We start from the raw sequence: 72,089 nt of genomic DNA, 5'->3' as shown, positions 1-72,089 counted from the left end.
TGACTGAGGCACACAGGTACACGAAAGACATCCATCATTCCTCGAGCTGTGCTTCCACAATGGGCTGCCCCACCTTCAGCTGACCAGATGCCTTGCAGGTCGCTTGTTGGGCCCACAGTTTTTGGCCCACCTTGTTGTGCCATATTCCTAATCTGGCACCTTGATCCCCAGCAGATGTGCATATTCAGTCTGGCCTGTCGTGTGTTCCGCAGTGTCCGTGAGGGAAGTGGTGCATTTGGAAGATTGACATACACTCAGGAGACACACAATTCCTGTTCTTCTGCATGATGGATACCTACTCAACCTCTGAGGGGTCATTGTGTGAGACAGAGGTCTCAAAACGAATTAGCTAGCAGTTTGTCTAGGTAGTTTTTGTTCCACAACATTTCCTGGAGTTGCGGGGTCCTTGAGGGAGGACTTGGTGGCCGTGATGTAGCAATGCAGATGGCTGCCTTTATGGTTCATTGGTGAGGACACACACCCTTGACCAGTGTCCTGTCCCACGTAGACAATTGGTGGGAATGGTTGACAAAAAGCGGCACTGTCGGAATACAGAGTGAGAACATCTCCTACCTCAGGCGAGCTAATGACCTCGCTTGGGCTCGCAATGCAACAGGCCAGGCTGTCAAACATGATCATGTCTGTTCATCCACCAGTCTACCAGTACAAGGCTACACGTACATAGCGGAAAGGTGGATGCAGATGTGATCATTCTGAAAGATAGTAAATAAATGAATAAATAAAATAATTTAATTTTCTTTCGCAGTAATTAAAAAAAATTCCACCGTGTCGGGTGTCAAGTTCTCACCTTCCATTTTCAGTCCTGAGGTTGAATTAAGTGCACTTAATTTAATGTGTCCTCATCCTGCTCGCACCACCAGTTGTACCCTCCAGCTTTTCCCCTGTTAACAGAACCGTTTTCTCACAAATTAATCACAATATGCAACCAGGCGTCAGAAGTCCAAGTCACAGTCGTCATGTTGAGAGGTGTTAAAACCCTGGATGCACCGAGACATAACTTGCCCATGGCTTGTTGGCGGTGCGTAAAGAAGGAGTCCCGTCCATATTCATAAAACCCTGTCACTTTTATCGCAACACAGTCTTGTTTTTGGAATGATCCGACAGACTTCGTAGGCTTGTTTTTTTAAAGGACGAAGCACAAAATGTGCAAGAGATGCTTGCATGCTGTTGTGGAACCTTTGTGGTCGTACCGCAAGCACTTTTTTTTCCATGTTTTTATTAATAGTCTGCTCCCAGAGGTCCGGAACATTCTGCTGTGACTAATTAAGAAGTGGTGATTCCTGAAGAATCTGTGGGCTGACTGGGGAGGCATTATGCTATGAAGGAGCTTCCATCCCCTCCCCTCCCTTTTGCTCGCCAAATGTTCTCCAAGACGGTGGGGAACACGGCTGATTCTAAGATAGCGCGCTGCAAGAGTACAACGTGACGGAACGCAGTATGTGGGGAACTCACCTCAGGGATTCGCTGATACATGCAAATTGGGCACGAAAACGTCCCCGTGAAGTGGTTTCTCTGTGAGTTCGTGGGCGGGGGGGTTGGGGCTTGGGGGATGGGGGATGGAGGACTGGGGAGCATAGCAGAGTTTACCTCACAGCCATCTGGAGTTTGGAGCCTGACTCGCAGCTGGTCATCGCCACGTCGCAGAATGCTTTGTGGCAACTGGAACTGACGGCATCCTCCGCTTCCCGTGTGATGGAGAAATGCAGTCCACCCCGCATCCCATCCGCTATCCCTTGGGAAATCCCGTGCGAGTTCTCATGTTCTGACAGCTCTCCTCATCCACCTCCCCACCACTTGTCACCACAAGCATTAAGAAGTAGCGGAGGAGTGGTCACGGTACTGTCAGACAAGCAGCTATCCTCTAATGCAAAACATGCTTTTAACTCTTCCATCGCTGGTGCTCACATGTTGTTTGTATGCAAATAATTGGGGGCTGAGTTTCTGTTGTCATTGCACAAACATATACCACATTGACGTTCTACTGGGAGAAGTAAGAAGGGATTCCTTCAAGGAGGAACACTTGTATTTAAAGTAAATGTCACTAAGGCTGGGGTCACCCCATTATTCCATTTGTTTGGCATCTCAGTAATGGATTCACTTCAAAGTGCCGTCTTTGAAAATTAGAGCGAGGGCAGGAGCTGCCGGGAGAAGCCATGGCCATTAAAGGCCCTCTTCTTGTTTCCCAAAGACATTAGCGGCAAGTAATGTTATTTTATTTCAAATTCGGTGAATCATGGCTGCCCTTGTTTATGTTCTGTCCTCTTTTTAGTTGGTGAAATGGCCATTTCAAACATAGCTTAGAAGGAAAACAAAACCCACGGGAAAAGGAAGATTCATGGGGCCAAATAAAATCAACAGAATGATAAGACGGGTTCTGGTTGTGTTGCTTCACTGTCTGCTGCTACTTCTCTGGATTGGGTTTTCCTTCTCAGTCTGCTAGGGGCTGCTATTGATGCATTCTCTTAAGCCCCTAGCAACAGTCCTCATGGGGCATGAGTGTACATTTTTGTAGAAGACAAGTGTTTGGGAGTCAATGAATGACAACCGTGTTCAAGTAGTGGGCAGTGGGGTTGGTGCCATGCCTGAAGATCACGGGGGCTGCCCTTGGACCAAAGGCGCATGCGGTAAACACAAGTCGGATTGCTGATAGAAGAAGTGTTGCGGATGTGTGTCACTCCGAGCTGTCTCACTATAGACGTGGAGATCCACGTCAGCAGCCAGCATTATTCAGAGCTTTCAGAGCTGATGGACCTGGATTTGTGCTGTGATGTTGAGGTTGTATACTCTATAACTGCATAGTCTACCAGTTCCCAGGTCACACATCACCATGGCTACCTGGGGCTACACTTATATAGCAGCCTTTATGTCAACTGTTTTATATTGGGTGATGCATTCCAATGCTTACAATGCATGTGCAGCTTTCAGTGTTAACACTTGAAGAGGGGGTAACCTAAGCATCACACAGACTTTTGAGGACTGACTGACTGATCAAAGCATTGCAGGTGCTTCAAATATTCACACTCAGCTTTCGCAACCATAGCATGGAAGTGAAAACGTAAACAAGCTTTCAAGCAAATTATCTTTGCATTGCAGCAACCAAAAATAAGTTGATGAGCAAACTGAAATTATCACATTTACTTTGCTTTTTTTATGGAGGGGGGATCCAAATTCTGCCATAGATGGGCCAGTAACTGCCCAGTAATTATATTGAATTACATGAACATAGAAGGGGTGCAGTGGCACAGTGGGTTTGGCCTGTCCTTGCTCTCTGGTGGGTCTGGTGTTCGAGTCCTGCTTGGGGTGCCTTGCAGCAGATGGATGGCCCAACCTGGGTGCGTCCCCTCCCTCTCCAGCCTTGTGTCTTATGTTGCCGGGTTAGGCTCCAGCTCACCGCAACCCTGCTTGAGACAAGTGGTGTCAGTCAGTGTGTGTGTGTGTGTGTGTGTGTGTGTGTGTGTACATGAACTTGGCCCTGGTGGTATGGAGCTCAATATTCTCATGTAGGCCTACATCATGGAGGTGACATGCTGAACAGTGGGGCATTTTCTGCTGGCTTCTCAAACTGCCACCCAGACAGAGAAGCTCCTTTTAGATGGCTTCTGCTACATGTACTAGATTTACAGAATGAAAATCAGAACATCAGTGTACAAACACTATGCAGTATGGAAAATTTGCAACTCAAGAATGCTTGACCTACAGGACAGGGGAGTGGCACTGGGACCATGAATTTAGCAGGGATCTAAACGGGCCCTGCAGATCTGCTTGAAGAGCTCTGCTTGGTGAGATGTGGCCGCTTACTGTCCTCCCGTTCCCCAGCCACTCCCACAGGTATCACAAATTCTTCTTGTCGAGCTCTTGGGTTGGGATTTTTCAGAACTGCAGAATCATTCTCCACTGTCAGACATTACAACTCGAAACCCTAAAATTTAGTTGCTCGCTATCATAATCACATTGGTTCCATTTACTTTTTTAGTAGATGTTGTGTTTTTATAATAGTACTGGTTACATGTGCTTTTTGATGGTCTAATGGATATGCTGCTTAATGATATTTATGCATGTCTGCCTTGTTGTGACTCGTTTTCTATATTTAATTTTGTAAATTGCTCTGGATAACGACGACTGCCAAGTAGAATAAGGCATACTTACTTAGCCAAGTTCCCTAAAGACATAACAGGTCCCCTTTAACTATGAATTGAACCTACAACCTTTGTTTGGATGAAAATACTGTGTCTAAATGTGTTTGTTTACAGCTAAAAGATGTGCGCATACCCACCCTCTAATTAACTTTCGCTTAAAAATTATGGTGTCGCCTCGTGGAGTGACAGCAGTTTGAACGGTGCTGAAATGTGTTCAGAGGAAAAGCTGTCACTCGTCACAATAATGTATGCAGCCCAGTTGCCACAATCCCTTTGTTTCAGTTTTGTACCCGTTCACTGCTTACACATTGGATTCACTTTCATTCAAAGAGCCACCCATCAGTCAAAAAGCAAACGTGAAGGGAGGATGCACATCAGACTATAGCAAATACGCGGGGAAGGAAGAAAACACACTTACAGACCCACTGTTCTAAATTTCAGCTTATGGGGAAATGCACCTGCAGTATTTACATACCAAATAGTTTTGTTCAATCTTGTAATAGCATGTCATTTGATTGTACCAGAATAATAAACTACAATTACTGGTGTAAAATAGAAAAGTTTGTGTGGGTTATATGTTATGTTATGTGCGCATTGGTTTTCTGAGAATAAAATCATGCATAATATTTTCAATATATTCAGTGTGACATTTAGATTAAATGTGTGAACATTATGCAATAACTTGTTTTCAGTGTTGTTTCAAGATAACTAACCAGTCCTGTCCTAGCACTCGGAGACAGTACGTAGTGTATTTCTTACCTCAATCACCTTGCAAGCCCGAGGATATCAGAATAAATTCCATTCCTCCATAGGTATTTACATCGAACTGATACATTAAAATTATCTTGCTGTATAAAAGGCTGAGCCATACTGCCATTTGCCTTTGACAAAGCTATTAGCTAAGCATAATAATAATAATAATAATAATAATAATAATAATAATAATGGGTGGTGTGCGGGGAGAGGGAAGTCTGGAGTACTCTGCTCGGACTGCTGCCCCCGCGACCCGGCCCCGGATAAAGCGGAGGAAGATGGATAATAATGGGTAGTAGTAGTAGTAGGAGTACCAGTGAATATTAATTTAATTGTAGAAGCTCTCTATATTTGCCTTCTGAAGTCTTCACTATCAAGTGAATTACACTTGACACTGTTTCTAACATCTTACATATAAATATATGTAACCGGGTGTAAATGAACCAGAAAGAAGTACTTTTCAAGAGCTACCAATGTGAGTTTACACTGAAGTTTTTTCATATTTGTGATCAAAGTGGGGGTTCACTGGACTTCCCAGTGAGACAAAGCAGAGTCAGCCTAAAATAGGACACTCTGAATGCCGGAGCGTACTTGAAGTGATCCAGTAAAAGCAGCCGTCTGCGGACTGGTGCAGTCCGAAGTGTGGCTCTGCAGAGCATCCTCGGGGCTTTCCGTCATCCTGTTGTTCTGTCTCTCTCCAAGCCCTCAAGCCTGCGTCCATTCTGATGTGCAGCGGTATCGCTGTCCCTTGGGCCTCTCAGTGCTAGAGTCATGCGAAAGCCTTCACAGAAGGGCTGGTGTGTAGAAAAGGTGATACGTTCATACCTTCTCTATCTGTCACTTTGCAGTGCTTGCTGCTCGGTTCCTCTTGAAGCCTGCTGCATTGAGATTAACCTTTAAGTTGTCCAGTGCTTTTGATGCAGTGGAGATTCAAGGTACTAAACAGAGTACGATGCACCGGGGCCTGCCTATCTGAACCATATAGGTTCCCATGGAGACGGATTAAATAAGACTGAAATCCATGATAGGTTTGTGAATTTCATTGTTGGGTCACCACTGGTCTTTGGTGCTGGTTGGGTATTAATAAGCACAGGCACAGGCGGCCTGGCTATAAATATGGGGGCAGAACATGGGATGGTGTTGCCTTCTATGAAGTGAAAGCCAGTACTGTGGGATCAGGGCCTGTCTTTGGGACTTATTCACTGCCAGTGTCAGCACAAATATTGCGGTAATTAAGCCAGAATCCATACATTTAGCGGGAGCCTTACGCTGACACTAAGCCATCGTTAAAGGAAATCAGTACGAGCTCAGGGCAGATAGTGGAGTTTTGCTGGGAAGGATTTGATTCAGACCAAGATGTAGTTGTTGAAGGGTCAATCAGGAAGACCAGTGCACCAGACCTGAGCAGTTTCTCAGAGATAATTTGTTCTGTCTGCTCCCTCGTGTTACCAAGACCCCAAGCTGAGACGCAAGATTTGATTGAATTTTTAAAGAGGGAAAAAAAAATGTGCTCACTAAAAGCTGCCAGAATTTGTTTTTCTTATTTCCAGAAAGCTCAAGAATCTAACATCTTTTTTGACCACTTTATCATTAGGAAAACAGAGCGGAGCCTGTAGAATTTCAGGCTCCTTAACACAGTTGAAATGACTATGTGTTTAAGTCAATGAATCTTTACTAAGTCCACTGGGATCATATAATTGACTTATATGTTAGCACAAGTAACACATTCTCTTTTTCATATTTCTGTAGTTTTCACTATAACCTACGTATGACTTCCACTATGGCCTGCTACATGATTATATAATTTAATTTTCTAGTGGTTTCAGACAATGCAGTTAGTAAAAATATAGCACTGAAGCTACTAAGGTAAATAATTGAATTCACCCAGCAAAATCTCTTGTTTTTCTTTATTAAAAAAATATTTTAAAAAATTGTTCTTGAAATAAGCAGAATTCCTAGACTGTACATGGAAAAAACCTTGGTCTATGTACAAAATACAAAGGAAGCAGACATCGTGGTGGTTCAAACGTTTCTTTTCGGTTTGTAGTTATTGCTCGAAATTTAGTGTTTAAGTCCCAAGAGAAACTGATACTGAAGATCCAGCTGCATCGAGGGGTAAAATCTTTAAAAGCTGTGTAGATGTGTTGGCCAGGTGTTGTCTAAGCAATACACTGTAATAACGTACATTTACATTTACGTTTAACGTACAGGTGTACACAATTAGGACCATTACTGTGTTTCACCTGTAAGTGTATGCTAAACCAGTGGGATGTCACAGGCTTAGTTCACAGGGTGGGGCAAGTCTACTTCCTTTGCATCGAGAGTTCCCCAACTTTGTTTACTGAATTGTGGCTTCAGTACACTTGATTTATTTGTAATTGAATTACAGTGCAGTTTGTTCCGAGGCACACTGTACGCATTCTATGAACGGCATGACTTTTGACCACTTAGAAGATTACAGAACCTGCGACCCATCTTTAGACAACTCCATAAAAGGCCTATCGGGGTGTGAGGGCTCGTCTCTGAGCGTTATCTCCGTGCGCCAGATTGCAGGTGCTTATTCAAAGAGCCAGTAATTGAGTGTCACTCTGTGTTTCTCCTCACTTTACTCCACATTAATCATTCCGCACGCCTGTATCTGCAGACAGTCCATTGGGCACACTAGTCAAAGGCTGCCTGGCTGTTACTAAGCAACCAGAAAACTGCATCATGATGTCAAAGTACAGTGTAATTTTTTGAGTAATCTCATTAAAATGCTGCCTTTGTTGCGTTTGTCAGCGAAGGAATTATTTACATTTAGCATTTAATTTGGAACCAAATTGTCTTTTTCTTTTTTTTGCACAGAAGTTGGTAACTCAGTAAAAACTTTGACCTGCACCTTAATATTTACTGTTTCATACACTTTAACAATTAATACTTTCTTGAGATGTATTAAACTTTTCTATGAAACTTTTCTTAAACTTTTCTGTGAGAGGTATGTCGCTTTGGAGAAAAGCGTCTGCTAAATGAATAAATGTAAATATAATACATCCTTGTTGTCAAGTTTCCATAGTTATAGCTTGTTTTTTAAGCAATAGGTGGGGATATATTTTGTTATTCCTTGTTTGTGTCAGCAAGTCAGGATTAGCATGGATGACATGTGGCTTAACTTGCAAGTTCTTTATTTTTGCATGCCGCTTTCACCAGAGACCAACATAACTTAATGGAAAATGTGTGTTTTTTGATTGCATTTCAATACAAGCATCCAGAAACCTTGCCATGGCTGTATTTCTGGTGTGCAATAAACTAATTAGTCAGGTAAGACATTGTTTATCTATTGGTTGTCACATTGCAATTTGTCAATCATTGTTTGATATGGAAAGATTGTGAGAGCTCATAAAATTAATTATTATGTTGTAATTGGCAGTCCTACTAATAACATTTCAGAATGTTTCTTCTCATTCACAATGTGTTTTGGGTTATTTGCTGGATGGGGAATTTTCATTCAGCCTCAGCTTTATTTCTTTTCATAGTACAGTGCAGTACTTTATGACATTGTTTTTTGTATGAACAAATTTAAATCGTGGGATAAATGTCTGAAAAAGATGACCTTGAGGAATGAGAAAAAGGTTGCAGATGTCAACTTAAAAATTTCATCTTGGAAAGAGTTATAACTTGAGGGCAAAATAAGCAAAGTTCACTGTCTCTGGAGTGTTGGTCCTTTGCAGAATAATTAGCAGGGATATGAATATAGGTCACTCTGACCAATTTTTTAGGGTCACGAAGGTGCCTTGAAATATTGTAGTTAAATTAAAACTTGACAATATGACTTGGCAGGATGGCCAGGACTGAGAATTAGCCAAGCTTGTAATTAAGTCTCCTTGGTTTATCACGGCAGATCAAAGAGGTCAGTTTAAGAAATCCTCAAGGATTTCCGAACTGTGTGAAATTTTAAAATCTGGTATTATGTGTGAGTCAGGTTATATAACAGCATGTGTCAAGCAGAGGTATAAAAACACTATTTTATAAAAATAAATTTTGTTAACAAGGGACAGTTGGCCGTCTAATGAAAGAGATCCCGTTTCTGTTTTTCATGTCATGTGCTTTAGGATCTTAGACTGGAAGAAATATACTATAAAAAAGCAGAATTGTTCTTAGAGTAGTTTTGATCGAAATGGATTTATATTTTAAAGTTTACACGTTAAGGATCGGTGTATGTTGCGGTGGCCTTTGGGCTCTATGCACTTTATGTAACTGAAAATGAGAGCTGCTCACACAGACTGCATCACAGACTCTGGGTCCAGGGTGCGAAGCGGAACAGCTGCTGCCGTAATCCACCTCTACGCAATTAATACATGTACATCGTTAAGAGCTCGGGCTCCGCTCCCTTTCCTCGGAGCGAAGGCCAAGCAAAAGACTGCACGGAACGCAAACCCAGGATCTCTTTGCTGTAGCTCTGATGTGCCGCTCTAACCATCTACTGACTCTTCTGAACGGCATTCATGGACGACTCTATGCTCTTTCTCCCTGGAGCTTCGGGCGCATGAAGGGAAGCGATTTTCTGCGTTGCGTTACGTTTTACTTTGGCTTCACGGAGCCGTTTTTATGCCGCACATCTAACAGGACGGGTTATGCTAATGGCGGGAATGTGCGTGTTCATGGTCGATACTACCGGTGTCATGACAGCAGGTGGTTCATATTTAATGCTTTGAAAGATGAAGAAAAATTTTCTATCTCCTCCCAGTTGCTGTGTTCAGTGGTTTGCGTGCACAGCACAACTTTCCTGGTACTTGTTTTTCAGAGACACAACACTGCCATTTACCAGTGGATAGTCTGGCCTATTCCTGTTTATCTCTTTTTTTTTTTTTTCCCCCCACTTAAAAATTTTCTTGGGATGCCTCTAGTAGCAAAAAACCAGATGCAGAAATCGTGCTGCAGCCGGAATTTTTAACAGGTTATGATTCATTGTTTTCTGAATACAAATTATAAGATATTCTTACTGCGAAATCCAGCTTGGTACATTTTAGATGGAACAAATATGAAGTGAATTGAAAAAGAAAAAAAGCAAAGCATTTCTAGAACACAGCAAAGATTTAGGTTTACATAACTTTAATATTGAAAGAGAGTTACTGTGTTGCATCCCTGCACAGTGGAAGTCTTTACACAGAAATAGAGAATTTTTTTGTCAAGCCATACAGCTACCTCCAAGGTTTCTATAGGCAGCTTTTAAATACCTGTGAAAAATGAGAGAACTCTATTTTCTTAGGAAAACTGTATTAGAAGTATGAATTTTTCCCCCATTGCAGTTTTGTCAGTATTTTAAAAATGTGCTTTTGTTTAATTACTGAGCATTTTATTCATACCCCATTTATTGTGAGTCACATGCAAATAAGTAATCTATGTTTATTGTGCAACTGTTATGGAAATATAATAAGACTCCCTTGGGTGGATCTCATTATTTCGAATACAAAATAAAGCAAAGAAATATGTATTTTTAAAAGAAAGCACTCCACAGATTTTTGCGATTTGTACAGAAATGTAATTTTCATGGGGTTTAAGAAGATGGACTGCAGACATGGCGTGTGGGAGGATGAGATTTAAAACCGAGATGAATTTTCCTCAAATTTATTAAGTCACAGGGCGCCACTGAGCGTGAGCCAAGGCTAACCCTCTTGAGCTCGGTCCAGCTGTTGTGATGTTATACCCATCGTATCTTGTATTGTATTGGTCAGAAAACCCAACAGCATAATTCTGAAGTTCACCGTGGGTGAGGAAGCAATTAAATTCAACATTTCGCTGCCCTGTGGCTTATAACTGTTCATGTGAAAGAAAACATGTCTAACAGGCCCAACTGCCCCATGCCTCCAAGATTTTAGATGTGAGTTATTCCAATAACATTCCCTGTCAGTCCCGCTCTTCTGATCCCTCCGGCTGTTTTCCGCAACATCACGGAGGCTGGTGTCTCCTCTCATACGAGAGATTCGCTTCTGAGAAAGCGTGTGCCGTCGGATCGCTCTTTCCCATCATGCAGCGCTTGCCGCACGTGGCCGCAACATTTCTCCTTCTAGATGTTAACTGAAGACGAGCTCACAGACCGCGTTGATTAAGCGGAGATAATACACTGTTTAAAGGTAATCAGCGTGGCCTTCTCAGAACGCTGGTGCAGTGGGGGCCCGCGGGGCGAGCACCGTTTTGGGGAAAGCAGCTGAGCGCCGGTGTTTTTTGCCAAGGAGCTGAGCGTGCAGACACGTCTCCAGGCTTCAGGAACCTGCTCGTCATCGGCGCCCGGTCAGAGCAGACGGTGCCGTCGCATTTTGGACCCAATTAAAATACGTTTCTGCAAGCAGCCCTCCTCTAAGCGTGTCATTGTAAATCATGAATAATTCATGGATTTTTCTTTTCAGATTGTTACGTAACGTGTGACACGGGTTCTAGCCATACTACATGCGCATTCATCACCTCAAAATAGGACTTGGCATGCATTTATAACAGCATAAAGCATTTGCGGTATTTTCACAAATAGGCATCCAGTGTATTCCCTTTTAATATATACGTGCTGGTTCGCCAGCCAAGGCATAAGTAGCATTAAGAATGACTCGACCCAGATTCTTACAAGCACAACGTATTTAGAAGTCGTTCCTAAGATGTAAAGTAGGCACACACACACACACATTTTCTGAACCGCTTGTCCTATACAGGGTCGCGGGGAACCGGAGCCTACCCGGCAACTCAGGGCGCAAGGCCGGAGGGGGAGGGAACACACCCAGGACGGGACGCGAGTCCACCGCAAGGCACCGCAAGCGGGACTCGAACCCCAGACCCACCAGAGAACAGGACCCGGTCCAACCCACTGCACCCCCGTGTAAAGTAGGCAGTTGTGTAAATTCAAAGCGGAGTTATTTGAATTACAGGGACGGCGGGCTATGCTTGGAACTTAATACCGTGCCCAAAAATTTCTTTTTAAGGCTATTATAAAGTAATCCTTATACTTTGTGTAGGTGATCTGTCATTCCTGTTGTTGTTAACAGTGCATTTTTGTGGCCTTCTTGAAGATGAATTGTGACTTCTTTTTTTCTTTTTGCCTTAAATACATAAACAGCGGTACAGACATAGAGCCATGCCCATACTTGAGAGACATAATTATTGGTGGGATCTGCAGAATGGTCCAAAAGACGTCTGTCTCCACAGTGCCAGCAGATCAATTCCCTCCTAAAAGCCTGTGTTTACCATCCTGACCATGTTCACTCAGTGCAGTTCTGCTTGTCCTGTGGCACTTGCCTGCGATTCGTCATAAGGCTCTTCAGTTTGCTGCGCCTTTCTCTGCAACAGCAGCTACGTACATGGGAGTTTTGTGTTTGCATGCGTTTGTGTGTAGGGAGAAAACACATTACCTTTGGCTCATGAAAGCCTATTTGCGAAAGTACGCAAATATTTGGAAACAATCTAGTTCGCGTCTGCAAAAAGACTGAAAAATATGGTATCCGTGCAACGGCATATGAGCGTCGGGTTTGGGTGGGTTGGGCGCTGATAACGTTTTTGAACTCTAAGTACCGTAAAAGGGAGGTCTATTAGTCTGGATGGCAGAACATGACAGACTTTCTAATTCAATCAATGAGATGGCTCCATTAATCCATTTGTCTATGGCAGTGGCTTGCAATTAATCAAACACTTTGTCATGACAGCAACTACAGAAGAAGAAGAAGGTAAACATTTGCTGTATTTCCTTCATATCCTTTTTGTGATGCTCGGGAGTTGTGCATGCAAATCTCGTGCCCAGCAAGGGTTTGAACAAAAGTAGGTTGTGCGGTTCGAATGCGACTCTCACATAGGACAGCTGCCACAGTCTCCAAGCGCAGCCTTCAAACCTGAGCTCCAGCATCACCAACGAAAAATACAGCTCAGAAGAATTCCAGACATCCCTGCTTAACAGACCAAGGAGGGAAAAAAAACAGCAAATTATTGCTTCTGTCTTTAATAATAATAAAATTATTATCATTTTCTTTGTACTCGTATGGGACTGTGTCTCTGTCTGCTGTGTACATGATGCCTTTGGTGCACAATCACTCACAAATGAGAAGAATCGTTTAGTATTTCGAAGCTCTTTTGAAAGGCTGAAAGTTATCTGCGACTATAAACAAGAGCCTGCCGTAACAGATAAGCCGTAACACGTCTCCTGTGGTTATGCGCAAATTGATATGCATTTGGTATTAAACTCTCGGTTCAGCTAGGCAGTGATGCCAGCAACAAATGGCACATTATTATGATGGCAGCAAGGCGTTGCTAATGCAAATATTTATTTTCCTATTTAAACACAACTCGGCGTGGAAGAAGACAGTGATTGGGACACACCGATACGACGCACTGCTCGCTGGCTCACGCCTGGAGATTTGCCGTAGTTATGTCCCAAAGCACGCAAAAGGGCTGTAAGCAAAAGCAAATTAAACAGAAACAACCTAGTGACAAACCTGCACACAATGCACGTTCACGCAAAGACAGAAGAAAGGTTCGGCATCCTGCGCTGGTCGCTTTGCTTCCCTCAGCCTCACATTGAATGCGTCGCCGTATCGCATAATCGCAGGGACATCTGCAAGCACGTCTTTATAGAGGAAGCGTTTCCTTTATTGCTCGCTGACTGTGGTTTGGACACTGTGTTGCTGACTGTTGTCAGGAGCAGAGCTTGGCAAAGTCTGTTTGAATAAGGCTCATAATCTAGTTTCCATGTGATCTCTGAGAGTCATGGAGCAATAAACCAGAACCTTCTCTTGCCACAGTATTTTAATATGCATTTATGTAAGCAAGATACTCTCTTAAATGCTTTCTTACTCTCAAACATTGCTGCTTTTTTGTGTCGAACGTACGCCGAAATTTGTTGGATTCCTTTGAGAAGGCCGTGTTGGTATTATTCAGCAGAAGTAAATGTAGTTCTGAAACTCTGTCATGTGTCCTGGCCAGGAGAATAACAATACATGCATTTTTTCATCTTAGCTTGATTATTTCCTAGCCTCCCTGATACAAAGTGGCGTCTTCATTTAATTTGATCAAAAAAAGGCCTATGACAAATTTTCTAGATCATGTCAAAGGAAGAATTTGACTCAGAGCTTCCTGTTGGAGGTCCACTGGTGCAATTTGTTCTGTAAAGAGTATGCGATTGTCCTAGGAACATATACCGGGTTCCTGTTGTGCCACGTTGGACAGGTGCTTTTCTGCAACATGCAAAATGTGTTCCCAACAGCAAACAAAGCCACGCCATCAAGTGTAAGCCTTTCTTTTAGAGCTGCCCTGTCCAGATGGATTATGGCAAAAGCATGAAAGCTGGCATTAGCAGTTTGTGGTTAGTGTTTGATGAATGAATCCTAATGTGAGATGGCGTGTTGAGAAACACTGTAAGGCAAGGGAGCCGTACCAGCAGAAAGGTTCAAGCAAGTATGCCCGTCGAAGGGCTGCAGATCAATTGGCGACCTTCACCTAATCCTGCTGCCTCGAGTCTTTTCTTCATTTTCCCATCTTTTCCCCAAATCTTGCCGCTCAGCCCACCAGCTGCCTATAGTATCCATATAGTATGATTCAGGCCGCAAATGTTATTTGAACTGCGGTAACCTTCTTGTTCAAAGTAATATATTCCTGAGCAAAAAGGCAAAGCATGATGTGAAAAAAGATTGTAGTAAATGTTTCCAGTTGCATTACTGTGTAGCTTTTGTTGTGCCATATTTGAACAGTAGGAATGTATTGTCCAGAAAGCAGCGACGGATGAGTATTGAGCTTCCTTAAATGTCAGAGGACTTTTAGAGCAGCTATCCTCCTGCTGCTTGGAGCGGTCCATGAAAGAGGGAAGACATCCTCATTTCCAGACTAAATGAACAGGTCACATAACAGCAAACTGACTGAGAAAAAACATTCAGAATCACCTCTGGTAGTTACCTTGAGTATAATTGGATCTTAGGCTTCTGTTGCCTGGCGCGGCAGGTTTGGCTGGTGCCTGCTGTGTGGTGGGTCTGGGGTTCGAGCCCTGCTTGGGGGGCCTTGTGACGGACTGGTATCCCGTCCTGGATGTGTCCCCTCCTCCTTCGGCCTTGTGCCCTGCATGCCGCAACTCTGCTCAGGACGAGCACTTGTTGACGTTGGTTGGTTGGCTTCTGTTGCCTTAAAGAAGAGGAAAATCAGATTTATAAATGCATGGTCATTCTAAAAGTTTGTCCTAGTGTAAGCTGGTATATGTGACTCTGACGTGCTTATGGGAAATGTAACTGGCAGGCATCACTTATTCGCCTACTGGCCAAGTAGAGATGGCAGGGACAAAGTATTTGCCTGCTGGACATCTCATAGTAGGGTCTACCTCTGAAAGCGTGGTCTTCCCATTGTGGGGACCAGAGACTGCGGCAGCGCCTGCTTATCTTTGATTTACCCCAATGCATTTTTTTCTTTCGACCCATATTTCTCTCACTATCGCTAACCTCGTTTATAATTTATTGAGGGAAGACTTGGCTTGTGTAGGAAAGTACAGTGTGTATAGATAGCATGCCCATGGGAGGTGGTGACTCCGCAGAAGCCCTTTGGCTCTCGTTTTATCACAAAAGCAACAGTTGTTCTGGAGCCAGCCCATTTGGTTTGTGTGTAGCGAGATGATCAAACGCTCTATCAGAGAGTAAAGTGAGGTGCTTCTAAAGGAACGGCTGAAGAATTTGCGAGTTCAAATGATAGATTATCCAGCGACTGTAACTGTAGTAAAGGTATTACGTAAGTGTATAAATGGACAGCTATGAGTGTAACTGGTTGAGTTATAACCATTATGTAAGTCATAGATAAGTCATCCCCCAGTAATTTCAGCATGGTCATCTGTGTTAGCATATGGTATAATGAATTCCCACGTCTCGTTTGGACTCATCTGATGATGTGGAATGACAGCGATTTGATGAGCACCCTGGAATGAAATAATTTCTTACCGTTATTGCATCAGCTACCATGTTCAACTTTGTATAAACTATGTGCATATGAAGACCTTATCATGCGCCCCACTTAGCAAGAAGGAAAGACTTGAATAAAACATGTGAAGTGGGATTCTCTCTTGTGCGGCACAAGCTTTTTGTTTTGGCCTTAAGAAAGCTTATTGCAGCCCTTGGGGCCTGAGTGCCGATGCTTCAAAGACTACTCAGGAATGATGTGAAATAATCAGAGTTGATGGTGTTTCTCTCAGTGACCATGTTCTGGTTCCACTCCCTGCAGATTTTCTTGACAGGACTGGACTCCTGCAGAGGGTCAGGAGGGGACAAAATGCTCAGTGAGTTGATGGTCCAAAAAAGCTGGACTCCATATGTTAGCCAGCGAATGTGGTGTCATACCCCTTACACCTGTGGCGGCAATGATGGCTGGTGGGTTGTAGCACAGACATGTTCCCCCAGGACTATCTGCCTTGGATTTTCCACTCAAGGGGACTTTACACAGACGGAGCCCATCAAATTGGCGGTAAACCATGTAGGAACTAGTGTTTTTGACAGTAAATACATACTATATGAAATACAGTATAAATGCATTACACTTACAGTAACACATAGAGTACTTCGTACATGGTGGACATGGTGATGCAGAGGGTACCATTGGTGCTTTACAGTGCCTGGGCGGTGCAGATAGGTATATGGGCAAATGGTTTGTCTGCTTCACTCCATGTTCTCATATGTTTCCTCTGGGTGCTCTGGTTTCCTCCCATAGTACAAACGTGTTTTAGATGAACTTGTGACTCTGAGTTGACCATAGTGACTGTGTGTGGCTACCTTGGGATGAACTTGCACCCTGTCTGGGATTTACCCTGACTAGCCTAGCACCCTGTGCCTGGATTATCATAGGCGGTAACGGTGCTGGTAATGGATGGGGAGGGAGTAAGCATCATAGTTACTTAATTTTGAGAGTGACTGTGTAATTCTTCTGCTGGAATTTCTGCATTTATCAGGCTGCTATTTTTCAGTGCCTGTCTGTTTTGATATCTTCTGTTTTAATATTGTTGCACTGCTTTTTGTTCAGGCTGATCAGTGTTTAAATGATCAGCCCATTAGTGAGGAGCAGGGGCACACTCTGTGGCACCGAGGAGTGAACCCACACATTGGGAGGCTGCAGTGGCTGAAGCTAGATTAGTGCGAATCCCATGCTGGCAGCGGGGCTCAGAGCTTTTGTTAATGAGGAAGGTCAACACCTCTATTACCTCCCAGAACACACATTCCTCCTCCCTCGGAGGTGCTCTGCATGGCAGTAATGGACTCTTTCATTTGTGTGGATTTCTGCTCCTCAGCATCTGGTGGTCCGCTCAGACAGGATGCACTGCTCTAAGCCTGCTGGCAGTCACAGAGATACAGGAGAAGGTGAATAGGGCGGTGGTGGGTTTGTGTGAGTCGCAATAGTCCCAGGCTCAGAGCCCTATGTGGTCTTGTCGGGAACCTATGTGACCCTCGTGGGATTGCTCCCCTGTGCCTCATTTCAAGCTCACAGTCTAGCCTGTCTGAGCAGAGGACCCATGGGCAGCTTAATCTGTCTCACTGTCCTTACAATAATAGCCTTTAAATAGCACTCCGTAAACAAGCCAGAAACTCGCCGAGTTTGAGTTTGAGAGATGAACTGCGTGACTTATAAAGTGCACACAATCAGCAGGCTTATGGATTCACTTGACTTGTGACAATAGGCAGGAGAGAACTTCCAATTGTACCGTATTCAAATTTCCTGTGAATATTGTATATTTATGAGAAATAACTTCAAACATTGACTTGTAAGATATGCAAATGCATCTATTATGCATTCAGTTTATGTGTAAACGAACAAAAGAGATATTCCGATAAAACTTTACAGAAAGAGGCAGTTTCTTCTTTCTTATCATTCTCATTTGATCACTTTGCTGTGGCCACGAACTATATTACAGTATGTCAGACATCACTGTTTTGATTTTCAGATTCATTAGGTAGTTCATTATGTGCAGTTTAATAAGTAGGGCAGTACATTAAGTGCTCCCAAGCGGCTCAGACAGTGAAGACTGCGTCCTGTGGCTCATCCCTCAACCACAGAGGCTCATATACGGGTGGAGCAGGTTCTTGTCTTCAGAAGGGTGAGAGCCGAGGGCCACGCTTACTGTAAAAATTTATCCGTGGTGCTGTCATTTGACTGCTTCTTGCTCCTATCCTGTTTCGCTCCTTGACTCCTCTTCTGCACATGGTTCGAGCACGTGAGCATGCTGGTCATCCTCTTGAACTGCGTGACCCTCGGCATGTTCCAGCCTTGCGAGGACATCAAGTGTCAGTCTGACTGGTGCACCATCTTGCAGGTGAGTCTCAGACCAAAGCGCAGTTTCAGGCCTTTCTTTTGCACAAGGTTTCAAATGGATAATTTTGAAGGGTCTCATGTTAACTGATTGAGGAAGTGTGTTTATCCTGATTATAAAATCACCGCTTGACATTTTATGTGGCTGCAGATACCCTCTGGTAAACAACGACTTATTTAGTTACTTTTACATCGTCAGGGCAAGAAGGTCACTAAAGATGTCAGTCGGATGGCTTCCAAAGGGCACGTATGACAAAGTATGAGGAGATCTATGTTGTCACAGAAATGAGGAGAAGCCTCAGTGTTTATTCAGCTGCTGGAGGTCTTGTGATTGCCCCCATCCAAATTCCCTGCTATGGCTTGTTTTGGGTTGGCAGAAACTTTGGGAAAACCAGTAGACTGGGAAGGGCAGATCTGCCACACTGGGAGGCAATGGCCCCAAGGGTCCATGCTGGGAATAGCAGTAAAAGGGAAAAATGTACACTTTGACCTCTCAGACTTCTAAACACTTGTCTTCTGTGAGATCAGTGCTTGCAGTCGTTGAAGCCATGTCAAGCCTCTGGCTGTTGTATCTACTCACGCATTACAAGGGTCAAGACGTGTCTGAAGCTGCCCCAGGCAAGGCAGAACTCTCCTCGCCTGTGATTGCGAAAACCTTTGTGTGTAAATTTGCCCTCTACCTTCTTCTTTGTCCGCAGGCATTTGACGACTTCATTTTTGCCTTTTTTGCCGTGGAGATGGTCATCAAGATGATGGCTCTCGGGATTTTTGGGCAGAAGTGTTACCTGGGCGACACGTGGAATCGTTTGGACTTCTTCATTGTCATGGCGGGGTCAGTGACCACCCGACACACACTCACAAGGATCGCCCCAGGGACCCTTGCTGAATAAACACCTCAGGAAGAGAACTTCCAAAAAAAAAAATTACCATTGCGCTGTTGCATTTTCATTAGTTTCTGCTCGCCAACCATAAATAAGCGTATCCTTTTGAAAATTGCATCTGTATGGCTTTCTTTCCATATTACTTTTAATTTGTTTTTTATAGTTATTATGGACAGGAAGAAATTCAATTTGTGGCATGTTTTGGGACACAGCATGTCAATATGGATAGCAAAAACATTTAAATTGCAGTATAAAGGAAGCAAAGGTGGGGCAAAAATTATTTTAATGGTATACTACACCAAATAAAACTGCATGATCTTGACAATTCTTAAGAGAAAGACCTAAAGACAAAGGACCAAAGAAACTGGTCAATGCTACCTACACTGACTTCTGCTTTGTTGCAGTTGTCGTTCTGTTGTCCTTATCGTCCTGCCTGTCTTTAAAAATGAAGTAGACCAAGCTGGGTTACACTGATTTAGAGCAGGTAGCAGGTATTGCATGTGACATCATTGCCATCCAGCATTCTAAATTGTTACTGGATTTTCAGTTTGTATCAAGTCACAGTTTGCTGCTAAGCAAATGAATTTTAACGCTTGCTAATAAGCAAAAAGGTACATGCAAAATGTCAAGTGGACATCATTACTGTTCCAAACTTATTCCATAACACTTAATCAGCTGATGCTGTATTCCAACCAGTAGTCCAAGAGACACTATTCTATTTTTTTTTCCTGTTTATTAAAATAGTTGGCTTTGCTGGTACAGAATAGTTATTCTCTTGTCCTTTCTGTTAATTTAGGCTTTTAGTAAATAAGTACAGTAAAAAAAAACTAAAGAAATGATGGGCTTTAAATAAATACATTATATAAAGGATTTTAAAAAATTACACAAAAGCTGGAACTAAAGGTGCTAATTAAAACCTAAGCCTAAGAAATGTTTAAGAATGTTACAAGGGATATGTCTTTAATTTTTAATCCTGCCCATTGCCAGTCGATACAGAGGCTTGGTAAATGATGGCTTTCCTGTACAAGGTTCTGTAGGGGAACCACTCCCCCTCCATCAGCATTGTAGTCTCCTCTGGCGTTGGAAGTGGGCATGCTGGGGAAGGCATGTTTAATGTCAGCACTAATCCCAAGGCAATGTCTCAGCACATGCTGTAGGAATGCCAATCACTCTGGAGCTGGACCCTTTGCCTTTCTCCTTTTTTGTACAATTTTTCTCTTTAAATGTTAGCACGGAGTCATTTGCATGCACAGGTAGGTGTATTTCCACTCCTTGCCACACCTCCGCCAGTGCCTTTGGACCAGCTATACAGTCACCAGCTGAGAGTCACCCCCCATGAATATTTTGCTCCTTAGTCTCTAATAGTCTCCAATAATAAATTCAGAAATATTTGATAAGCACAGGTTTTTTTAAAGAGCTTTTCATGTAATGTGGCAGTGCACAAAATTCAGCATATGATGTCACAAAGATTTTTTCAGCTTTTTCGAGGCTGTGTTTTGTATTTTAACTAAAGAGCCATGAGATCTATTTTTTACCAACTATAGTTCCATGCCTTAAAGTGTTGTACAGAGCACTGTTGCTTTGTCAACAAAAACAAATTGTCTTTGTTGAGCCTGAGCTGGGCCCCCCTGCTGTGTCCTGTCTAGGATGATGGAGTACTCTTTGGATGGCCACAACGTCAGCCTCTCCGCCATTCGCACTGTGCGCGTGCTCAGACCCCTCCGAGCCATCAACAGAGTTCCCAGTAAGTACCTCTTCCCTCCTTAGTAATCTGAACCCAAAGGAGCGGCACTTGCACAAACACTCATCACTTGCAATAGGTACAGGAAATCCATATTGTTCCAAACATTGTGCCTCTGGAAAGGACAAAATCATCCGCTGCTGAAGAAGTACAGAGAAGACCATTGTATGCTTTGAACGGAGTGATGAATTGGTTCTCCTCACCAAGCTGGCGCAGATGGTGATAGTCAAGCAGAATACCTATATTTATATCGTTGGCATGGAGAGACTGTGGGAATATTCGACAGGTCCTTTGTATACAGTGGTGCTTCAAATATAGACGTTGCTGTTTTAAGTTGCTATTGCCGACGGAAGGCCGGACGAGTCTAGATGCCACCAGGCATGTGTTGTGGAGCTGTTACTAGGCCAACCCAAAAAACCAGGATCTTCAAGTTGGTTTCTCTCTTCTGCCAGCCATGGTAAGCAGACAAAACAGAGCAAAGCACTGACACTGTGAACCATAGGAACTCCAGCATTTGCATAAAACTTTTATGAACAAAATGCTGGAGGAGGAATAGGTAGCACAGAACACCATTTTCCCACATATTTGGTTGTAGCTAGTAATCCAGTCTGAAGCATTTATGTGTCTCTCCTTATGTGCAACTCTAGTGCCAATTGAGGAGCAGTGAAAATAGGTACTCAACTCCTCTATGGTGCACGTGGAGGAGCTCATTAGACTGGAGGCTGCTCTGGGCAAGGTAACATGCTTGGAGGAGAGCTTTGTTCCACGTAAAGCCCTGGTAACCACCAGGTTGAATATGCATTTTGCTTCAAGTGGGAGAGGACCCAAGCTATTTCACCTACTCAGCTGCAAGATAATCCAGTTTGTGTTTTTTGGAGCTCCTCTCTACTGATGGCCAGTGTTGTACAACAAGAGCTCAAACACGGAGCCCTGCTGTTGAGAGCAGAAGCAGATTGTATATGGATGACCTGAAGGGGGTTTCCTGAAAAACAGTGAGACTGCATAAAGAGGAAGACAGCAGCATGTCGTAAGCGCTGAATTCGTTTCTCCGCCTTTGTTGCAAGGAACACCGTGGACACGATTGCGTGACTTCAAATGTCATAAATTATTCAATGGTTACTGTTTTGGTGACAGAGTTGTGGAAATAGGGGACCTTCACAGGTAGAGTTTCTTGCATTTGCATTTTCTGTATATTAGTATTTCTCACCTTCTATGTAGGTGTATATTCGTTTATGTATGTGACAATCGTTTTAGTCGAATGAGACTTTCAAGACATGCTTACGGGTACAGTTCTTAGCATTGAAAGGTGATTGAATTGTTCAAGGTGCCAGTCCTCTCAGATACGATGATTATGGAGACTCCAGACAGGGCTCCATATGCACCCATAGACTTTGGTACCTTTGTATTTTTTAAGTAGCACAGTGAGAGGGAGATTACAGTGTTTATTTTGGGATTCCCCGTAAAATTACAGAACCCTGGATTTGCGACATGTTTTCTGCACAGTTGAGTATTGTTATCTTGTACTCGATACCGTATTTGAAGCTTGTATAGTTATTTTCTTTTCAGTTTTCTTGATCCCTTGGCCCGAAGTACAGTTTAGAAGATGATGTGATCACAGTGTTATATATTGCGGATTGTTGTGAGTTTGACACAATCCAGCTGGCTCTCCAACATTGCCTTAGGACTTCAGGATATTCACGAACTACGGCACATGACAGTAATTTCACGAGCAGCAATGTATCACACTCTAACTCCCCGTTTTACACGCAGCCTTGTTTAACATAACCCAGCACATAAGATTTCATTTCTGACACGATTTGGGAGTATTGCATTGTGAGTTTGACATCCATTCCGGTTTTTATTTGGACTGTTTTATAAGCTGTAACTTGAATGGACTGAGTTCCTGATAGAATTCACAGTTACTCACAGCAGCTGAGGTGCTTCCTCAGCAAAATTCCTCTCTCCTACTTGGACTGGAGCGACAGCTTTGTGCTGTTTACTGTAATTGCTGATTTTAAGGAATGCAATATACTAAATCAAATTGCTTTGTGTAATTAGCTTCTCTGATTTCTTGAATTGCATTCTTGGGATGTCTTAAAGTAGTCACTCACCAAAGCAAATGTATTAGGAGGGGGGTCCAGACAAAACCCCCCTAGGACTTTTATAATTCAGAGAAGAGTTCATAAATTACAAATAATCAGAAGAATAAATATTTTGTTAATTATTTGTCCGAGGGGGTGTTGACCTAGGGGGGGTTTTGTCCTAGAGGGATTTTATCCTAGGGGTGTTTTGTCCTACACTCATATTAGGATACTGTGAGGCCTACACTTGAATCAGATGGGTCCACGGTCTTTGAGGTTTAGAGCGTTCTATGTACAGGTTTTACGTTTACATTTATTCATACAGCAGATGCTTTTCTCCAAAGCAACGTACATCTCACAGAAAAATGCAGTGAGTGCATTACATCAACAGAAGAAGAGACTTAGATGCAGATGAGCGATTCTAAGTACGTTTGTTATATTCCACCATATGAACCAATGTATATCATACAAGTAGTAGTAGCTGCAGGTTTTCATTGACATTCACCAAGCACGCACAATATGCACTTTTTTAAATATATCATTTTCGTAATTGAACTAATGTAAGGGTAACTCTTGGAAGTGAGGCCAACGGATATGAAAAGGGACCTGAAAAACCCTCACACATATTCGTCACTCATGGGGAAAAATTTTACACACTTGTGGAACTTCCGCACCTCTCCAGGGCTTTCACACACTTTTGCACACCTAAGGTTTCACTGCCAGGTTCTGTGAAGATGGTTATTGTCAATGCTGTGGTCAAACTTTCTATAGTCTAGTACCAGAGCTGGAAACGCAACCCTTCTCCTTTGCCCATTCTCAGTACTGGTGTAGTCGGCTAAACCCTTTTGTCCAGGACAGCTTGACTGCAGCTCCACATTTTCTTCTCTTCCTTGGTCCAACTGTGATAGGGCTCATCTGTGGCCTCCACCCACAGCACAAGGTTCACTCTCAGAACTCCAAGGAAGTGTTGCTGAATGGGGCCTCTCTATGGCAGTTCGCGGCAAATGAGACACATTCAGAAACTTTGGCTTCACAGAATTTGGGGTCATTTAAGTATTGTTCTCATTGTGTCACTCCAATGTTTTTTGTGCGTTTAGAGAGCCTTTAAATAGCAGTTGCTTTTCCTTAGAACTTTGGGTGAGTTGATAGCTTTGGGAAATAGAGACAGTGAAGCCAGCTGGACACACAGCTCTGCGCCTAGGCCTGCGGCACACGGTCAGAGGTACCATGAGGTTTCCCCCATGCAGTTTATCCAGTTCAGAGCACTCTCCTGTGCTCATTTTAGTATCACGTGTCAGCACCTAGTCTGAATGGTACCTGTGTGTTTTAGCATACCTTTAGACATTTAATTGAAGGCAATCCACTTAAGCAAACAGATAAGCCAGAATCAAATGCCCTGTGCTTTAAAGACATATGCAATAATTCAATGGCGTTACATAAGAATATACAGTAATCCAAGTGCAATCCAACAGCTTTATGCAAACCAGCTGACACCCACAATCCCTGCTGTACTGCATCAACTACGTCCTCTTCATGCGCTTTTTTAAAAACAGTGAAAGGATCTGGAACTAAGATAAGGAGTGCATTGAATTGGCAGTTTTCCAACTTCATTACTTCCTAGATATGTTTGTACCGACAAAAATGAATGGGAAGTATTATGTATATTTCCATAAGGGGCTGTTACTGTACATAACAGATGTCGGACCTTTTTAAAAGCTCCTCAAAGAGATGCTGTGTGGGTTTTTGTTTAAGGTGGATCAATACTAATCCACTGTGAGAGTTTGAGGTTTGATTCCCGAGAGGGCAGAAAAATGTAGTCCCACTTGGAATACTAGGCCCCTAGTAAAAAACACCACTCTATGCTGGACTGCAACAGAGGGTAATAAGAAGAATTCAGAGAGCAGTAAGAAATTTGAGGACCTTCACTGTACTTTATGTTGGCTTTGGCCTTCAGCATATTCTTTCAGTATTTATTCGCTTTGACAAGCAATGCATTGTGTTGTCAGAGTGTCACAATTTCTTTATAAAATTGATTTTATTTTCTTTTTAATCCTACTGCCTTTGTGAGTTGGACAAAGAAAAACCTTTTATTTACTGCTTTTATCTCCTTTTTTGGCAAATTATATAATTTTGACATCTCCCCCTTGACATAGGGCACCCATGCTAATTCAGGAGAGGTGAACACAAATTCACACCTTCTGTAGTTTGTTTACTGTGAGCGACACAGTTCATCTCAGTCTATTGGTTGTCACCTTCATTGGGCCCCAGTTCATCCCTCAACCCTTGAAGTGTTCAGCTGACTCTAGCTGTGATGCCATGTGACAATGGGTAAGGACCTGAACCACCTCCCACATCTGGGCCTCCTTGGCATAGATTCAGAACGGCGAACAGAGAAATTTACTAGGTTCCCTTGTTTTTTTATTTCTGTCAAAATATTTTTGACTGTTTGTTTATCATTTTGCATGCTTTTGCTTTTCCTCTCAAGTGGAGGGGGCGGTGGGTTGTGTTCTCCTCCAGACACGTTACTTGCTTTTTTCTATTTATTCTGACATGCTATTTATAAGTCATCAAGATGTGTTATCTATTACTAGTGATCAAATCCATTGGTTAGGGCCTGACCAGCCATCACTGCCTACTTAGGATGCACTGGCAAAACATGTACAACGTAAAAAACAAGAGGAATAATTTCTAACAATTTCCAAATTCAAAGAGCATACCATGTCTTGTGCCCTTTTTTACCATATTGTTTGAAAGGCACTTATGAAACCTTGATTTATTCTTGTGTGAGAAGTCTCGCCCTACTTAACATAGCAATAGTAGCTACCCACTTCTGTAAAAATCAGTGCAAATGGCTTGAACTCATTTGCGCTTGTGTCGATTTTCTGTCAGGAGCATTTGAGTTGCAGCTCTGAATCGAGGTGAGAGTTCTGCTTGTGCGGCAGGGCTCCGCTCGTACCTGGTGGAGGGGAGGAGTGTTTGCAGGACCTCACCTGCTTGATTGGTCAATTGATTTTTTTTTTTTGAGCGAGTTAGCTCAGCCAGCACTAGGCTTTCCGTGATGATTAGCCATGCAAGGCCGCTTTCTTGGGATGACTGCGGGAAAGTGCATTGCAGCCCACCGCACGACAAGCTCCTGCACAACCCTGCTGTGTGTTTTTTCTTTTTTTTTATTTAATTTTTTTTAGGATCCTGCTTACAACTGACAGTTGAACTGAGCCTTTACAAACAGACTGATTCAATAGCACATCTCTCTGAAAAATGTTATTTCAGCTGTCACACAGCAGTGGTAAAGGTTCAAAAATGTTTTGGTAAACATATTTACAATAGATTTTTTTTTTTTTTTTGGTGAGATTTGAAGTCAAGCAGTAATGCTTTGTGTATTCGTTCGACAAAAATGATTCATGGATTTTTCATTATACATGAATAATAGCTCTGCTCCGTACGTTTTTTCGAGAGAATAGCTATTAAAACCAAATCAAGCGTTGGTTTTAGGCAAGCATTGTTAATTGTGCAATTCAACACATAAGGGATCTTAATTGACAGCTATTAAAAATGTATTGTTAGTCAACAGTCTACAATTAGTTTTGAATTGCACTATTATGACTTACTTTGCAAAAAGACTAATATGAGCCTAAGTAAAGAGATTAGGGCCTTCAGGCGTGAACCGTTGCGACAAAACTGGCCATATCCTAACTTTCCTGTTAAAGAGGCATGAGAGGGTAAGGCTGTAATTGTGATTAGTATCTGGAGCAGCCTGCAGCTCTGAGTGACGGCAGTTCTGTCTCACAATCTAGCACATTTGTGTTGTTACATTTATGGAGCTGTCACTTGCAGTAACAATCCAATGGACCCTCTGGTCATAATGAATTTTGCGTAACTCAGAAAGAGTTTTGCCTCCTATCTAAGGCACTGCAGTACCGGTAAGTGAAACATTTTACACTTCCTTGATATTTATAGTTGTCAAATGTGTAACGATTTAGCTCAAATTCACCACAACTTAAAATTACCGAGATTTATGTCGCTCGGGGTTGCACGTTGTTCAAGCAGACCCATTTGCTATTGGTGTGTAGCCCAACCATACATTTGTGCTTGGTTTAGCAGGGCTTTAACTGCTGTACATGTATTGGGACAATTATGAATAAGGTATGTTTCCCCCAAGGACTGTGAGGACACTGTGGTTGCTGTAAGTGATTCTATACTCGTGGTGATCACCAACAAAGATGCTGACTTGTTTTAAGTCAACATGGTGTTCAAGTGATGCATCTGCTTTGCTTTTTCCTCTCCGCAGGTATGAGAATACTGGTGACTCTGCTCCTAGATACATTGCCTATGTTAGGCAACGTCCTCCTCCTTTGTTTTTTTGTGTTCTTTATATTTGGGATTGTCGGCGTGCAACTGTGGGCCGGCTTGCTGAGGAACAGGTGTTTCCTAGAAGACAGTTTGAAATCGTAAGTACCAGGCCCTGCTGTCACCTTAACCCCCGTCTTCGTGCACGCTCGAGCCAGCAGAGCAGACGTGATGCAAAGTGGCAGGCGAACCGCTCCTAGCAGTGATGACATTTTTGATGCTGACAATTTTGTAAACCGAACACCTCAGCCCGGCACAACAGCGCTGCCGTACACTTGCCTTCCAGCACCCACGGCGCGCACGCTCGCGCACACACACACACACGCGCGCGCACACAAACACGCATACACCGAAGTACGGAACTTTTTGCTTTCCTGAAATAACCTCCTTTGTGTGAGTCAATAAGGGAGTAGGAGAAACTTTGCATGTTATGACTTTGGGCACCTTCAGGGGAAAGTAAATAGATTATATTCCACCAAGTGTATCCGTTTGGAATTGGGGAAAACAATCTCCCGTGGAAAACTTTACATTACAGCCAAATCTTTGTATCCTTGTTTGTGTCTTATTGTTAAGTAAAGTGTCACTCATCATTTCGGTATATTTGGTTAGTGTCATGTAATACTTTTTCCTACACACAGGAGACAGCAGGCCGTTATTGTGTGTTTCGGTGTTGCCAGCAATTATCAGTTTGACATTTCCCTCACTGAATAACATTGTGCATCATGCCTTATTAAATCAACCTTTTAAAAACTGACAACACAACGATAGGTGTCTAGAATGAAAAAAAAAAAAAAAAACTGTAGTGACTGGACTGTAAGAGAGTGTGTGATGAAACATATCATTTCCCCATGTGCGTGAACCTGACAGAAGAAATTAGCCTGATTGTTGCACAGTGTTAATTGTGTCTTCAGATTTAGCAGCCCCCTGTATAAACAGTGGCTTTATGCAGCTGTCTCAACTTGATGATCTGCTATATTATTAAAAGCATCTAAGACCTCATGCTCTTTTTTCCAATCAAAGACAGTTTGTTTCTAAATGCAAATGTACTCTCTGTAGGATATTTACAGCATCCAAATCAATGCTACATTAAATGAAAGGCGTGTTGGGTTTTAATCTGAATTATATAAAATAGACAGATGAGTACAAGTCTAATCTTCTGAAATGATTGTGCAGAGCAAATCATTGCCTCTTCCAGGTAGCTATAAATGAAAAAAGAAAATAATTTCCTTGTCTATGAAAGTTGGTTTCCCTCTGATGAAAAACAGTGTTTACTGCTGTCAAATACTGTATTAATTTGCTCAGAGAGCAGCAGCAGTTCGTTTAGTAGCAGGTCCATCTTGCGAAACCTATGAGCATGCACAGCATTCAGCCAGGTTGCAAAGGACAATTCGTCACTTTCTCTTGGCAGCTATGTTTTTATCAGATTATAAACACTTCATCAGCCTGTTTTTCTCGGTTTGACAACACTTTGGTGAAGTCCACTTGACTTCATTTTTTGATACCACTTATACAGGAGGGTGAAATATCTTCGTCAGGTGCTTCAGTAGCATGATTCTACACATAGCAGTGTACCACGTGATCTGTACAACTTTCACACAATTCTGTTCTGTGGAAACTCCACAACGTGCATAACACACACACACACACACACTGTCTGAGACCACTTGTCCCAAGCAGGGTCATAGCAAGCCGGAGCGTAACCCGGCAACACAGAGCACAAGGATGAAGGGGGAGGGGACACACCCAGGACGGGACACCAGGCCCGTTGCAAGGCATCTCAAGCGACACTCGAACCCCAGACCCACCAGAGACCAGGACCCAGCCAAGGCGCAACGGGTTTGGCCTGCCCTCGCTCTCTGGTGGGTATGGGATTCAAATCCTGTTTGGGGTGCCTTGCGATGGGCTGGCATCCCATCCTGGGTGTGTCCCCTCCCGCTTCAGTCTTATACCCTGTGTTGCTGGGTTGGGTTCCAGTTCACTGCAACCCCACTCGGAACAAGCAGTTTCAGACAGTGTGTGTGTGCGCGCGTGTGTGTGTGCTTTCCTCAGTCCATACAAGTGATTAGACCCGAAACAACTAACTAAAGTGAATTCCGGTGCAATTGAACACTGCTAGTTGTAATTGCCTCTAAACTTCCCAATAAGAATCTGATGACTACGTTAAATATAAGCCATGTCCATGGCGGTTTATGTGCATTTTATTCCTTTACGTATGTAGAAACGATTAAGTAATGTTGCTGTGCTTTTCTGTGAAAGGCAGCTCCCGTGTACCCTTAATTTAACCTAGGAAAGGATAAAATGCAGTGAGGCTGAGAATCTTGTGCTGTTTTATGCCTCTAAATATTTCAACGGTACAGCTGAAAGTGCCATCCGGTTGCCATAGTTATAGACGGCAGATGGGTGGCTTTGCCTGTGTATTTCTTGTAGCCACATGCCTGACCTGTAACTGGCACACCAAAAGGAAAGTGAGGATACAAGTCAGGGGAATTGTCAGCAGGTGGTGTAGTGCTTCGAGCTGCTGCCTCGCACTTGAAGGACCCAGGTTTTAGTCCAACCTCCTGCTGTAGTACCCTTGAGCAACCCTGAATTGCTATACTAAGAATTATCCAGCTGTGTAAATGGGTAAATTATGGTACACGGATAAACACTGCGAGTCAGGAAAAGTGTCCGCTAAATAAATACTGTATATTTAAATTATCAGTACACAAGGTTTAGAAAAGCTGCGCACACAATTTATCATGTGGCTTATAGCTGATAGCAGGGTGTAAATCATGGAGAAATAGGGAATTACATAGCGATTAAAGCAGAAGTAGCACTTAAATAAGTATAATGAACTTAATGAATGAAAGTTAGCTGTTTATCTAAGAAACCAGAAACCAATACCGGTACAAATGTAGGCGAATGTGAATTTCTGAAATGCGTTTCCTGAAAGTAAATGTAGCAGAAAAGTGCAGACAGTCCCCGTGCAGCTCTAATGTGATTCTCCGACCTTCGCTCCTTGTGCTCCCTCTGCCCCCCCCCCCCACTGCAGGACATATAATTTGTCCTTCCTGAGCCCTTACTACAAGCCTGAGGAAACGGAGGACACACCATTCATCTGCTCCTCACACAGGGAGAATGGCATGCTGCGTTGCCGCGATGTGCCCCAGCTGAAGGAGGGCAGCCTCGAGTGCCGGCTCAGCGTGGACTTTGCCAGCTTGACTCACTACGGTCCAGAAGGGGCCAGCAAGAACGGCTGCATCAACTGGAACCAATATTACAATGTATGCAGGGCCGGGGAGCTCAACCCGCACAAAGGGGCTATTAACTTTGACAATATTGGCTACGCCTGGATCGCTATATTCCAGGTATGTCTTTCAAACGCCTTGTTGTGTTGGAAGATTGTGTTGGAGGTCTTGCAGAGACTTAATGTGCCCCTCGTGCTTTGCTTCATTAAAAAGCCATGTTCACCGGGCTTTCATAAAATTGTCTCCAGGAGTTATTTAGAAGTTCCATAATTTTTCGCTCATCGTCACCACACAACAAATTGCGTTGCTGCCATTTAGGACAAATCATCTGGCATACAGCAGGAGCCCGAGCGCTGGTAATCGCAGTCCTGAAACGTGCGTGTGGGCAGATCTCATTCGAGCACGTGTGATCTTGCTGGCGCGTGCTTGGCGGAAATGAGATTTTGTCTCAAGGAGGTCTGAAAGATTGAAGCGAAACATTTTCATAAGATGTGGTCTTTTCCTTTAAATTAATTTATTGCCCTTTCACAATCCACCTTGCTAACTGTCGCACGGTTCACGCAGATGAAGTCTATTCTCGGAATGTCATTCAAAGTCACTTAACATGTACAGCCACTCCTCAAGATCGGGTCATGATGGAAGGAGGCGCTGCACAAAAGGGCAGCAAAGTGAATAAGCAATGAGGCTGAATTGCTCCCTGGGTAAATTAGTGCTTGTTCTTCAGAGGTCATAGATGCGAGGGGGGGTGAAGGAGGCTGATCAGCTGTAACCTCTCCACCCCACATTACTCAAAGGGTGGCTCGCCAGGAAATAACGCCGGGAGGGTCGGAGCTCCCTTGGCCACAGGTGTCCGTTTATACAGAAAGTGCCGTGATTGGAGTTGACCGCAGATGCTAAATCAAACTCTGCCACGGTCAATTCTGATGGCTGATTGGGGAGACTCTGTCTCATCTCAGGCATAAGCAGCTTGCTCCAGCCTGGGACACTAAACTGAATCCTTTGTCAGTAGCTGAGATGCACCTTTCTTCAAAATGGGGGTGATTTACTGACACATTATCTGTATCTTTGATGCACGGTACTTTTTTTTTTTTTTTCCCAAACAATGATAACATGAAAACTCTAGTTTTGATGAAAATGAATGCCTCGAGATTATGATCAATAATGTAATGAGATACCTTGTGCAGATATTACTGTATGTAATTGCCGTAATAGCGGTAACGGCTATAATTGAAGTATCCTCCCAATTACCGTATAGAGTGCCTTTTGAATAGGTTGAAGCAGAGCTGTGCCAGACATTGTCTGAAGCAGTACTTAACCGAGGTGTTCGCCCTCATAGCCGCCCGCTGCAGGATACAGTACGTTGTTTATAAATGAGTAAAGATTAAAATTGCAGCAAATTACACTCGTACTGGCCTGAAGTGCTCCATACAATGTGATATAACATTGATTTTGAGCCAGTGGAGAGTTGAATAAACAGACAAAACATGACTTGCCACAAAATATGGAGCGGTTCTGAGGGTTGCTGAGAAGCTCATTCGGCAGACCTCACTGTGATGGAGGTGACCACTTCCATTGTGCCTCGGGAGAAATGCCAAAGGTGTTGTCCTGGTCAAAAATGTACCCTGGCCAAAAGTATACCAGGGCAGGAGAGAGTTTAATCCTACAGAGGTTACGTTGATTGACTAGAAATTGAGGGGCTACGAGAGGTCCCACAGTAGAGAAATTTAGTCCTTGGGAGGCAGTTGACAGGCTACTTTCTGCCATTTTACCTTAAGCCAGGTGCCCAGCAGTGAGATGACTGAGGCCTCCCAAGAGGAAGGTGTCAATCACCATAATTGAACCCTCCAGCCATTTCCCAAGTGCCGTACTCCAAAATAAATCATATTTGATCTCAGTAAGGAATCACAAGAATTTCCTATATCCCAGAATGCCTTTACAACGTCTTTGATACACCTGTTTAAAGCACCGCAGTGTGAATGTCCCTTAAGAATGTTGCTCTCATTTTGTTTTTTGCTCTTTGTTTAAAATGAAAAAAATATTTGGTGTAGGTGTGCATTCGGGTGAGACTGCATGAACACTGGGTTGGTTACAATATGTACAGTTTCCAAAGGGTTCCGGGTGACTAACTTGAATTATTTCGGGACATTTCATCCAAAGGTCACTGACAGACTCCCCTGAGTTCTTTTTGTTACGTTTACTGGCCACGTTCACATATTGTACCCAGGATGAAGAGACGGCATGAAAAGACTTGGGGGCTTTGTCGCCACAACAAATGTTTCCACAGAAGTTGTCAGCTGCACTAGGGCTGCCAGCTGTCTGTAGAGCATGCTGTGAGGGATGATTGTTTATAGAGGGAAGGATTTTGCGGCTGCCGGTAGGGCCTTCTCGAGCATACGCTAATGGGGTTGTGGGCTTGGGCTCAGATAGGGATCAGCGTAGATCTTCAAACACGGCAAAGCCACCACCGTGCTGCGGGAGCAGTTCTGCTGGAATAACACTCTGTTTGGAGGTGTTGTTCCGTACACGTTCATTCAGAATTCTCCGCATGTCTGTTTCTTTTCCAGGTGATCACTTTGGAAGGATGGGTGGACATCATGTATTATGTCATGGATGCACATTCCTTTTACAATTTTATATATTTTATATTTCTCATAATAGTAAGTATGCTTCATTTTTTTGTTTTGAGAAGCCATATTTTACAGGCTCAGAATGTTTCATAAGTTAAAACATTAGTAGACCTCTTAGGTTCAAATCGATGAAAGAATATAGTCAATCAGCATGACTGCTAACTTCCATTACGAGCATGGAGCTCTTGGCCTGATTTCCATGAACTAGTCTCGCTTTAAAATGCCATTCCTCCCTATTATGTTTTAACAGCTTCTTTTAACAGAGCTACATTTGTTTATTTTTGTTCAGTTAAGGGTTTGGCCTGTGATGTTGATGATGGAATTTGTAAGTAATGGTCATAGAGCACGTGCCTGTGATAGCCTCAGTAAAGACTGCACTCTACTCGTATAATGGCCATAACTGCATTCAGAATCACTGTTAATGTGGAACAATCCAAAGTGGGTACAATATGAACTACACCATTGCTCACGTGTGCTAGTTTACAAAGCTCCGCTATACTAAGAAACATGCAGTGGAGATCTTGTACAAATTCCTATATGAACAGCAAAACTTTTTCAGGGTAGAATGGGGGAGAAAAGTCTATTGATAATACAGAATCAATGTAATGCTCCACCAAGGATATCATTACCAGATCAAATGTTTTGAAGCATTTTTAAAACAACACCACACAGAATCCTGGAATTTGGGAGCAATTTCCTGAAGTAAAATGGTATTATTGCTGTGGTCCTCAGGTGGGGTCTTTCTTCATGATCAACCTTTGCTTGGTTGTGATCGCAACCCAATTTTCGGAGACCAAGCAGCGGGAGAACCAGCTGATGCAGGAGCAGCGAGCGCGGTACCTCTCCAATGACAGCACGCTGGCTAGTTTCTCAGAGCCCGGCAGCTGCTACGAGGAGCTACTCAAGTACATCAGCCACCTGTATCGCAAGGTGAAGCGTCGGGTGACGCGGGTCTACAGCAGCTGGCAAAACAAGCGCAGGAAGAAAGTAAACCCCAACAGTGCTGGCGGGGCTGGAGGTGGAGCGGGGACGGGGGCAGGCAGTGCGGGTGCGAATGGCCAGGGCAGGCGATGGAGTGATAAGCGGCATTTCCGCTCCATCCACCACCATCATCACCACCATCACCACCATCACTACCACATCAGCAATGGCAGCCCCTCTGTCGGCCCAGAGATCCGTGAAACTGGTGACATGATGGAATTGAAGACCATGGGACCTGAGCCCCAACTCATCTTGACCTCCCCGCAGAGTCCTTGCTCTGGGGCAGAGTCAGTGCACAGTATCTACCATGCAGACTGTCACCTCAAAGGCCCTCAGGTCCACCACGTGCCGTCAGACCTAGTGGGGAATGTCCAGTTGCTAGCCGGGCTCAATGGGGGTATGAACTACCCCACCATCATGCCCTCCATCATCTGCAACCGCACCAACACTGGTAGCAGGGCCAAGGACAAGAGGGCTGTCAGCCACACCCTGAGTCTCAACAAGGCCTCCAGGAACCTCAACATCCCCGATCCCTACGGCATGCTGAACCAATTAGTTGGGGGGCACGGTAATCCTTTACCTGCTTCTGAACAGTTTACTTTTGGTGGTTCTGGGGTTTAAAAGATGCATCAGGTTCTTAAGTATATGTTAGGCAATGCGACAAGAAATCTATGTCACAATTGTGAGTCTTAGTATAATCCCTGCAGAGACAGTGCAGCTCTCTGTCCTGCTGTACTGAAAAAATTAATTCATGGAGACATTTCAAAGCAACAAATGTACAATTCCAGCAGTAATAGTGCATGCTAAGAAATTCTAGCCATCATTTCTTCAAGGTTCACAAAGGCTAGAAGTACAGTTCTCAGTGAAATTGTAATGTCACCGTGTAGCTTTTCTCTAAGTTCTCTAAGAAAACCAAGGCATTTTCTTAATGTTCTTTCGTTTTGTGAAATAGCATGAAAGGTTCAAGACCATTCTTTAAAAATCATTGCTGGAGACAATGTTGTTAAAGGAAATTCTTAATGGGTGATTTCTCAACTTGTTCGCAGTTCTACAGACTTGCATTTCTTATTGGGTAAACATTTTTCACATCGGTAATATTCAGATGGCCTCCAGTTTCTTCTCATGGACCTTTCCAAGCGTAACTTTTATAAGTTCACTTGAATTTTAAATTTCTTTCTCGTCTTGAGTTGGTAACAAAGGTCTTTTTCGGTGATGTCTTTGAAAAGTGCAGAAATACAGGAAAAGAGGGTTTAATATAGAAGCTCAAAGGCACTTGACGAAGGGAGTCATAAAGGGAGCTTTGATAGGCTTATAAATGGATGCAGCAAAGTCTTTGTGGAGACTTGAGTAATGTGTGTGTGACGGCTACTTGTGAGTCAGTTCCTGCTCACGCCTCAAACGTTGTCTTCTCTCAGCAGGTGTGTGCCAGGGCACTAGCTGTCTCTCGGGTCTGAACCTGTCCTTCCAAACAGCAGGCACAGTACCGGCTCTCTTGCCCTGCGAGTTGACGAACTGCCCCTATTGTGCCCGGGTCCTGGAGAACCCCGACACGGAGCTGAGTGACTCAGACAGCTTCTGCTCCCGGTCCGAAGCGGATGCGTACGGCATCACTCGTGACATGCACTACGGCACTGAGGACAGGACAATCCGGTCGCAGCGACACCTAAAGAGGCCCAAGGAAAAGAACTGTGTTGCTCGAGCCTGGGAGAACTTTCGAGACAAGCTGAAACGCATTGTGGACAGCAAGTACTTCAATCGTGGGATTATGATTGCCATTTTGATCAACACTTTAAGCATGGGCATCGAGTATCACGAGCAGGTAAGAGCTACTAGGTTTTATTCTGAGCTGCAATGACCTGGTCGTTGACTCATTCCGCTATTGGATTCATGTGCAGCAACTTGAGTTTTGGTGTCGTCACTTGCGGTGAACTTCTGCAGTTCTGATGTTCTCAGTCAGTTGGCGAAGGAGAATATGATTAGTATATTTAATCTGCTGCTTTAGCAGCATTAAAACACTGGAACGGTGCGTCCTCTCCAACCGTGACAATAATGGAGGTGGTACTGATGTGAAGTTTCTGGAATGTGTGATGGGTGGACTCTCCTAATCGTTGACAGCAGATTCTCCCGATTTTGTTTTTCTTTGAAGGGCACGTGCTGTGCATCTGGACAGTGTCTTGCGAATGTCCGACGCGGACAGTCTGCTTTGCGTTTGTAACTCCCATTGACAGAAAATCCTGTGCGTGTTCCGAAATGTACGTGTGAAACGATACACATAAATGGCACTTTTCATTTTGTCGCTTTACCATCGTCTACAGTTAGAAGAAATTGCCTTATTAGGACAAATAGACTGCGGGTTATGTAACTCCAGGCATGTGTCCTTCCTCAAGGCTGCCCCTCCCCAGGATCCTGCATCTATCAGACACACTGTTTACAGATTTCAGGTTTGTGTTTTCACCACAAGCTTATCCTGCTCTGATATCTGTGCTGATCTAGTGGAAGTGGATTAATATCTGTTTTAGTCACTATGGACGTTAAGAACTTGGATGGGATACTTTCAGGGCTACTCTGGCTGATTACCGCCACCGGGATTGCGTTGCAGTATCTTTTTATAGGCTGTTTGTGTGCTTCGGCATGATTATGGACAGGAGCTCGCAGGAAAGCATTTCGAAAGGAATTTGAGTGCTGAGAATGAACTGGTGAGGCACAGGAGCTGCGCACGGTGACATATAAGCTCTTGACTTATATTATGGGGTGACCTACCCTCAACTCCTCTTCAATTACCCTCTCGCCACACCTCTGATGCCTAGGCTCAGGAGGAAGTTTCACCTACGCGAGGGGTGTTTGTGCCTCTGCGATGCAGGCGCTGGGACGTGAAGCGTGTTTTTTGTGAAAGGATAGAATTTCCCACAGCTGTGACGCACTCACCCTCCTTTCCCTTTTAAGCAAATCTATGTGGGCTGCATCAAGGGGAAAGCCTGTTATCCACCCACAGTAACTGCTGAATCTGTGTGTGTGTGTGTGTGTGTGTGTGTGTGTGTGTGTGTGTGTGTGTGAGATTCTAGACGCATGTACTCCTTGTTCAGCTGTTAACACTGGTTTGTTGACACGCACATAGACTTCCAGCGTTATGCTAAGCACATAAACACTGGAAAATGATGCTATACTACATTAAACAGAAAATGTCTCTGAAATATATTCTTTTCATGTACCTATTATGCAAAAGTAAGGAGTGTTTTTTTTATTATTATTATTTTGCAGACTTCCCCTTGCAAACTCTTGTCATTTGTTATAATCCTCAAGTAAATTTGTCCCGATCACATTATAAATAGTCCTAATCTCACAGGACAAATAAGCCAGGAGAAGCAGATTTTGCATTTTTGCACGGACAAGTTTATTAAACATTATCCTGAGTATGACACTTTGTTACATGGTTTTATGTAGTGAAAAGTATGACATTTTCCCGTTTATAAATATCTGAAAGAATACGCTTCTTTCAGGTTTTGCCACTCAGTTTCAAGCTTAAACTCTTAGAAATAAAGCAGAAAAGAAGGCCAAGGGAATGACTCATTGGGAAGAGCTTAGCAACGGCGCACAAACAAATTCACGAGGTTACGTTGTTTGTTTCAGTACAACGGTGCGTAACTGCTGTGTGATCTGGCGCACAGGTCGCACCAGCACACCATTGGTTTCGAACTCCTCTCTGTCAAAGCTCTAATTATTTTCTTTACACCCCGAACCTGCGTTCAGAGCTAGATTCGATCCCAACGGAAGTGTGAGAAGTGGAGACCCTGTCCAACGTATGGCTGCGCATCCTCAGCTCCAGCATTGTTAATCAACACCCCGCTGATGAGAACAGATGTAATTGTGCTGGGTTCCGTCAGGTGATACTGGCACATGTCAACAGGAGAAAAGAGGTGCAAATTAAACTGCTTCTCTCCGTGGGGCTTAGTTTCATAAAGTGGTGTTGGCCTGTGAATCCCAGTTCCTGTGCTCATGAAGCCCAGTTTTCTCATAGGTCCCTGGTTATGAAGATCTCTGTGACAGTTTTCTGGAGTAGAGATCATTTATTTTCGCATGACTGTTGAGGCAAAAGGTAGATAATAAACATGTTGGGGCAGCAAGAGGCGTAGCGGTTAGAGCAGCGGACTTCCTTTCAAAGGGGGTAGGTTCGAATCCCATCTCCTGTTCCAGTAGTCCCGAAATAGGTACTGAAGCAGAAGTGCTCCGGTAAAAATTATCCAACTCTGTAAATAGGTACATGATTGGAAGCATGTTTGAAGAAAAGCATCTGATATGGTAACTATAAATGTTCAATAATTATAATTGTGTTGTTGATGCATCGTCACGCCCATAAGCAAACATTTGTGGGGAGAAGGGTGGAACGTGTTCCTCGTCACCCACTTTTAGACATAAACCGAGCTGCTCCACTTCCTCTTTGAAAGTATGAATATGCTATTTTGCACCCCTCCACGTAAATGGATATAAAGATGCCCGGATTCTATCCGTGTCTGCAGTAGTAACTCGGATTGCGCGCTGTCTATTTTCACCTTAGCAGTTTCTTCCCTGTTCCTTAAAACGTGTAGTCCGGATGATGTGACAGAGTCATGTTCAGTTAACAGCCGCAATATTTCCCATCTCACCCGAAACGTGACTTTCTGTCCGAAACACGGCATTCTCTCTGACGAGGCCCTTGAAAAAGGCAGTGGTTCGATGTGCTCTAAATCTGTGCTGTTAATGTTGGAAAATTGCATCCAGCATTTGATGGAAAGGGCCAGTCAACCTGCAGGTCTACTGGACACTTTACTGACCATACGCACCACTGCATGACTGCATCTTTGCAACCATATAATGTTGTGCCCTTCCCTGTTAATAGTGAGAGGATGATATTTTTTCAGAAACTTATGTATCTCTGTGTGTGTGTGTGTGTGTGTGTGTGTGTGTGTGTGTGTGTGTGTGTGTGTGTGTGTGTGTCTATATATGTCTGTGTATATCTATATATATATATATATATATACAGTATATGTGTGTGTGTGTGTGTGTGTGTGTACAGAGAAAAAAAATCCTGAGGGAACACAATTTTAAATATTAACAGGGTAGCTATAGGACACTGAACAATTATCATCATCAAAATCTTCCTATGTTAAGAACATACAGCTGCACTGTGTCCTCTGCCAGTATTTTTTCTGCAGCATTCCAAAAAAAAAAAAGATTTGTTTTGCAAACTCCACTGCAGCTAATTCAAAAAAGATTTATCACTTTGTGTTCATTACAAATGGTTTGTTGTAAGCTTTCAATTGTTAGAGCAGTGCTCTCACAAGTTTGTTCATTTATCTTAGCTCTGTATTTTTTTTTTTTTTTTTTTTTTCCAGTGCTGGGTTTATGTTGCAGTCATTGTATTTCAGTAGGAGTCTTGAAAATAGCTGATTTTCTGACTTATAGTATCTGGGCACTGCACAGACAGAGCTGTCCCAGGTGAACTGAGCAGCAACCGTCCATGTATCTACAGCTACCAAGACATTTACAGTCCAGCTTATGGCAGAAGAACAATTTCTTAACTGGTTAAAATAGCATTATGGTTTAGATTTTATAGCTGAGTAATATATAAATAATTTTTACTATATGCTTGTTGCAGCATATTAACATTACATTAAGACAAAGTTCTATAGATTATTCATTAATCATTGTTCATCTTGGACTGTGTGGAAATACTGTAAATTCAATATTTAATCAGAGTGCGGTTCCTTTAAATAAATAACTAAGCAACTCGTCTAAAATTATTTTTGCCGTACTGTAATATTTTAATAGCTTCGTTGTTATAATATAGATGTTGCGTTTTCCAAGGTGGTACACAAGGTTGTTTAAATCTGTCAGCAAATAGCAACCTCATTAATTGTTGATTAAATTTCTTTAAAACTGTTTACTGTACTGTTCATTATGTACCTCATAAGCCTTAATATCCTTATGCCTTACAACTGCACTCCAAAACTCACCTAGCATCAGACTACATATTTTCATATGGTATGACACGGTTATAGCATAAATCGATAAAAGTCGCAATCAATTTACTTTATTCTGCATTCTTTTCAACAGAGCGAAGCAGAGCGCCGAACAATTGTGCGTATGGCAGAAGTAATGAAAGATAACGCACAAAAGGCACAAAGAGACAAAGTAAACAGTTTGCAATCAGTACAAAATAAAGCCAACTGGCAACTGTGGAAAGGAAAACAAAAAACTCCTAAACTAAACAAATGGGAGAAAAATAAACCTCTGAGTGTCCAAGTACCAGTGGCTGCCCAGCCCACCTTGACATTGTAGTGTGGTACAATGGGCTTGTGTTGCGAGCGTCTATAACTAACGAGACCAGTTAATTTAGTTAAAGTCTTGTGTCTTGATCTTGGTCATAGGCAGGCTTTCACTTATAAGGCTTTTACATTTATTTACATTTACATTTATTCACTTAGTTTTTCTCCACTACAGTGTTACTAGCCCACACACCGTATTCACCAAGGTGACTTACACTGCTAGATACACTACTTACACTGGGTCACTCATTCATGCATCAAGGCCTTTACCAAGATATGGGCTGAAATAACATCTGGTAGCAGTAGTAATTTCTTGCAGCACAGGGTAGTCAATAGACAGAGGGGAGCCTGCAAAGCCCTGCTGTACAAGGGAAGAAGAGCTGGGCAATCGAAAAATACTGGAGAGTTGCCTTAGGTATGGATGTGGGACTTTGTTTGGGGCTAACTGTCAGCATGAGTAAAGTAGCATTTACTCTGATTTCACCTACTGACTGTAGGCACGAGCGGGAAACAAAGCGGTAGCGCCCCTTCTGCAGTATCCCGGGACTTTCAGGTTTAGTTCAGAAATTTAAATGTGCTACATTCCTTACTGTATTTTCTATTATATTTCCTGAAAATATACTGAAATTGCTCCCCAATATAGTGTTTGAAACAGCCAAGCACCAACGTGAAATTCATTTAAAAACACCACGTTAATGTTGGTAGTTTATAGGCCAAGTTTAAACAAATAACATTGCTGTTTCTTCTTACATGTAGCCTATATATAAATGGGAAAATGGCAATCTTTTCTGTCAAAAACATGTCAGAATCACAGAGTCTCATGAAATAATGTGCATACAGAGAGTTGCTGTGTTGCTATGAACACTGTGTTTTAATATTACTGGAATGTAGAGTCACATCACTGCACTTCTGCTAGAATCAGAGCCTGACTGGATTAATAAGGTAGCTGAAAGTATAGTAATTCCGAAATTGTTTGCATTTTTTACGCTTAGTTTAATTGCTTTGGTAGATTTCTTTTTTCTCCAACGAAACTTATGAGTATGATTTATTACGAATGGAGTAGCACCTTTTACTATGATGTGGTCTGACACGCTTCATTTGATTCAGGGTACTTCGTGACACTTAAAGGTGTCATAGCGAACTATATATATGTCACTTTACCAGAAAAGCAATGTAATGAATCCATACTGCACAGCATAATTATAAACATAGAAAATAACATTTTGATTATGTATTAAGCACTGAAGCAGAAACATAAATGCCTTTTTAATCTAAAATGCAATTACTCAATTTAATAAAGATTATTTGCCAAGAAAGGGTTGCGCTTACATTCTATTATGTGTTGCAGCATTTTCAATTAATTCATTTTGAAACCCATTAACAAATTATTTTTGGTCCACTTGGTTGTGTTCTGAATAATTAAGTTAGGAACTTATTAACTCAGTCATAATGGAACAAGTAGGAAAGACGGGATTTTATGCCGCAAACGTGGCCCATCTTGCCTAAATTTATTTTTCGACTGGTGGAAATTTTATGCGAGGTGATAAGTTAATAGCTTTCATCAGATAACGCTTTCACTTTATTCCTATAGCTAATGAAGCAGTGGGATTAATTTTGTTTGCCAGGAACGTCTAGCACAAGTGGCACGGGAGCCACGATAAGCTCTTTTTACTTATCGCTGCTGTGTTTACTGTATCATCTGTACCGACTCCACAGCAGAGATTAGGCTGTAATCCCTAAATATCGTTTCCCCCATTGTGTGAAGTGCCTTTGATTATTGACAATGAAGTACACATGGAGGGCATACCAGGGTGCCATGTAATTAACTGTGCTTTTTTTTTCAGACATGTTTTCGTATTTTATCTGTAAACTACTCGGCAGTAGCGATGTCCCGCAAGAGCGTGTAATGATTCTGCACTGACTGTGTGTTCAGTCAACTCTGCGCACACGGCTTGTCGACGGTTAAGGAAACAGTCCTGACTGTTCCCGATCCTCCTGGCTGACCGCTGAAACGATGGGTTTTCCTCAGTGCCGCAGAGGCTCCTCAGACCCGACGTGGCTCGTTTTCCCCGCGAACGTGTGCCGGGCGACAGCCCTCCGACGGTGTGTTGCGGACGTTCACGAGCTGGAATTATGAATTGATTGTGAGCGGTTATAGTAGCGGCAAAGTGCTTATGCCAGCACAAGAGGGGTTGTCATAATAGTGGTAATTAAAGGTCGACGTGTTGAGGAGGTGCCAGCCAAGCCAGGGGCTGGTGCAGGGGCTTCGTTCGGGATCCTACAAGGAGCCGCATCAGGCCCGGCCTCACGTGGATCTCCCCATCGGCGCACTCCTAGCTCATCGCTGACTTATTACTTTTTTGTTTCTGCTTTTCGGGAAGGGGGGGTGTAACACAAAGGAAATGCCTAGCGCTGTCACCCGTGCCTCCCTCCATCTCCGCTGTTATTAAAGCTATTTGCTGACGACCTTGCCTCCTGTGTCTGAGGCGTTTTTCGGCCTCCCGAGTCCTTGCCAAACAGAAGCGCTCAGCCCAGCCTCTTCAAACAGATACATTTTTATGATGCTGCGCACCAGGTGTGAGTAGAATCCATACAGGGCACCGCATCTGAGCTCTCGCCGTGATTTTTGAACTTTATTGCCGAGCACAGTGGCGCTCGCCCCGGGCGATCCGTCACGCGACGCGTCCGCATGCACGCACCTTTATTTATGACTCGTCTGCTGTACGTCATGAGTTCGAGCAGCACCCGCGATGCTTAGCACGCGGCAGGGCTTAATGGGACCCGCGATTCCGCTCATAGCCCTGCGGCAGCCGCCGTGTCGCTTCGGCGATCAGGAGAAAGCGACCCGGCACGTCGTCCACCTCTCCGAGACCCAGAGACGAGCAGCCCTGGTCTGATGTGGTTAATGTACAGTTTGTTCTGTAATATCGCCCAATCTGTGGGCCTCCGCTGCAGCTCATAACGTGGCTTGATGTGCACGCGGGGGTGAACGGGAGGTCACCGGAGGCTCATGTGCACGAGGCAGGCAGGAGACCATCCGTTATTACAGGCCCCGGTGCCGTGTTTAAGCTGGCTGAGGAGCAGGCTCAAATTAGCTCCTGTCTCGATGGCACCGGGAAGGAGCAGTCTGCTGGTTGGCCAGATGGGAAAAGGCTCTAGGGAAATTATACATTTCATAAGAAAGAAAGTTTGATTGCACCCCCCCCCCCCCCCCATTTAAAGTGTATCCCATTTGTTGATCACGCATATTTTATTTGTGGAAGTTGGGAGGAGATATATCGTCAAACTACGTTTCATCACTCGTTTAGATTCCCTCCCAGTTTTTTTTTTTTTTTGGGGGGGGCGGGGCTTCAGGGCTCCTTTGGAATCCCGACTGGTCTTTGTCAGAAGGCTTTGGCGCTGTGATGTGTGACGTCTCTGTGGCCTCCTGCTTCGTCGTGATAATAGGACGCTGGGTGATGTAGACTCTGAGCCTCCAGGGGACAGGGGGACAGCGTCTCGCCCTGCCAGGGGGGTCCATTCCTTGGCACCCTTCAAGGAGTCGCCTTCATCTCGTTGACTGACATCCCCAGCTCAGTCTCTCCCCACCCTCCAGGCAGGAACTAAGCAGCACATTTCCATCAGACGTGCTCGGGTCCAATCCTCCGGCTTACTTGACCTTTTTTCCTTCTATTGACAAGCCCACTGGGAAAAACTGAGCTGGTTTAAGGGCATGACCTGTGGTAATATGCCAATTTCTCTCCCTTCTGCTCTTATCTCCTGGATGGTAATCTTGTGTCAAGGCCATTCAGTTCTTTGTGCTGGAGAAGGGTTTCTTTTAATAAAGAGACAGGGCCCCCTGCTGATGATGTTCAAGATGCCTGACCCATCAGTTTCATAATTCTGAGACAGATTTTATTTGTCCCAAGGACTGAATGTACCTTGTTACTGTAATGTTATTACTTTTCACAGTAGCAAAGTATAATATTGTGTTATTTTTTCTAAGTGGTAATACTGACTTTTTTTATAAACTTAGAGCATATTTACTTTGCCTCTTCCATTAGCCCACACAAATGTGTGCCGAGATTAAATCCCTTTACCATAATAGAGCACGTATTTCATTTTTGGGTGCTCCGGTAGTATGCGGGACATAACTAGAATAAAATTGAAAGGGCAGGGAGACTGCTGAACAGGTGAAGACAGCGTACACATGTCCAGCGTTCTAGAGGCTTCAGGTGAATTGACGCAGAAAGATCTTGCGCTTTAAAGAGATCTTTGGAGTTCAACGCTCGTTTGTTTTCTTTGTTCAAAATGTGAAGCGCTGAATTTAGTGAAAAATGTTTATACAGACCAAGCCTGTGTTCTGTGTTTACTATTTTTCCCAGTGAGACAAAGATGACTTTGTTTACCAGTTTTCACATCCATTAATGCAGCATGTCAATTAAATCTTGTTTTCCATACCTCTGCTAGAAAGAAGTATGACACATAATGTACCATTTACACAAAGCAATAACATGATGTCCTTAAGTAAGAAATAATATTGCCTATTATAGTTTTTGATTAATGTACCCAGTGTGGTCTTTGGTACTTTGATTTCCTCAGTACTGAAGTCCAAAAAAACCTTCTTTAACCTAAAAGCACTCTAAAGTTCCAGTTGTGGCAAGCAAACAGTGTTAATTCTTCCAATCACAGCCTTATAAGGACGTAATATTTCAGTTGTCTGTTTTTTGCACATATTTTAAATTAGAATCTTATTACAATATGTTGGTTTTCTTGTGATCAACAAAAGACAAAGGATTCCTGTCTGTAAAGTGAGACCTGATGTTTAATACATCAGTGATACTTTATATGGTGAATGACTAAAAAAAAGTATTTTTAAGTTTTTTTTTTATGTATATATATTAAACATCGATATCAAGTGGGATTGACTGTGCACAAAATAGTCAACATTCTCTTTGTTGATTTTTTTCTTTGAAACTGTCCTATTGATTGTTATTTCTTCTAAAATTTATAAGGGATTTGTTGGGTTTGTGAGGGTTTTCTTTTGCTTTTTTTTTTTTAAAAAAGCATACAGCTTGCCAACCCGTCTATGTGAGCAGAAGACATAAAATACAACCTTATTGTTCAGTTTAGGCTTAACGAAAGCTGTTCACATTGCCAAATTGTCATGTTTATCTGTGTCTGTATAGGTAGGAAAAGAGTAAGCATCTGCACTGGGGTCAGGCCCTTGCATATCCATCAAAATAGTGACATCCCCTGATTTTCACACATCATTTGAATGGTTTGCTTCTGTTAGATGCTCGTAATTTGCTTTACCATACAGTGACAACAAAGCATCAGCTTAGTTACAGTGCCATTTAAAAAGGCCTCTTGAAATGATGAAAAACGAGGCCGTTTTTCTTCTTTGTCTTTGTAGCTTATGGGAATACAGAGATAGAAATATTTTCAGGAGGTTTTTCCAAACAGAAAATAGTGGAGTTAAAGCACAGTTGTCACACAGTATTAGGGTGTCAAGGCACTTTCTTCTAACAGTGCCATTGAAGCGGAGTACTCTTACCCTGCTTTGCACTTTCCATCTGATGTGTGCTTCGCCCATCTCCTGCAGCCCGATGAGCTCACAGATGTCCTGGAGATCAGCAACATTGTCTTCACCAGCATGTTCGCTCTGGAGATGCTGCTGAAGCTCCTTGCCTACGGTCTCTTCGGCTACATCAAGAACCCCTACAACATCTTCGACGGGATCATCGTCGTCATCAGGTCCGCCAGTTCGGGCCGCCTGGCTTCGCCTCCACTCGCGCTGTCATTCATTCTGCCCATTACAGGGTTTTATGAGATGGTTCCCCTGGGGCCTATGAGTCTATACGTTTCCCGCAAAACAATGTAGTTAAAGGCTGCCAGCTTGCAGGAAGAGAAAAAACATCAAGACTTACACACAAAATCGTCTCTTATTTCTGCCGTTGGCTGATATCACCCTCTTTCCGCGGTTGTCATTAGTTCAACTAATTCTTAGCTTGTATGTCAAGAAGTTTTTTTTGTTATTTAGTGTCAAAAATTAAAATGTGACACGGAAGGGTGGAATACGGCGATATTTTGTTTGCCATTTCCTGTTATGTCTACGCTTGCTTTGTTCCTCTTGTATTTCTGTTTTCGGTTTAAGTTCATCATTTTAATCGGATTTAATGGCTTCATTAGCTGTGATGCGCAGTGTGTGTGACCTAGAAAAACCTTAGTCAATGAGGTTTATAAAACACACTTTTAAACCAGTTCCCAGTCCTGCACATGGAACTGCGAAACAGGTCATTGATGATGATGATGATGATGATGACGATGATGGTGTGTGTGTGTCTCTCTGTCTCGCAGTGTGTGGGAGATCATCGGCCAGGCAGATGGCGGCCTTTCGGTCCTGCGGACCTTCCGTCTGCTGCGCGTACTCAAGCTGGTGCGCTTCCTGCCCGCCCTCAGGAGGCAGTTGGTGGTGTTGATGAAGACCATGGATAACGTGGCCACCTTCTGCATGCTGCTCATGCTCTTCATCTTCATCTTCAGGTATGAGCAGTAGCTGTGTGTCGCTCCCTCCCTGTTGGCTCAGGGCTGGTCACCTTTCGCCTGCAGTTTGAGTAAAGCTTCTGAAGGTTCAGCAGTGTGTTCATACTCAAGTAAATGAAATGATGTGTGTGAAGGAGACCAGGCGAGTCACCTCTAGACAACTAACTGCCGTAGTGGATCTGTTATGAAATACATAGCGACCTATCAAAGCGTGTATTCCTAATGAAGCAATCGCATCCGTTGCTGCGCTAAGGCATGCCGGAGCAGCAGAATAAGGCCATGTCAGTGCACATCTGTCAGTGCAGCTTTCTGAATTGCTTTTTGTTTGTTTTCCACAGTATTCTGGGGATGCACCTGTTCGGATGCAAATTCAGCCTGAGGATGGAGAACGGGGACACCATTCCAGACAGGAAGAATTTTGACTCCTTGCTGTGGGCCATTGTCACTGTCTTTCAAGTACGGGGGTTTTAACAGCTCGGTTGTGGGACTGGGGGATGGAGGTGTGGACTGCCTGCGAGGATGCGATGTTGAAACAATTACCACTTCTTCTGTCCTCAGAGAGCAGATAGTGATGATTGCTTCACTCAGGGTATTTGAAAAAGCTTGGGAGACACGGCCGGTAGTTTCCATAGCAACAGCGGGGCTGGGTTGCTTTATGTGGACAAGACATTGCTTTTAGGTTGAGCAGCTCTAGGTGCACAGACGGAGAAGATTCTTTCTCCATGACCTGAAACTTAGTGATACCATGAAAGCATATTTTATTGTTGGACCTGCTCATCTGTAATTTATTAGAAAATATTATCTAAATGTACCAGATAATATTTGGTACATTTGCATGCAATTGGGTAAATTACGTTTTGGTACATGCTTAAATTATTATTACTATTGTGCAGACAGTCCCCAAGTTACGAACATCCAACTTACGTACAACCCGTACTTACGAAGCACCCCTTGCATTTTGTTAGGAATGAAATACCTGAAGCGGTCATCTCATTGCTTCTTCTACGTCACCTCCAGCACCTGCTGTGTTTCAGATCCTGACACAGGAGGACTGGAACGTGGTGCTCTACAATGGCATGGCCTCCACGTCTCCTTGGGCTGCTCTCTACTTTGTGGCTCTGATGACCTTCGGAAACTATGTCCTCTTCAACCTGTTGGTGGCCATTCTGGTGGAGGGTTTTCAAGCCGAGGTATGATCATATAGTTTAGCAGCTTGGTTAGAGACTAAAACTATGGAAGGCTGCTGGGTCCAGTCCTAGATGTGGCCTGAAGCCATGCCTTTAGTGTGGCTCTTATGTTAAATTGCTACAGTACACATCTCCATTTCTGTAAAGTTCAGCTGCAAGCAGCTTTGGATGAAAGCATCTGCTTAATAATAATAATAATAATAATAATAATACATTTTTGCATTGAGACAGTGCTGCTTTAAAGAGGGATATTAACTGATCCTGTGAAGCACATGGAGGACAGGAGCAGCAAATGAACATTTTAACACAGTAGCCCAGAGGATCACAGGAGCCCAGCCACCGCAAACCCATTGCCTCGCTGTGCGGGGGGCACGGCTGTGTCGAACCTTTCTTCCCGCACTATGTTGCCGGAGCGTGATGAGTCCACCTGGAGCTCTTTAGCGTAGGACCTATTGTAATTTAGCACAGTAAACCGTGAGTGGAAGCTAGGAGCACTGCATCAAATGATTTTCATGCAGATGTCACCTGTACAGTTGTGTGTGTGTATGTGTCTGTTTTCGCACGGGCTCCGATGTTAGCCTTTTGTTAAAAACTCGCCAACCGAGCGTTGAAACTGTTTTTGTTTTTGTATAATACAAGTGGATTATGTCACTTGCAGCTGTGCTCGGATGAATATTCCTTTGTGGTTAGTGAAATGCCATGGGCAGCCTCCTGTGACGCTTCCCCTTCACGCTGCCTCTCGTCGCACGGCTTTACAAATGTCTGCTGTGCTTCGCAGGGAGACGCAAATAGGTCAGAAGCGGAGGACGACAAACTGTCAACAAATTTTGAAGAGGAAGAGAAGATCCGGGAGCTGCAGGCCGCAGGTCACTGGGCTCTTCGCACGTTCTCACGGCGCTAAAGCCGCTGACGTCCACAAGCCGCTGACAGCTCTTGAGCGAGAAGCACTTTATTAATGCAAATTCTTCCACAATTGGAAGAAGGTGTTGTCAGTATCTTATCCACCGAAATATCTTTCAAGGGGCTTGTGTTCTGTAAGTGCTCCAGCAATCTTGCTGACAGGATGGAGAAATTTGGCTTGGCTGCATTGTGATGATTTTATTACCAATAAAAGAAACATTAATGGATGTGTAGAGCCCATATGAGCATCAATATTGTACTCATTTTATGTAGCTGTAAATTGCTGAAAAGTGCTCTTAACATTTGATTTCAGTTCTTCATCATAAATACCATGGATGACTTGACCTATATATCTAATGTGTTAAATCCCTGCACAGACAATCTTCTGGCACAAGTGATAATTCAGAGACGCAGACGTTCTGTGCTATTAGAGCCGATACCATGCATGACCATAGATGTTCCCATTTAACACTTTGACTATGCCTCATTGCAACATGTAGAAATGAAGATGCACTCTTTGATGATCATGCCAAACGGACACCTGGACCCCAGGGCTAGCATGCCCATCATCATGCGCACAGCGGCCACTCCTATGCCCACACCCAAGCCCTCCCCCTACATGGACTCGGTGCACACCTTCTGCGAGTCCCGCAGGGGCAGCAGTGCTTCCATCGACCCCGCCGGCTATGACCAGAAGTCCCTGGTAAGCGTGCAGCTGCCTCCCAGCATCAGCATCTCCTTGTCCGTCAAACAGTTAAGTTTTTCTGCCTAAAATGTAAAGGCCCTGTCCATGCTAACGGGTGCAATTAAAGTAATGGAATTCTAATTCCATGTTGGAAACAGAATGTATGATCGCGTTCTACTTGGGTGCACTGTGTAGTAAGTGCTTTTCATGATGAGATTGGTGGATTGATCCAGTATGCCTTTCTGATCCATTTAGTCCAGCCAGAGGAGCTCCCCCTGCCCCCCTTGGGGAACGGGAAGCAACTGGGGCAGTCGACGTTCCAGCTGGAACAGCCTGGGTCGTGCTCCCAGCCTGAAGAGGAAGGACCAGTCTGGGGAGCGCGAGTCCCTGCTCTCAGGCGAGGGCCACAGGAGTTCTGACGATGACGACTCAGATGAAGGTGCCTCCAGCAAGGCGGGCAGTGTGGCCTGCACATCCCCGCACCGCCACACCGACTCTCTGGACCTGCCAGAGCTGCTGCAGGTGCCCACGCTACGCCACCCTGGCGAGCACCACGACTGCAATGGCAAGAGCCTTCGTCTGCCGCCCGACTTTCTGCGCCCCGACCTGGGCAAAGATGAGCCTGACTATGAAGAAGATGCGGATGAGGTGAGCAAGTGACCATATGCCACAATGTTGAGTTCATTTCTTAAGTAAATTATCAGTTTTTTTTTTTTTTTCCCTCCCAAACACTACAGGCTTTTTCTTCAAATAGAGATAAGACTAATTTTCACTGCAAAACTGATTCAAGCATTTAAAGCCCAGTAACTGTTCCCTTTGTGGATGCAAAGTGACCTCTCTGTCATGCTGACAGTATCAGGTGGGTTAGGAGACACTGCACTGAATTTAATTTTCACTAGTTCTAGATAAGGAAGAAGACACTTAAAAAACCATGACCATCAGTCATTGCCGCATGGCTGGAAGTGGGATCTGTGTTTGCCCTTTTCATGGAAAGGTGATGATGCATGCACATCGTTGGGAAAAAGGCCACTGGATACGCAGATCAAGTTTAACCAAGTTTAGCCAATCCACCTTTTGTTAGGTGGTTTTTTTGTATTGATTAACAAGTTATTCTAGGAGGCGGCGTAGTAGTTGGAGTTGCTCTCTTTGGATTCAAAGGATCCAGGTTCAGATCGGACCTCCTACTGATACAGGAAATGTTACTCAGTTGTATAAACGGGTGAATAATTGTAAGTTGCTTTGGAGAAAACCCTAAGGTACGCGAATAAATGTAATGTAGGTGGTATTTGGCTGTGTTTAAATGTGCTCAAGTAATTGTCCAGGAGAAAAATTTGGGCTTCGTGGTAGAAATATATCACATGACTGTGCATCTGCTCCTCCAGTTGGTGAGTTCGACTCTGATTTGCTGCTCGCTTTCTCATAGAGCATCTGTTTCCAAATCAAGAAGATGCTGGAGCCCTACAAGCCTCAGTGGTGCAGAGATCATGAGGACTGGTCCCTATACCTGTTTTCACCGCAGAATGAGTGAGTTCCCACCACACTGGGTCTCCTGCTTATAGTTCTGCAGGGCTTCCACATGCCTGCCTGTGCTCTGGTCTTCAGCGGACAACTGTTTTGTGTGTCTTTCTCTCACTCCAGATTTCGCATGACGTGTCAGAAGGTCATCGCACACAAAATGTTTGACCACGTGGTCCTGGTGTTCATCTTCCTGAACTGCATCACTATTGCACTGGAGAGGCCCGACATCCTCCCCCACAGCATGGTAAACTCCACAGATCCTCACGAAGAGACACTGAGGAGTGTTGCCTCCTACCCGGCTCCACACGCGGCTGTCAGAAACCATGCTTACTGCATGTGTATTTCGCTGTGGAAGAAAACATCAAGTGTCATCTAAATGTAACATAATTTTAAATGTTTTTTTTAATCCCCGTGTTCCGTTAAAAACTGAACTGTCGCAATAGTCAGAGCTTGTTTCGAGACGGATCAAAATGTTAAGTGCAAACCGTAATATGCATTTTTTTCCTCTTCTTGTCTATCAGGAGCGGGTCTTTCTCAGTGTCTCCAACTATATTTTCACTGTGATCTTTGTTGCTGAAATGACTGTGAAGGTAACATTCTTACAAAGTGTACTTTTGCAATATTGATAGTTGGGCCCAGAATGAATGACACAGGGGAAGGTCTTCTTCGGTGCACATTTATACACTTATCCAACACTAAACACTGCTTTCTGTATTCACAGAATGGATATTTACTTGTAATGCAGAGTAATAATTCACAATATATCAAATTTATATCTATTACTCTGCAATATGGGTTCAAGTTTATTCATAATCTCGGTGAACTGAGCAAAAATGCACAATTCAACAACACAAAAAATTATTTTTTAATGAGTTCTTGTCTTGGTGTGACCAGTCCAGGAGATATGGAGTGCATTTTAAGGTCTTGACTCCCATAAAGACTCATTTTGAATGATGGATGATGGAGCAGGTCAGTGTCCACAAGATATAGTCACAGAAAAATAATTTCATACCCCAATAACAGGACTTTTTAAATAAAAGCTTCAGTTTTGGTCAGATTTGGCAGAATTTGTCCCCCAACCCATATCTCGTCCTTAGTTCAGATGAAACAGATTATAACACATCATGTAAGAATGAGCCCCATTATTTCTGAGTCAAATCTCCATGCTGTGAGTCATGAATCAAATCAAGCTGAAACTGCATCAACAAAGGTGCATACCCATGCTCTGCAATATCCAGCTTTTCTATTAGGTTCAAGATCAAGGATTTTTCTTGTTTATTTCAGCAAAAGATAGCAAACATCACTAAAAATAAAGTGCTGTACAAAAAAGCTGTTTCGATATTTTGTAGCTTGTGGTGTAAAATGTATAAATATAAAGCTTTTAATATCAGGAAGAATGTCATGTACCCTCTATTCTTTATTCATTTATTTACCTACCATATACTGGATAGTATATATAATGCAATATCATGAATTATTAATTTTTTTCTTGCTTTCTCAAACTTTTGTAGTCAGTGGTCTGGAGGTCTGACTTTGAGAGGTTGGTCCATCCTCATTACATTGCCTCTGGCACTGTTGTAGGTAGTGGCCTTGGGCTTCTACGCAGGGAAGAACAGCTACCTGCAGAGCAGCTGGAATGTGCTGGATGGAGTGCTGGTCTTCGTCTCCATTGTGGACATCATCGTCTCCCTGGCATCAGCTGGAGGGAACCGGATTTTGGGGATCCTACGGGTGTTGCGTCTGCTGAGGACTCTGCGACCCTTGAGGTTTGGAGATGCCTGAGTTCCCCAGTGGGATCTAGTCCCATCACTCAGCCATGTACTTAAGAACATGTGGTAGATTGCTAAATAAGTGACCGATTTCCCTAAGGAATGGGATGAGACACACCACAAATTGCTGCTTTAATGGCAGTTTGACATATGCTTTTATTATTAATGATGTAAAAAGCACACAGACATTTGAGCATCACATTGAAAAACTCTGATGAGATGCCGGCAATTGTCAGCAATTAAGGAAGATGGAGAGTTGGCAGGACTTTACAGAGCCAGATTTGAGTGCGTGCTTTTTCCTGGTCTCTCAGGGTGATCAGCCGTGCACCGGGTCTCAAACTTGTGGTGGAGACACTGATCACCTCCCTGCGGCCTATTGGCAACATCGTGCTGATCTGCTGCGCTTTCTTCATCGTCTTCGGCATCCTGGGCGTGCAGGTGAGGACTCACGGGATCCCTTGCTGAACAGCATACTGCCACTTCCCAGCCGAGCCCCACGCTGACAGGCAGGGACTTGCACTGCAGCAGATTGGCCTCTGAGAGTGGGCGACTGTCCAGCTCTCACTAGCGTCAACAAATGCCTAGTCAAAAAAGCAAAATGGTGAAAAGGGGATGGAAGAGTGCAGTTGTGAAAGACTGCAATGGATTGGCAAAAGGTAGAGCTGATCAGGCTGGCTGAGGTAGGCACATCTACAGCATTGATCAGTCCATGTAAATGAGCTTTTAAAAAGTCCATTCAGAGGTGATTTCAGGAAGAAATTGATTCGTCTTGCTGATCCATTAGGCCTGATTTCTGCTCAGACAAGGATGCGGTTGAACAATACGAGCGCTCTTTGCTCAGATGTTATTTTTAATATTCACTCCAGCTAGTGGAAGATAAAAGAACGGGTCCTCGTCTGATCTTCCGAGCGTTTGAGTGCTTAAGCGTTTACAGACGCTACGGATAATTCGCAGATAAAGAGCAGTTAATTGAGGTCAGTCACATTTGCACCTCTCTGAGTGGTCTTCCTTCCTAAACAGCTCTCCTTCGCGTTCCAGCGCAGGAGACCAAAGCTCAGTCCGCGGCATTAATCGTATGGCGCACTACCCCATGAAACCCCATTTGCAGCTCACAATTAATCAAGTCTCTCAAGATGGTGGCTTTTCACTTAGAGGGCGGCGGATGGCGGGCCCCAGCCCATTTTGTGCTACACGGCTGCCAGTTCACCGTGCTGCACTTACAGCACCTTGAGATGGGGGCAATGAAGCATGGTTCATGGAGCGCGGATTGAGTTTACTCTCGCCGCTTTGCGTCCATCATTAACATTTCAAATCATGGAAAGAGGATTAGGCCAAGGAATGAAATTAGGTCCTCTCGCCATACAAATGGCAGGCCAGGAGTTCCTCTGGGAATAATGTAATTTAGGAGTAGAAACAGGGCTGCTTGGAACATAATGAATCCATAAGATCCTCCATGGAAGTAAAGAGTACTTTGTGGCGTGATACACGTAGCTGCATTTTCCATAAACATAACGTGACCTTTCCTGTTCTGGGAGAGCGCAAGAATCCTAACTGTTCTCTGGATTTCAGCTTTTCAAAGGGAAGTTTTACCACTGTGAGGGATTTGACACGAGGAACATCACCAATAAGTCAGATTGTCTGCAGGCAAACTATCGCTGGATACGAAGGAAGTACAACTTTGACAACCTGGGACAGGTAAGACAGGAAGGCATCTCATGCCGTGGCACACATGCATTCTAAATCAGGAGTCTTGTTATAAAAATGTGCAAGTCTTTTTGATTGCCTTGTTTGTTTCGCAGGCTCTCATGTCTCTGTTTGTGCTGTCCTCCAAGGACGGCTGGGTCAACATCATGTACGATGGCCTGGATGCTGTGGGAGTGGATCAGCAGGTGACACACACTAACTAGCACTCAAGGGTGTTCACTGATTTTAAACACAACCCCCCCCCCTCCCCCAACACTGTGAAAACTGGCACCCTACATCTCTTTTACTCAGCAATAATAAGTGTCAGGGCATGTCCCACTTCTCTGTGACTGAAGTGTCACACACGCCCCATGAACTTTCCCGCAAGTTTCCTTCTGAGAGCTATCCATTACCTGTCCCCTACCAACAGCTTGTCACCCCCGGGGGCTTAATTAGCTGGCCCAGATTCACTAATTATTTCATGCTTTGCAAAACAGCACAAGTTGTATTATTACTGATGGAAAAATTTTTCAAGTAATTAATTTATGAATAGGCAGAGGGTATCCCACCCTAGCGACGCTCATGGAAGGACTGAAATGGATGTTTAGCTACATTCCAAGACAAAACATTTCAAGAGAGCTCCTCTTACTCACCTCTCTAGCAAGGCATTAATTAGGCTGGTGCAGCACAGGAGTGGTGAAGTGGGACACACGTCCTCTCAAGGCCGGTTGTGCAGATCTTCTTTTCTGGGGAATCCAGAGAATCCATCGAGAACATCTTACAACCAAGTTTTTTCGGACCGAAAAAGCTTGGTTGTAAGATGTTCTCGATGGATCCTCGGGTTCACGGTGCCGTAGACGAGGCTTTGAGTAGAACTTTGGTATCTCCCTCTCAATGCACTGAGTCCAGCTCTTTACCACGGCTCTTTGTTTCCCTGTCCCCCTTGTGCAGCCAATCCGCAACCACAACCCCTGGATGCTGCTGTACTTCATTTCCTTCCTGCTCATCGTCAGCTTCTTTGTGCTCAACATGTTCGTGGGCGTGGTGGTAGAGAACTTCCACAAGTGCCGGCAGCACCAGGAGGCGGAAGAGGCACGCCTTCGCGAGGAGAAGCGCCTGAAGCGGCTGGAGAAAAGGCGCAGGAGTAAGGAGATGAACGGGTCCGGTCGGTAGTCTGTTTTTCTGAGAGCTGCTTGTTTCTGGAGCCTGAGGGAAGGAGCGAGAGGCGAGGCGCGTGCACCACGCGGACCAGGCCGTGCCAGGCAGAGGGCCCACTCGCGCCTTTGGCCGCGTTGGTCCACGGCACGCCCCTCTGCACGCCTGCTGTCAGATGCTGCATGAGGGCATGGCAGGTCCGCCATGGCCGTGAACGCTAAGCGTTCCCAGTAAAGTTTCCAGTGCTCTCAATCAGGATGAAGTACATGCTGTCCATCCGATTCTTGTTGGCAGTCACATTAAAAACGGGGCAAAACGGAAAAAAAAAAAGAAGTCTCCACACGACATTTGTATTTATTCGTTTAGCTGATGGTTTTTCCCCAAATCGCCTTGCAGTGTTGACCTCCCTACAGTTATTTATACAGCTAGGTAATTTTTACTGGAGCAATTTATGGAAAATACCTTGCTCCAGCAGGAGTTTTGATTGTAACCTCCTTGTCCAGAGACAGCGTTAATATTAGTTAGTGAAAATACTGGCTGTTTTCCTGGGGAATTAACGTGCGCAGTTTTTAATTCTTTATTCTTGAATCCGGTACCATCAACACACCTTGTGCACGATTCGTAATAGAGTGTGAGCCTGCATGGTTGCACTGTTGTTTGTGACATTTACGGTTTACAGTTTAAGTGCATATTACACACTCTGTCGGCCTAAGCCTATAAATCACAAGAAGTTTAGCATTTCCTCCACTGAGAAAAACACACTTTGTACCGAACACCGAATATGATGGTGTCGTACTTTTTGCACAGACATTTACACCCTGAAATGTCTGCCCTCCTGATTGATGATCTGGAACTCACATCCTGACAGCCTCTCCATGGACTGGATTTAAAGTAATCCGTTTTTTGGTTATCCGGGAAGTGTCAAATCATCTCTGTGATACAGTGTTAGAATTTTTATTGTTTGACTGAAAAGCAGGTCAGGGTGTTCTTCTTTACGTGGATTTTGCCAGGCTTTTTGGTTTGGTCTTCAAGAAGGGTCGAGGAGAAAAGGGCTTTTGGTTGTACATTAAATTAAAATATGTCAGCAAAGGACATGGAGAAGGAGGGATAGTCTTCAGAATTTGTGTCTTGAGTGGTTTGTTAGTGTCAGAGAAATAGCCCTTTATCTACTGAGGCGTCAGGCTCGAGACACCTAGAGATGCAGAAGATGACAGCTTGGTTCTCATTACAGAGCTGCCCTTAATACCTCTCGTCTATCTGATGACAGATGACGGGACATTCTATTAGTTTGCATTTGTCTCCTACACGTGTCATATTAGCTGGTGTTAGCTGGCAAAATGTGTTACTATTGTTATGGTAAATTTAAATTTAAAATTAATTTTTGAGTATGATTAGTGCATCATCAAAGGATTCCAAAATGGATCCGAAGGTAAAGTCTGACTGCTTACCTGCTTGTACCGTTGTAAAGTTGACACCGGGACTTTCTTTGGTCTGATTAGTGTCTTCTGGTGATCCTTACGGGGGGTCCTCCGGGGGTCACAGGTCAGCCAGAATATTACCGATATACATGCGTTTGCCTTTATTTTGTTGTTACATACAAATGTAGCAGAGCAGCTCAATGGTTATTAGTGGGTTTGAATCCAAGCCTACTTCTGTTTGGGTTCCTTGCACTCTAAAAAGACATGGGGTTCGGGTGAAAGGGTGCCTGTACATGTCTCTATGCATCAGACTGGGGTCTTAACAAGGACGCAACCTGCGTTGCAATCCTGCTTGAATAAACAGTTCCTCAAACTGACGGATGGATGTTCTCGACAGCAGCAGGCACAGAAAGGTAGCTCCGAGCGGAAATGGAACTTTAAATGAATTGATCCCTTGAGGATGTGATCACTACATGCGTATCTTAAATGCATTGTCGAGATCAGTTATGGAAAATATCATTTCTAAAGCAGCAATTTAGTTTTCTGGTTTCAGGAGATGTTTGTAACGTTCAATATTTATTGCAGACACTTTCTCCAGGCGTGCGGTACAATTGTTTTAATTAATATATGAAATTAGTCAGGAACTGTTGTGTTTTCACAGAACAGATTGTCTGTTATCAGATGACAGACTGAGCTGAGTGCGGTCATGTTTACAAAGGCATGTTCTGTAGTCGATGCATGTCGCAGTGCAGTTAAAAGCATGAAGCACACGCATGGGAGGGAGTCTGTAACAACTGCCCGTTCCAAAGCATACTCTTGTCCTCTCTCTAAAATTTAATTTGAAATCTGGGCCATCTAGCATTCAGCAAATGTAAATGTCGCTGCTACTGTATTCATAATTTCTACAGACGCATGTTTCTACTCTAGCTAGCCTTTTCCTTTCATCTGGTCCATATTTGCATATTCAAGCATTCAAATTTCCTTAGTTTTTAGCGATTGTGAACGAAACCAATCAATTTTTGTAGCCGCATTAATTCAGCTTCAATGTTTCATCCGAGGGAATGTCCCTAAAATAAGTACAAAGCAACAGGGAGTTTATGTGCTTTATGAATATTTAAACGCATCATTTCTAAAGGGACAGGCTTCTGAATCCGAAACTCGTTTTTAATCACAGAAGAATTTCAGAAATCGTGATTCCCACGAGTTTGACCATCACTCAGGCACAGGTGAAACTGTGTGATGTGTTTGCTTGCTGATGCTGAACAAAGAGAATGTACTTACTGTCTGAAGTCAGTTGCATCACATGACCATGCCCTTTGACCGTGTCCTGTAGAAGCCCAGCAGAGACCGTACTACGCGGACTACTCCCCCGCCCGCCTGTACATACACACACTGTGCACCAACCACTACCTGGACCTCTTCATCACCTGCATCATTTGCATCAACGTCGTCACCATGTCCATGGAGCACTACAACCAGCCAAAGGTGAGGGTTCCACAACAGTCACTCTACACATGACCAGCTTTACTAACACTTTCCACCCATTGCCAACGACCCCTTGTCGCAAGCGGGGTCGCAGCAGGCTGGAGCCGTATCCGGAAACGCGGGGTGCAAGGCAGAAAGGGGGGAGGGGACACACCTAGGACAGGATGCCAGTCAGTCGCAAGGCACCCCAAGCAGGGTTCAAACCCCAGAATTGGCTGAATCTGCCGCAGCACCACGCCCCCAGCTACTAACACTTTGCCTACCACAATTAGAACAGTTAGTCATCAAAAAGTTGCATACAAAAACTTGGGTACCTCGTCCTCCCTCTGGAAGTTCACAGGAAATCGATTTTTTCAAAGTATTTTATTTTATGGTAGGAGGGGTCAGACTAATTTGCACAGTGTGCCTACCAAGACCAGATGAGCAATGAGTATGAACTTTCCCTAAAGTTATTGCAAACTCTCCAAGTGCAGCTTGGCCCTCGGTATCTTTGAATAACAATGTGTTTTTGTTTTCCCCACCTAAATTTGCGACGTAAGCACAAGTGAGTGTGATCTCGGTGGAGCTTCCTTCAGAAGCAGCAAAGAAAATTGCGATGTTGGAGCAGAAAGAGGAACTTCTTGATGGCCGTCGTTGAGCGTGAAAGTGCAGAGTCGAGCAGCAGATATTCTCATGTGAGCCAATTGTTGGGACTGAGGATTTAAAGTTACTGTTGTCTCAACCGGGGGCAGTGAGGATAGCGCAGGGGCCGCGGGGACAGGCTGCCCTTGTGCCATGTGTCCATAATGCACAGAGACCGCATTCAAAAGCAGATCCTGAGTGACAATTTTTCTCATCTACACGTATAATTTGATGAAAACAGATGATGAGAAGTGCCGTACTGCAGATTATCTGTTTTGTTCCTGGCCACTGTGTTGGAATTTTGAAATGTATTAAAAGTGCACAACTCAAGTGCAGCAATCTAATTTGCATGTATGAAATACACACACACACATTTTCAGAACCGCTTGTCCTTTACAGGGTCACGGGGAACCGGAGCCTACCCGGCAACACAGGGCGTAAGGCCGGAGGGGGAAGGGGACACACCCAGGACGGGACGCCAGTCCTACTAAATTTTAGATATCTCAAGGAAAAAAATATTTATTTCACTTAACATGTTATTTATTTATTTAGCTCATGCCTTTGGTGACTTAGACAATGAAGTCTCTGTTCTAATCCGATTATAGCTATTTACCATTTATTAACAACTGGTTAATTCTCGAATGCATCGATTCAGGATAAGCAGGGGTACTACAACAGTAACATGTATTCGAACCCGAGTTCTTCCTGTGCAAAGTGACAGCACGAACCACTACGCAACCTGCAGCCCTCGGTAATAAACGGCATGTGTGGGGTGGTGTGTGACACCGTTACATCACCAAGTGCTTCGAAGTCCACATGTCACATCAAAATCCACATCTCTAGAAAACAGTACATTTATAGGTGTTTTAATGTTGCTAAGTGTCTGGATGAGTGAAGTAGGTTTGTTCATTTGCCTTAATAGTGTACTCTCAGCATGGTGACTTTTAAGCTGCATGCTTTAAGTCTAATAGCCATTCCCCTGATCCGAGATCTGCTACGAGCACCTGCTGAACCGCTTTGTGAAAGTGTACCTTTGTGTCCTGCAGTACCTTGAAGAGGCCCTGAAGTACTGCAACTATGTCTTCACCATTGTCTTCGTCTTCGAGGCGCTCCTCAAGCTCGTCGCCTTTGGCTTTCGCAGATTCTTCAAAGAGCGGTATGAGTCCTGGTTATATTCATTATTGTTAGCTGCTGTTGTTAATAGGATGATAGTATAATTTGTGTAGATGCAGTAAACATATTAAAGTCAAGCGTGATAGTAAAAGACTTTATTCTAGGTGATTTCAACAAAGAAAAATGTATGTGCAGCAGAGGTTATGTGCATTAATGTAAAATGTGCAGTCACTTGAATAAAACACGAGTTGAAAAATGCGAGGGATGGTAACAATTGTTAACGGAAACAAGCTGTGCAAATGCAAGGAACTAGACGATATTTGTGTGAAAGATGCATTTCAAGTATAATTGTAAATCACTCGAATCGTGTGTTCGGTGCAGATTAAATTACATTTACGTTTATTTATTTAGCGGATGCTTTTCTCCGAAGCGACTTCCAATGGATACTATGTAGTGTTATCAGCCCACACACCTTATTCACCGTGGTGACTTACACTGCTAGATACACTACTTACACTGGGTCACTCATCCATACATCAGCGGAACAAACTCGCTCTGTGTCCCTCACACACTATGAGGGAATCTGAACCGCATGTCTTTGGAGGGTGGGAGGAAACCAGAGCACCCAGAGGAAACCCACGCAGATACAGGGAGAACATGCAAACTCCACACAGAGTACCGCTCTTATTCTGGTTTTACCCATTTACGTGTATGCAGCCGGATATTTTGCTGCATCTTTCTCAGAGACACTATGACAGGACCCCTTCTGGGACGTGAATCAGCATCCTTTGGGTTACGAGCGTGTGTCCTCATTTACTGTGCTACCTGGAGCTAGTTATGTGTGAGCTCCTGTGCAGCTGTCCTGGTGCCGCCTGCGCGCAGGAAGCTGTTTGCTCTCAGACTCGGCCCCGCATCGAATGCGCATTTCACTGTTGTTTCAAAGCCTTGCCCTCAAACCCAAAGCTCACCCGGCCGCATTCAAGTGAGCTGACAGTTCTTTCGGATCCCTACAACGTGAGCAGAGCGCCTTAGGGCCTCGAAATTCCTTGTCGCTTTCATTGCACGGAACAGACAGAGTCACCTTTCTGGTGGCTTCTCAGAAGCCCGTGTTTTCCGGTGTGCTGTGTTTCTATAATTTATTTATTCATTTTTTATTTCCCCGCACTCTTTGTAGCAGTATCCGCAGGATTTCTGTGCAGATATAAAAACACATGTCCTTGATTCGGGATGTTTAAAAAAAAAAGAACCCCTCTTCTCTGGCTATTGTTGCATGCAAATGAAAGAATGTTTTTTTTCTGTAGAAAACTTTGTCCTTATTATGTGAGGGATGCTTCTGTAAATTCTCATTTGATTAATTTATGCCTGAGGTGGTGATTATATTCCCGCTCACCAAATGTTACAAATGGGCTCTTGAGTTGGATTTATCATCTTTCCTATTTAGAATATGGGGAATTGAATAAAGAAGCGTTATTATTCTCTTCATTGCGTTCTCAATTTATTTGTGTGTGAACACGTGTGTGTGTGTGTGGCGGGGGGTGAGGGGGCATGAATGTTCCATCGTCTGTGAGGAGGTGTTTTTCAATTTTTATTTGCATCTTTCTTTTTCTATAGGTTTTTCCACTCCACGTCTGATTTCACCATCGTTTTATTGCTTGACACGTGCCATTGTGTAATTTCTGTTGCCGCACACTTTACATCACTGCACAACTGTGTACTTTTAATGTCTATTGAGGGCGGTGTTCTAAAATGAAACATTAAAGTCTTTTTTTTCCCCCCAGATGGAACCAGTTGGATCTGGCCATTGTTCTGCTGTCCATCATGGGAATTACGCTGGAGGAAATCGAGATCAACGCGTCGCTCCCCATCAACCCAACCATAATCCGGATCATGAGGGTGCTGAGGATAGCAAGAGGTACAACTGTCCTCTTGACACAACCGGGTAGTGCTGTCACACTTGGATGGGCTACTTCTGCTAAATGAACAAAATTCATTGTCTGTATCACTGCAGCGTCTGTCCTCTAAAACACTGAATATTATTATTACTATGAATTCACCGCATTGCTTTTATGCAAAACTCCTTACGGTACTTTGCTCATTTATACATTCTTACTGCAGCAATTCAGGGTGAGTTCCTTGACCTAGGGTACTAGAGAGGCAGCAGGATGCGGGCTTTGTACCTGCAAACTTCAGGATTTACGTAAGCAGGGGCAACAGGGACCACAGTGGTCAGAGTTGCTGTCTTTGAATATGAAGGTTTGCAGGTTTGAATCCTTCCTCCTGCTGTTGTACCCTTGCGCAAGGTACTTACCGTAAAATATCTCTGGGAAAAATTACCCAGCTGCATGAATGGATAAATAATTGTAAGTCACTTTGGAGAAAAGCATGAGCCATGAATAAGTGTGAACATCCAAGTCTGTGTTCTTAGATGTTACACTCCCTGTGTATCCTAAGAGACGATTGTGCTTCAATTCAGAAAAATTTTACTTTTGAAAAAACAACACAGTGCCAAGCAATTATCATATGAACCCCACTCAGTGACAGTACTCTAAAAGATGGATTATAGGGCATTCACTCTGTGTACACATAACACTGTTATTCCGAGTAGTAATTGTGAGGATATTTCGAGATTTTCCCCCATAATCAAAGTGTACGTGTATTTCATGTATGACAGCCTGATGATAGTGTTGGATGCTCTAGATCTCCTGCCAGTTTTAATGTTCCTGGTGCCTCCTCAGTGCTGAAGCTGCTCAAGATGGCCACAGGCATGAGAGCCCTGCTGGATACCGTGGTGCAGGCCCTCCCGCAGGTACTCTCAGTCGCTCTCGTTACTGTTCACCTTCTCCTTGGAGATGTCCATCACCATCCCTGTCGATGTATTACATCAGTTTTCTCAGTTTTTCTTCCCTGATATTGTTTTTGACACAGTATGATATTCATTTATAAAATAAAAGAATATTCTGCTCTGCGTTGAATATTCTCATCCATTTCCGTAAAAAAATATTCTCCTCCGTGTTGTTCTCTACGAAGCATGCGCATCACTTAATGGTACTTTTTAATAATGTATCCTTCCCACAATCAGATCTCTTCATGTAGCCCCACACAAAGCACTCGGTTGCAATACTTTTAGGAAGACCGGTTCATTAAATTAAATTTGATAGATTGAGGGCCCCTGAGTGGCTCAGCTGGCAAAAGTGCTCATCCTGAGTGCAGCCCTCGAACCGAGGCCACGATTCGGGCCTGAGCTATGTCATCCATCAATTGTGATTTGGGGTTGTGTCGCAGTGTGACATAATTGGCATTGTTCCATCTAGGAGAGGTGGGGGGTTAATGTCTTGGGGGACTGCTGTTAAAGTATTTCCTGGAGACGACAAATGGGTACCTTTCACTAGCAACTTGGATTGGGTTCTGTAGGGATCTTTGATTGGGAGCTTCTGAGTTGATTGGGGGCGGTAAGTTTCCACTGTGAATCTGTGCTCTGCACTGCCGAGCTGATTGGGAGCCTCCAAGCTGCTGGAGCACTAAGCATGGTTGGAATGTGATGAACAGCCAGTAGCTTAAAGGAATGTGATCCACTCTGTCATCCCACTCCTGGGAGCATCCTGCAGTAAATCTACTAATATAGCTAGAAGAACACATGATCCAATTGAAGTTCCTCCTATCCAGCTGGTCAGCATGTGGGCTTGACCTTCTGCATGTGATTTTCTTCTTATCCAGGTGGGGAATCTGGGCCTGCTCTTCATGCTCCTTTTCTTTATCTATGCTGCTCTGGGCGTGGAGTTGTTTGGCAAGCTGGGTGAGTGTCTCAGTCCTCATTTGTTCTCTTCTTTTCATGATTTCAAAGCTCTGTTTACAGCAATAATCTTCATTGTCACTGTTAAAAGTAGGGATTTGTGTACTGTTATGTGCAAAGGGAGTTCTCTAAGAATTTATCATGTTTATTTTAAATTCCATGTGTATTAAATCGAGGACCTTGTTCTTTGTCTTACTCTTATATACCCTGAAAAAAGAAGCTGTCGTTCAAAATGCCATGTTATGGACATTTTTTTTTCAATGTCTGGAGTTGATGGTATTCCCTAGTTGCTGGTCTTCGGTAATCAGGTGTTGAATGAAGGACCCAGTGAAAAATAAGAGTAGTAAATACCAGCGCATGTATTTTCTTTAAGAGTATTTTCTTTACGATGACATGCCAGCACATGTTCAGTCCAAATATGACCAGGCATGAGGCAGACCATGGTGGACTTACTGTGTAGTGCATCGGTGTGATGTGACATAAACAATGGCTTTCCTCCACAAACAACAGCACTGAGCGCTTGTTTGTTTCCACTGTCCCATTTCCTCTTTTCTCTCTCAGTTCATTTAACGTACTTTTGCCGCACCTGGTTTCTGTCTCCCACAAAGGTGCATCTTATAATCCGGGACATGGGTGTGGTCTGCGGGGTTGCATGCACCACTGATTTTGCAATTGCTCTACTTTGGCATTTAGAAAAAAACAACAGGAAAAATTGTGTCATACACTGCTCCAGCAAGAACAGCTCTTGCTCTGAGAAGCCCTAGAGCTAAGACTGATGCTTTGGTGCTCATTATCTCTGTTTTGAAAAGCTTTCATTATCTGTAAGAGGATGGGGAAGGAATGGGAGGAGTGTTGGGAGACTGCAGGGGTGATGGGGTTCAAGCACATTGTAGGACCTCTGAAGCCAGAAGCAAGTACTAATTCCATAGCCAGAACTGCATTTTGTTTAGACACAGAAAAAAAGCAAAGAAAAATGTACTAGTACAGATGGTCCCCGACTTACGATGGGGTTACGTTCCAATAAACCCATCATAAATCGAAAATATCGTAAGTCGAAAATGCATTTAATACACCTAACCTCCTGATCATAGCCTACCATACATCAATGGCCATTATGGGCTTTCCACCTTCATGCTGGGCAATTGCCTTGAGTTTCTCCTCAAGAGTAATTGCCCTCCTCGTCTTCTCACCAGTAGACGGAGATACAGATGGGTGTTTCTGTGACATTATGGGTGCAAAAACACAACATAGATAAAGGGGGGTATCCAAAAAAATGCTGGAAACACAGAACACTGTAGAGTATCGGTTGTATATACTAGCGACCGCGTGGCAGAATGGGAGATGCGGATCGTTGCCGCTCCCCAGTATCGCGAGAGAGTATCTCACCACATATCGCTTGCCTGGAAAAAAATCAAAACTCAGAATTCAAAGTACGGTTTCTACTGAATACGTATCGCTATCTCACCATCGTAAAGTCAAAAAATCTTAAGTTGGACCATCGTAACTCTGGGACCGTCTGTATTGTAATGCATGAAGTATATTGAATGTATGTATGTATGAAATTTTTAAATATAGTTATTGCCATATTTGTGGCTTTCTCCACTTATGACCAGAGTGCAATGATGAAAACCCATGTGAGGGTCTGAGCAGACACGCCACATTTGAGAACTTTGGGATGGCCTTTCTCACCCTCTTCAGGGTGTCCACAGGAGACAACTGGAATGGCATCATGAAGGTAAGTGTTTCAGGGACCATTAGCTCAAATTTCCCAAACAAAATACCTGTCTTTCAAAATGATAAAGCTGAACATTGACCACCGCCACCAAACATTGCAGGGGATGAATGTATCACTTACGAAACAAAGTAACAATAATAATAACAGGACATGTGGACTCCTGTCCACTTGACTGGAATGTTGTGCTCTCACTGCCTCCCTAGGACACCCTACGTGAGTGTCGAAGTGAGGACAAGCACTGCCTGAGCTACCTGCCGCTGATCTCACCGCTCTACTTCGTCACCTTCGTGCTGATCGCCCAGTTCGTGCTGGTCAACGTGGTGGTGGCCGTGCTCATGAAGCACCTCGAGGAGAGCAACAAGGAGGCCAAGGAGGATGCGGAGATGGATGCGGAGATCGAGATGGAGATGACACGCCGCCTCAGCACGACATCTGGCGGGATGACCCTGGGGCCCGAGAGCAGGGCCAGCTATGTGGGACCACTCCCAGACTCACCTGCACAGGTAACACAGTCATCCATCTCATAGAACCTTGCTGGAGTCGAATAGCACTCCTTAAAAAGGATTCATGTTGATGCATTTCATTAGGATTTAAGTCTCTGTTAAGATCTTTTCCTCCACTTGCAGTCTTAGAAATGTATGGTGAGTTTCCCAGTTTCTACGGCATAAGCAAAGATCTTTAAGTCCAGTCGCACTTTTTTCTGCCCTCAAGGCTTATGATGCAGTGTAATCAATGCAGAGAAATAAAGAAATAGACTGGTATTGACCGCTGATCCTCTGCTTAGATGATTTAATTAATTTTACTCATTGCTGCTCACAGTTCTGCACAGTAAGTGTCAAAACTCCCGGTATTTCAGAACAAGGAGTGAATGGCCAGTAGAGACAGAATCATCCAGACGGTTTTCTATGCACGGGGCCATAAGTGGCTCCAACTAATAAGCCGCTGACAACGAAAGGTACAATCCTGGTTAAACCCCTGGTTAAACTCCTGGGGTCCTTGGTCTGAAATGCATCCCGGAAAAAATGTGGGAAGATCAAGGTCCTGAGTGAGAGGGCAGAGCCCTCTCTGGGCTGTTGGAAGGTGAAGTTCCTTTGTTTGCTGAATCACTGCAAGTCCCCTGAGCATCTCATCAGATGACAGCAAGATGCTGAGTCTGCGTGGGAAGTGGTCCAGTGGGAGGCCAAGGAGAAAGGGGCTGAGCAAATGCTCCTTCCCTACTTTCCTTCATGGTGAAATGACATTGTGGCAGGCACCTTCACCTCACTCTGTGTCTGTGCCCAAACTTCATTTCTCAGGCCTCGGGGATGGGTGGGGAAAATCTTCCTGCCCTTGATATGCTGTAATCGCGTTAATCCTTCAGCGCCCTGTTAATCAGTCAGCTTACCCTTCGCCAACAAGAACTGTTTAGCGAAACATATTACTTGAAGTGATGTTGCACAGAATCGGCCTAACATTAAACCTCTTAGAGGATTCGGATCTTCCCTTCGCTATGAAGGTAGACAGTTGTTTTATATAGGTTCCAGTCTCAGTCAAAAGACCTGCGGTGAAAGTACTGTACCACGCATGGGATGCCTTGAGACACAAGAGACCAATAAACTGTCTTTCCTAATAGGTTATTTAGATAAATCATTATGACTTTATTCAAATGGGATGCCAACCACGAACTGAATAATTTAGACAGATTAACAAGACATTACATTCATAAATGGAATCAGTATATTGCAGAAAGATGTTTTGAATAGTTTATCACAAACCAGCTGCCAGATGGGGGCATTTTGATTTTTTATAGGCTTTGTTTTTATAGCATAATATTATTTTAAAGTTATATGAACTACAGAGTAGATGATTCTGTCGTTGAATGTGCTGTACATCACTGACATGTAGAAGTATGACTGGGTGGCCTGCAGATGATGGAGAACCCGTTGTAACCCGTTGTATAAAAAAATCAAATCCAGTGCCTTATGCACCCACATTACTCTGAACAGCTAGAGTAAAAATTACTCAGCTGTATAAATGGCTATACAGTTATGGGTAGTTTATTATACAAACCTAATATTGAATGTTGCCTTGGAGAGAAGTGTCATTTAAATAAATGAACAATAGTAACACATCAGACTGGTGCCAGAAGGTACTGTAATAGGTAAAAGATACCGATACCCTAGTAAGGTCTGGACTGTTCTGTATTCATTCTAAAAATATTATTGATGTTTCAGTCTTTTTATTTTTCTAATGAATTTGCTTTCAGCAGCGCTTCACTTCAAAGAGTTACATGGGCACGTACCTGGAACTGTTACGGCTGTTACGTATTTCCAGCACCCCTGCCGTAAAACGGGTGGCCGAGTCAGCCAAGTGTGCTTTTTTGCAGGACGAAGTGATGCACTGTGGCGAGGAGAACCTGTTGTCGGTGAGGAAAGCGTGTGTGTCGAGAATGCACTCGCTTCCCAACGACAGCTACATGTTCCGCCCCGTGAGGTCGGCCAACGCCCCCTTTCCCCTCGCTGAAGTGGAGCCTTACGAAGGGAACCTGCATCTAGGTACCGGTGGTACCAGTGTCATTAAACTCAGATGGGTCAGTCTCATGAACCGGTCATGAATAACGTGTGTGATGATTTCAGTTACTAAGCGTTAAACAAGCAACCAGTCTTCAGCACCATTATGACCCTTCATATTTCTATATATAAAAGTTAATTTATCATATAGATTGTTACACTTATACGTAAAGTCTTGCCGCCATAATTTGTCCAGATATCTATAATCAAATGCATATAGTTTTTATAGCAGCTGAAAAAAATTAAAATTTCAATCCACAATAAAAATATTTTCAGTGAAATGATACCATCCAGACATGTTTCTCATTACCATTACATTTGTTCAACGTTGTAGACAAGGTTAACATTTCTTGAGGCCTTATGAAGAAGTTATGATTAAAGATAAAGACAAGAGAAGTTTGGGGTGGGACAGCTGGTAGTGTAGTAGTTAGCACTACTCCCTCGGGACACAAAGGTTGCAAGTTTGAATCCCACCTCCAGCTGTAGTACCCTTGAGCAATGCGCTTACACTGAGTTGCTCCAAGAAAAGTACCTGGTTGTATAACAGAGTAAATAATTGTAAGTAGCTTAACATGATAAGTTGCTTTTGAGGAAAAACATCAGGTAGATGAGTAGATCCTTTATTTTCATACCTTCAAAATGTCATTATTTACTCTGAAACGCTGGTAAACGTCATGGGCTCTCATTACTGTTACAGGATCTTGCCGAAAATCTTAAGGAAGTTAAAATGGTAATTCATACTGTAAGACATTAAAGGGCCTAAGAAGACAGGAAAAATTCTGCTAAATCATCGTGGCTGAAACCGCTGTGAGGAAAAACATAAAGGATTTCTCATCACCATAAGAGACAGTTTTCTTATTCGCTTTGGTTTAAAGTCCATGAGACTGACCCATATACCGCACGTCTCACTCATGACTGTTAATGTGCGAAACATCACAGGCTTCTGACGTTTTACAGCGAGACTCATTTTCAGCTCAGATTCTCGAAAACAGCAGTTGGTGTTACTTTGGCCGTTGCTATTTCTGTCCAGGTTCGGTCTCTTCTGTAAATTCCCAGCCTTGTGAAGGAAGCTCCCTGCTGCGTGTCCCTGGAGCCTTGGCTCACGGCAGGCCGACCTCTGTGTATGACAACAGCAGCCTGCCCAGGATAGCCCCGCCATGGTTGAGCCCCTCGCCCAGTGTTAGCAGGCCCCTGCGCAGACAGGTAGGAGAGCCCACAATCCTCCAGTGGGCAATCAGCACGCCAGGCCATCTGTGCAATTTATTCTTAGTGTTTCAAAGCCCCGCATTAAAGGAACGCTTCGCTCCACGCTCGGTGTTACGTTCCACATCTCAGACGCGCGTTTCTGTTCCAGGAGGCGATCAAAGCCGACTCCATCGATGTGCAGAGCTGTGACTCAAAGGACAACCTGGAGCGGCAGTCCAGTGACAGCCTACAGCTCAGGGTGCCCATGCCTGGCAGCTTCACGTTCCCCAGACCGGGAGCTTCTGGTCAAGGCTCACCTTTGCAGACCCCGCGCAGCCGCACATCCAGCGTGCACACTCACCGCCAGGTGTACAGCCAGCGCAGCATTCCCAGCAGGCCAAGCAGCCAGGGGAGCGGCCGCAGCAGCAGTCCCTCCAACTCCATATTCGAGTCAGCAGACCCAACGGACGAAGAGGTGCGCCACATCAACAGCTCCGCCAAGGGCTGGGGAGGCGACCAGCTTGACCTTCGCAGCCACTCCCTGTCCCCGTACGCTTGTCCTGACGGCAAGGTCCCCGTGCCCCTGAAGAACTGCAGCAGCGCCGCGAACCTGCTGGCCTGTGGACTCCGAGAGAAGGAACTGAAAAAGTTCTACAGCGTGGACACCAAAGGCTTCCTGGCCAAGCCCTCGTGGGCCGAAGACACGCGGCGGCACTCCATCGAGATTTGCCCCTCGGTAGACGACAGCGGCTTGGACTTTGAAGCACCGATGGAGGGACGCAGGAGGTCCTCCCTGCACGGCCAGACAGTGCCCCCCGAGTGCCTGACAGTCCACCGGAAAAAGAAGATGAGCCCGCCCTGTATCTCGGTGGAGCCACCCCTTGAGACAGAGCTCCTGACCCCGGCTGCATCGCGTGGCAAAATACCCGAAAGCAGCATGCTGCTGAGGAGAAGGACGCCCTCCTTCGACTCCCCCCTGCAGCGTGACTCCCTAGAGTTGCCGGACCCCCAGCTCCTTGCAGAAACCATCCCCAAAGCAGAGAGGCAACCTTCGTGCCGCAACGAGCACCTGTCCATTCCACAGTTCTCTTTCGACCAGTCAGACATTAGTTCCCTCAGCAGCATGTCGGACATCCTCTCCGACAGCGACCAGTCCACGCACTCCTCGTACTTCGACGCCAAAGTAGAGGGTCGGACGGAGACCGAACTCAGTAAGCTGGGCCATCTCAAGATTCCAGCAAGCGGGGAGCTGGAGAGCAGGAGCCAAACGTTGGCCAAAATCCAGGAGTCCAGGAGCCCTCTGAGGAAGAGGGGATTAATCCGCATGGCAAGCACAAGAGACGAAGACGTCGACGACTCCGCGGCATAGCCGCGGTGTTGAGGGATTGCATGAGGGCGTCCATCCAGCACACTGTCTCGTGCATCGGTCAGAAATGATCGACGCTGGTGTGTGGTCATGGGCCTCAGGGGCCAGGTTTACAACTTTGGATATGCAATTTAAGTTTTTCTAATGGAACCTGGGATCTAACGCTCACAGCCCAATCACATTGATTTGGGTTCAAACGTCTACTGTATTTAATATTATGGATTTGTTTGTTTAACGATCACTTTCTTATTGGCACTGTATTGTGCAAGGGCACAGTATAGTAAGGTGCATCATTAGCTGAGGTATGTACATTTTATGTATATCTTGTTGTGTAAATAATAGAGGAAAATAATGTATCAGTGCAGAAAATACGTATTCATACGCACATATTTTTATAGAGCTCAGTAATGTTTTGCACACATCAATTTGAATTTCAAGTTGGTTGGTGTTTTGTTGTCCTCTTGTAAATGTACAGGTTTTGTTTTAATGGCGGTTGGTTCAATGATAGTCTGCTTACAAAATGTACTGATACTAAAAGTTATTTTTATTATTATTATTTTTTACTGAGGATAGAAAAAAAGTGTTTATATTGACTAAATCCAATAAGAACCAAACTACTATTGAGGTTTAGCCTTTGTGCAATAATTTAAGGTTCAAAATTGGGTTTGCTTGAAAACTGAGATGCGTGGAGAGGACAGCATAGCAGTAATGTCTAAAACGGTCAGATGACATTGAGTTATGACCAATATTTTTAAAACTTGACTTGAATCACATCCAGTATCCGGTGTCATTGTCCTGGTTTATTGTACGTTGTACAGAAGCGCCCAGCGATAGGAGCTCACGTGATTTTTACACCCAAATCTGGCAAAACCAACCACGACATCTCCCAGACAAACTCCCGTGCCAAGTCTGGGTTTACCACACCAAATAGGAGTACGGGGGTAGACTTCCTCACCTAGTTACGTGCTCTTGAATGGAAGCGTGGTATTCTTCAACACGAAGGGAGTAAAGGATGAAAAATTAAAGGGCTTATGAA

At 43.9% G+C, this 72,089-nt stretch overlaps 1 protein-coding gene across 2 annotated transcripts; it reads left to right on the top strand.

Moving 5' to 3' along the window:
- The first annotated feature begins 18,078 nt into the window (after positions 1 to 18,078).
- LOC108927102 (voltage-dependent T-type calcium channel subunit alpha-1H-like) lies at positions 18,079 to 71,539 on the top strand. Of its 2 annotated transcripts, none has more exons than XM_018740168.2 (33): positions 18,079 to 18,186; positions 18,881 to 19,014; positions 20,710 to 20,807; positions 27,174 to 27,333; positions 30,264 to 30,579; positions 33,024 to 33,116; positions 33,819 to 34,635; positions 35,483 to 35,886; positions 45,954 to 46,105; positions 46,709 to 46,894; positions 47,233 to 47,350; positions 47,929 to 48,084; positions 48,860 to 48,947; positions 49,482 to 49,684; positions 49,922 to 50,314; positions 51,090 to 51,190; positions 51,305 to 51,428; positions 51,706 to 51,774; positions 52,766 to 52,950; positions 53,265 to 53,391; positions 54,523 to 54,648; positions 54,753 to 54,842; positions 55,588 to 55,780; positions 58,543 to 58,694; positions 60,362 to 60,471; positions 62,207 to 62,340; positions 63,164 to 63,234; positions 64,143 to 64,221; positions 65,832 to 65,953; positions 66,157 to 66,456; positions 68,319 to 68,487; positions 69,533 to 69,705; positions 69,857 to 71,539. In XM_018740168.2, exons 1-33 carry the CDS (start codon positions 18,094 to 18,096, stop codon positions 71,054 to 71,056), a joined length of 6,936 nt encoding a protein of 2,311 aa, XP_018595684.2. In that variant the 5' UTR covers positions 18,079 to 18,093; the 3' UTR covers positions 71,057 to 71,539. The 2 variants fall into 2 exon arrangements, with proteins under 2 accessions (XP_018595684.2, XP_018595677.2); XM_018740161.2 differs by having other exon boundaries at positions 18,094 to 18,186; positions 35,486 to 35,886.
- The last annotated feature ends 550 nt before the right edge of the window (positions 71,540 to 72,089 follow it).

This window comes from Scleropages formosus, chromosome 20 (genome assembly GCF_900964775.1).
Source record: "Scleropages formosus chromosome 20, fSclFor1.1, whole genome shotgun sequence".
Classification (NCBI taxonomy): domain Eukaryota; kingdom Metazoa; phylum Chordata; class Actinopteri; order Osteoglossiformes; family Osteoglossidae; genus Scleropages; species Scleropages formosus.
This window is presented reverse-complemented; position numbering and strand designations above follow the sequence as displayed.

Coding starts and splice junctions, on each gene's coding strand:
- LOC108927102 (XM_018740168.2), top strand. CDS start 18,094: ATGCTGGTCATCCTCTTGAACTGCGTGACCCTCGGCATGTTCCAGCCT. Junction 30,580..33,023: donor CCTGGATCGCTATATTCCAG/GTATGTCTTTCA, acceptor TTTCTTTTCCAG/GTGATCACTTTGGAAGGATG. Junction 51,775..52,765: donor TTGCTGAAATGACTGTGAAG/GTAACATTCTTA, acceptor GCACTGTTGTAG/GTAGTGGCCTTGGGCTTCTA.